Raw genomic sequence first — 72,089 nt, 5'->3', positions numbered from 1 at the left:
CTTCCTAAATTAGATCTTAATTTAGTAAAACATTTCATTTTGGGTTGGTAGGCTCTTTTCTATTCCAGAGCTCCAAATTCAAATTAATTATTGTAACTTGTGGTATATTTATGTCCCATTGACCTACTATAGTTCTTTGTAGACATTATATTTTTGTGTCCTTTATTTTTTATCTTCATTTCTTGTTCAGCTAATTCTATGTTATGATCATTTTGCCTAAAAAAATAAATTTAAAAACTAAGGAAAATTTATTTTTCTTCAATAACTTATCATTTCTAGAGAACTCTTATAAATTCTTAAAAATATATCATCAAGATACATGTAATGTGAAATTTATATTTTAAATCTCATAGGAGAAAATTTTGTGACCAAGCATAATTTCACATCCAACCTCTGATATCTCATTTTTAGGCTTAGTTTTATTTATTATCTTTTTCCCATACCAATTAATTTTATTTGTCATTAAAAAATATTGCATGTCAAAACAATTATGAAAGAAGATATATCTAAAGCTTCATTCGAAATAAGATACCTTGAGGTGTTTTAAGGCTTCATTCACATTCTCCCATATTTGAAAAGGTGTCATTTTTTCAATAAATCATTTGTTTGCCCTCCCACAATAGAATCCAAGCATTTGAGTTTTACAAGTTTAAAGTACATGTGAACCAATCATTGCAAGTTGAATTTCCAAGTAGAAATGATAACCATATTCAGATTTGAAATAAGGTTATTTATATTTTTTTATTTGTATTCCATGTCAAATGATAGACAAATTCATTATAATCTACCTACCTGCAAACATGCACCACAAAAGTGGTAGGGAAGAATATTCTAGGTTATGAAAGATTGATCAAACACACTTACAAAATTAGATATAAATAAACAATGCCAATGTAGTGTCGTAAATTGTACACCTTTATTAGTGTGTGCAATTTCACACTCTCCTAGCACCTATTTTAGTATTTCCCTTTCCTCAATGCATTATAGGACCCTTTTTGTAATTGATTAATATTTAATTCAATATTATGAGTCTTATTCCACTTTATTACATCATCGCACTCTTATTTGTGCCCTTAATTATGTTAATGCATGATAGCTTCGGTAAGATAAATGATTGAATGAGAGATAAATGAAGTCTCTCATTCAATCATTTGTCATATCGATAACTATGATAAAACCTTCAAGCAATTAATTCCTCTTTGATAGCTATTCTACATTTGCATATAAATAACCTATTCAGTTCGATCAAACCCTTAACATTGATAATCATACTATATATTTTGTTTGTGTTCATCTATTACTAAATCTTGCATTTCGATTTATATCGATTAACATAATTGATGATAAATAAATGATTAATCAAAGCACCGATTAATATCAGGTGGAATGATAAAGGTCACCGATAGTTATCGGGTGTTAAGCCTACACCGATAGTTATCGGTTGTTAAGGCTAACATGTTGATAACTATCAGTTGTTAGTATTGTGCAAGCACCGATAGTCATCGGTTGTAAAGTATTTACACACCGATTGGTATTAACAATGAAAATGCATTTGTTTAGTATTAACAAAGAGGCACGATCAAGTAATGTCTTGATCAGTCATGACCGATCAAGGCATTGCTTGATCGTACCCCATTTGTTATATACTTATATTGAGTGGCATTCGTGAGATAGGACATAGAAAATAACAAATGCTCCCCTCACCTGTCACAAACAAGAAGATAGTCAGATTCATACATTAATCCAATAATATATATAACAAGATTATTTTAAATAGAATACAACTTGCATATTGAATGTAAATTGAACATCATTCACAAATTCTAGGTGTGACATTTATCATTTTATCTTAATTTATCCTTCATTCTACCTTAATTTCAACTCTCAAAGAATATTTCATATATTTACACATTATTGTTTGATCCATCGAGTTGGAATTTGCATTAGAATCATGATATCTCGTATCTCTAGAAATTTGGAAAAAAAAAATTATTTTTCCTTGAATTTCGGGAGGATAATAGGGCGGTCTTATCATATTCAAATCTATCTCTATGCAAAAATATATCAAATCTAAGTTGGCCTAAAGGTGGTTTCAATTATGAAATCCCTATATAAGGTATCCCTATCAACTCATTTTCATCTAAGCATTCCAAGACTCTAAGTAATCAATTCCTAAAGCACTTTGCATTTGTGAAGCATTAATCAAGAATTTTCGAAGATCTTCAAGGCTACACTTTCATCCTTCAACCATTGTGGAGCAAAGTTACATCAATCTTATGCAGATATGTGTGTGTGATTAGGTTTTTGTGTTTGTCATGCCATTTCATACAACACTTGATTGCATTCAAAGAGCAAAGCATTATCATCAACAATTGGAAATATGAGCTATATTTTCTTGAGTAATTATTTCAATATTTACATTATTTCATTCAAGGTTGATTCCAAACCGATGTTTCACTTAAGCAAACCCCTATTCCCAATAATTCCCCTCTTTTTTAATGTGTGCAAGAGCAGGTACAGAGCTACGTTTGGGAGGATTGATAGGGTTCACATAGATGAACAGGTTCACCTTTTGATGGTAATAAATTTGAAGGACTATCGCACCCACCACCATGGTCCCAAAAAATTAGGTCAAACTTCTGGAAATAAATCTGAATCATCTTCTTCTACTCAGATTCGAGTTGGTGTCTTTGTACGATGAACGTAACATTGTTTATGCCAAATATCTTCAATATTCACACATTTACTCTAATTTCAACATTTTCATAATTCAACTTAGAAAGAGGAAACTAAACCCTAAACAATGAATCTAATCTAAAATATCAACCCTTTCCTTAGTTGGATTGAGTCTAGATCTATGGGATTCACCCCTTTCATTGTCAAGGTTAATTTGGCTCATTAGTGGTCTTATCCTATTTGGTGAAACATTAGTTCCAAATTACGCCTCTACATTTTGGTGAACCCAACATCTTTCATGTTTATTTCTAATTCCTTGTCTCAAATCTGATTTGTATGCACTTTAATTTTTAAATTTGCACTCATAGATCTTCTTTGCAATTAAATTCCATAAATTTGAAGGTTAATTTCATTAAAAACTCTAATTTATTTATCGAATTTGACTTGTGGGTTGCATAATTTTTCAATTAAATGTTTAAATCTGATTGTTATGACATCTTAGTTAAATTTAGATGCATTCAATCATTGTTTATATAGTTAAAAAAACCCTAAAAATTGCACATTGTTATCTCCTTTTATCATGCATTTTGCATATATTATCATTTGAAAAAACAAATTGTTGTAATTTTATTTTCAATTAGTTTCATGATGCATTTATTTCATAGATGTGATAATGGGTTAGCCTCCCTTCTTTCAATTTATCCTGTATGCTAGGAATGTGAATTAATCAAATAAATCACCTAACACACCAATGAAAGATTATAAAGTAAAATAGCACTCCCCAATGGAATCTCACTATCCTCCATCTTTAAGGACTTTGTTGGTTTGTTGATTGGCTCTCCGCAACATGGATCTCCAAGATGAAAACCTGAAGAACAAGTATGCTATGTTGTGATCCTATGATCTAAATTAAAATGCAATGAATCATCACGATTTTGGATTAACATGATTGCTATGATATAATCAAACAAACACTATGCTAAATGAAAAACCATGTTGTTATGTTATGTATACAAAGTATATGAATGCAAGATTAAGGATACAAAATTAAGGATTAAGGATCTAGCATCCTTTCATGAATGAAAAGTGGTAGTATTTATAGATTTTCCAAGGTATGAGCCCGGGTGGCGGGATTCAATGGTCTAGATTCGACCTGGAGAGATGAGCAGTGACAGATGAAGAAGTTAAGAAAGGCTTGGGGAGTTATGACACTTGTCATTTTTGGAAGGACAGGTGGCAAGGGGATCTCCAACAAATTCCACACATGTCCTACAAGAGGGCAAGTGGCATGGAGGGAGAGAACATGTGGCAAGGATGCCATGTGTCCTTATGAGGAGAGACACACCATAGGGGATTAGTGTAGAAGTAGTTTAAGGGGATAAGGTTAGTTCAACCCAAGGTTAGATGGTAGGTTGGAGGGTTAGGAGGGTAGTTTAGATTAGGAGACATGTGACAATATTTGAATTTAAAATTCAAATTAAGTGGGAGGGTATAATTAAATAAGACAAATTAATTAAATTTGCTCATTTAATTAGGAAAGTGGAGAAAATGATTTATGATGGGAAGAATTTTGGAAAAATGAACTATATAAATAAATTATTCAATTTATTTATAAGTAGAAGAATTAAGGATCCATTAATTAAATAACTCGTATTTAATTAATTCTCTCCAAGACAATTTTCAATGTATACATATCCCTCTCTTAAAATTTCTCCTATCCATGAGGATATTTTAGTGAAAAAAGAGACCATTAACACTTCTTTCAAAACTCACCCTCCTAAGGATGAAATTTTGAATAATGATGTTGATATTTTTCCTAAAATGTGTCTCTCCCATGAGAGTATCCTAGAGGAAGAGGATGATATCATAAACATATCCCTTAATATTACCTTACCTTCTATACATGGTACCTATCCTAGAGAAAAAGAATTTTTGATGGACATTGAATTATCCTCACCCAAATTTGGTCCTACCAATGAGGGCACATTAGTGCAAAAAGAGGTTATGAACACTTCTTTCATACCTCTTCCTTTTAAGGATGAAGCCTTGAAGAATGATGTTCAATTTTCTCTTAAAATGTAGCTTCCCCATGAGGATCATTTGGTGCAAGTGGATGATATTGTAACTACCTTCCCTAGTGATACCATGCCCTATTATCATTTCAATAAATTTCCCACTAGAGATGAAGCATTAATGAGTTATGTTTGTCCTTCTCCTCAAGCTTTTCTTAAGCATAAAGATACCTTGGAGCAAAAGGATGAAATCGTTACCAATTTCCTTGATTTTCTCCCTTCATAAGATCTATCATTGGTGAAAAAACAAACTAATCAAGTCATGAGAGGCCTAAGACCAAGAAACCACTCAATATCCTTAAAGTTGTAAAATACATATGTGAAAGAGGTGATATGGAAAGGCAACTAGAACAAAAATATAGTTTTGAAATACATCACACATTTAACGCTTGTGCCAACAAGAAATAGGTCAATGTTCTTTTCACTTCCCTTCCTTCTCCACCTCATCCTAAGAAAAATGTTGATAGGGAACCTAATCTTGTTGTGAAACTCCATGATATCTTTTAGCTAAGATTTCCCTTTGTGACTTGATTCAAACTTCACCTTCACATCATAAGTTGTTCCAAGAAGCCTTACAAAGGGTAGTTCCTCATCATTCTTCTAAACCAAATGATATTAAATTATCACAAGATGCATTTCTTTCTATAGAGGTTAAAAATAGAGATGATCCCCTTATGATTATGTTGGAATTAGATTGTCATTGATGTCAACAGTTGAGAAGATGCACTGGACAAAGATGCACAGACATCCATTGGACATAGATGCAGGTTGATGAATGCCCCAAATGAAGAGTAGATTGGTTGATGCGCAGTTGTCTCATGTTGGCAAAGTACAGAGATGCAACACAATGAGTGCCCCATATGTTGGATGATGAAGTGTCCTAGAGGTTGAGTATATTTGATTGTATGTGTGTAAGGAACAAGAATGAAGCTTGTGAAGGTATTTAGCAAAATGCCACAAAGAAGATAAAGAACACATTTTTGGGTTAGCTATTGGACTTGCAGGTGGATAAAAGACAAAGGACATAGAGTTGTCAAGGCACTGAGCGAAATAGCTTAACTATAAAAAGGTTTTGTTGTAGTACAACATATCACACCATGTTATCCGCATGTTGTTATAGGGAGTGCACAAAACACGGTGTTTATCGCTGCAATGGAGAAACATGTAGACCCGCCATCCCCAAATATATTTTGCAATGTTGAGAACACGATGAGTATTTCACCAAATTCCTACTCAGAAGTGGCCCATATGGATAGTTGACCAAGTTTGACCCGATGGCATAAAGGGAGATGTTGAGGACGTGGAGTATACAAGACGAATCAAATGTTGATGAATGTGAATGGATGTTTCCTATTGATCAAATCTAATTATCAAAGGAACAATTAAGGAAGGCGGTTACATTAAATGTTTTTTGCATAAAGAACACATAAATAATCAGTTGAGTGGCTCAAGAAGATCAGAAGATTTCCTGTAGACAAGATTTTACTGCTATGGGAATATCAAAAACCTTTAATTGACAAGACATCAATGCAGTGGGCAGGTGAAGATTACTAAAGATAGTAATTTGAACGCAAAGAGTTTTAAAAAGACAAAAGAGATGCATTTAATAATGGCAAAAAATGTAGAAGATCAAATCGGCATGTACATCATGATGTGAATTTAATTTTTCTTCTAGTAGGAAGATTGGTTGTTGTTTCCATGCTCAAGACCAAAATAATAGTGTGCATGAAAAAGTGAGTGCAAAAGCGTTGACAAAGAGAAATGTGTGCGGTGAAGATAGATAGCTGAGAGCAAATACCTGTGTGAGTGTGAGAAGAGAGTCGAGACCTGTGTAAGTGTATGTGTGGTGTATGAAATAGTGCAAAGCGGAAAACAAAGTAGAGATATACACAACATGAAGTAGAGAAGGCGTGAAGAATTCAGAAGGTAATACACTCAAACAGGAGCAGAGTAAGGAAATTGTACAAAGAAGAAATTAGAGAGTTGTGAATAGAGATAGAAAGAGAACATAAGGCATATTTCAGAGATTGATAACAGAGAGCTAAAGAATAGATAGCAGAGTGCAAAGGAAAAAACTTGTGAGCAAAGAAGAGCTAAATCAATCTCAAGAATAAAAAACACTATGAGTTACAAAACATCATTTGTAAAAAGGTATCCAATCTGTAGTTGTAACTTTTATCTTCATTGTAATCTTTCGAGTGGGTTCTCAGTTAGGGGTTTGGTTCTCATTTGGGTGGATTCCCTTAAATATTCTAATCGTCTAGGTGGGTGCTTAGATAGGGGTTTGGTGCTCCTTTGGGTTGGTGCCCATAAATGTGTAATCAAACTCTTGTTTGTGAGGTTGGATAAGAGTAGTAGACTCTAGCAACTTTTCTCACCGAGTTTTTTCCTCGTATATCTTGTGTTATGGGTTTGCCTTCTATGTGTGTCTGTGAAAATTAGTTTAATATTTTTTCTTATAGTTGCTTGACCTCTGTTAGTAGAGATTTGATCTCTTAGAAAGTTCATTTTTTGCTACCATTGATTCACCCCCCCCCCCTCTCATTGGTCTATTTGTTTTCCTTCATATTACTCCTTGCATTTATGAACAAAATATTAGAGGTACTTTAATTAATAATGGGTCAACACTTAACATTTTTTGTGTTGACTTATTAGATAAGATAAATTAAGATTATTCTTCTATTCAACCCAATCCTTTATGTGTGTGTGGCTTTGATAATGTTCCTAGAGAGTCACTTGGTATAGTCATATTACCTATCAAAGTAGGACTCGTGACTGCACCTACTCCTATCCATGTCATGCCCAACCATCTTAATTATAACCTTCTTCTAGATAGACAGTGGATTCATACTATGAAAGTAGTTCCTTCTACCCTTCATCATATAATCAAATTCATATATAACATTGAGCTTCACACAATAAGGGTTGTATAAGAACCCAACTTGATTAACCCAAAAAAATTGACCATTCTTTTTTTTTTTTGTTTAATTTAATCATTGTGTTTGATTCAATCGCATACTCTGGGCATCCATCCATTTGGATAAGGCATTCATCCATCTGGGATGAGCATCTAACCATACGGGTTAGGCATGTGTCCAGGCGGGACATAAGATTTCATCTATCCAATACGGGATAGGCATCTACCCATACGGGGTAGGCATCTATCCAATCGGGATAGGAGGTGCTCTGGCCAGAGACTTAGACTCATCGGGACCATTCAGGTCCTGAGCCACTCACTAAGTACTACACTCTTCTAATAGGAGTGCACCGAGGTCGCCGTCCTTAGGAGTAATTAAATAACATAATACAAGCTTGAATTCCGCCTCGGAATTTGGCTTAAAGCCTCGGGAAGTCAAGCAAATCCATACGGGATTCCTTTCGAGTATGCATTGAATTAATTTTTCCTTTTTATTATACTTATCTTTCAATTTAGGATTCTACTCAATCCTTCTTCTTACCAACCTAGACCCCACCCACGAACGCCTGAGTACTAGGGACAACTCCGTCCCAAGACTGCCTACATACCCATTTCGGCACGGGATCAAGGCGTAAAGTATGTAGTTCTATTTTCTACTCTATGGTTTGATGTAAACTGATTTGTGGGTACGCAACCCTTTCTAGGGTCAATGTCCCAGACAGTTTCTCTGTGGTTGCTACCCACGGTGGTAGCACTTAAGCAAAGGCTCGAGATGGCCTATTGCTTGTGGCCTAAAATAACTAGCTCCTAATACCTATCATAAGCGTCACCTTTGACCAATTGTCAATTGACAACAATTCTTCGAGATTAAATCAATTTCATAAAAGCATTTCACTCAAACAACCTTAAGGGGGTTTACTGTGGTTTAACTCAGCGGATGAAAAATCATTTAAGGATCATCTTATTAGATTATCGATCCAAGGGGGATTACCCGCCCCTTGGATTTTAACTTCCAAGTGTCCCTTATTACTCCCCGATGATTTATAGGGACGATGCCACAGACGTCGTTGATGCAGCTTTATTAGGCGTTAAGTGCAGTAGTTCAACACGACGGCATTACCCGTAAGCGTGACCCAGAGGCACTATATATACTGAACGCTGCTAGGTTTTGGTTTCTATCTTCCTTTATTTAGTTTTCTAACTAAGAGCTATGAAAAACATCATACTTGAAAACAATTACGAATTGAACATGTATAATTTAATTAATTGAGATAACTACTTGATGAACCACGTAGAATAAAAACCATAACTAAATTATTCAAAACTTGAAATATAACTTGCGTAAAAATGACAATTATGAAACTTGCATATTAATAATTAAATGTGTAACTTGCATCGAGATGAAAACGCCAATAAATGTACTTAATGTGTAAGTAATTTGCATGATACGAGAATAGTGTAACTTGCATGCAAGATTAAGCAATGCATGATTCCTATCACGGGAATAATTAATTGTGGTCATAGGTTCCAAAAATAGCGATTAGTTTAGATATTTGATTCAAATCAAATTAATATACAATAATTGCTTTTAATGAGTCCAAATACCAACTAAGTAACCCAACGAATTTTAAGTTGTTTTTATAAAATTCCAATTATAAAATTTAATACAATTTAATTTGAAATTTGCTAAAAAGAATTTAATTATTATAAATTTTACTAAGGACAATTATACAATTTAATTTACAATTGGAAAATTGCTAAAAATAAATACATTTCGAAATTACCTAAGTTAAATTTTTATTAAACTAAAATTTGGAATTTTTTTTTTTGAAAAGTTTAACAATTTTCAAATTTATAGTGGCATTTTTTTTAAAAAAAAGAAAGGGGAGCAAGTGGGAGTGGGACCCACGGGTCCCATCACCACTGCAGGTCTGCGGAAGCAGGCCCGTAGTGATGAGGGGACCCCGTGGTCCCCTCCACTACCCTACGACCACTGCCATGACAGTGACCGCAGGGGAAGTGGAGGGTACCACTTCCCCGACGGTTACAATAACCACCTCCACTACCCTGCACGTCGCCTGATACCCAAAATAAATTTTGAAGGACATAATTTTCATATTAAAATTACTTGCAATATTGAATATATTCATTTTCGTATGAAATAAATTTATATATATATATATATATATATATATATATATATATATATATATATATATATATATATATATATATATGGTTTAAATTACCAGATTGTTTAAAGGTATATAAAAAAGAGTATTTATGAAAATAAGAACAAGAATAGAATAGATAATCAAGATATCACAGGGGTAGATAATTGTTTTAAATTGATTTTATAGTAAACAGGAGATTAATATTCACAGAGAGAGAGAGAGAGAGTTTATTCTTGCATTCACAGGGAGAGTTTATTTCTACATTCACAGAGAGAGAGTTCATTTCCACATTCATAGGGAGAGAGTTTATTTCTACATTCACAGGGAGAGAGTTTAGTTTTGCATTCACAGAGAGGGATTAAAGAATGAAATTTTCTTTCAGATTTCCGTTCGAAGAGCCAGAGAATAGAATTCGAGAGAAGAATAATAAAGGTTAAGATTCATATCATTTAATCACACAGAGAAGAGTTTTAATCTCAGAAAAAAAAGAAATTTAAATAAGGAGAATATGAATTTTTTTTTTGCACAGATAAAAGAAAGAAATCTTTTGGAAAAGCAAAAGCAAGATCTGATATCTATTTTCTAAAGAGAAATAAATAATAAAGTTATCTTTTGCATGCAATATATGAAAATACTTTTATCAATATTTATCCTTAAATAAGAAGAAAAAGATTTACACTCTAATAACCTTTTTTCTTTTATAAAAGAAGATCTAGAAGCTATTTTTTTTTATAATATAAATTTCTCATATGTAAATGAGAGATGACAAAGAAGAGAACCTGGCTTATCGGAGCTTGATGTTGAATCCTCTAGCTATCCTTTTTTATCCTTCCTTGCAACTTGGGAAAAATCTTCAAGAAAAACTTAGCAAACCTACAACGAAAATGAGTCTACCAAAGAAGATCCTACTACTAACAACAAGGAAACTTGGAAAATTTTCTTCAACACATAATCAACTCCCTTCTTTGAAACTTGCATACAATTTTATAAGAAAAATCTCTTAATTCCAATATCTAGAGAAATTAAATAAGAGTGGGATTCTTTTCCAATATTGGACTCATGCAAATTGATTAAAAAACCTAGTGGGGGAGTTACATGCAAGGCATTGAAGATTCCTCTAGAAGCTTCTAATTCCTCCTACAACATGTGCCATAATTGGGAATAAAAATAAAAATAAATAAAGCCTTTTGAATTATATTCTCCAAGTGTGTGTGTGTGTGTCCATTTTTATTCTTTTATATTATTTATTCAATCATTTCCAATAGCTCAACCAAAAATTATATAACAGAATTTTATCAAATCAAAAAGTGATAAAGGAGGGTTGTGACAGGTTGATCCTAATTCTTATAATCTCATTCATAATGAAGTGGGATGCATTTCCCCTTTTAATACTATGATTATTTTAACAAAACCATTTCCTATCAATGATTCTTCTATAGAAACGAATTGGGGTACAGTAGACTTTACACCCTCCTTCAGTGGGTATAAGATCCCTTAATCTAAGAATTAAGCCTTTTTGTGTCTTTTATCCAAGCTTCTTTTAAACCAATTCCCACCTCTCCTAATCCTACACATAGATACAATGGACAAGTTTTAGGATGTGTGCATCAAAATATTGAAGGTCGTGAGAAATCATACTTTTCTAATTAAAAGCAAGATTTCAACCTCTTTGTTTGTCAACATCCCCTCCTCCATTGTCTAGTGAATTTACATCTTCCCATTTTCATATGGCATTACATCAAGATACTGTTTTGTCCAATCCTCTTTATGTCAATTTGATTTCTCTTCTCTTCCCTAAACAAAGACACAAACTTTAGCCTAGTACTCAAAGACCAGGGTGCCCAGCACCCTTGTCCTTGGACCAAGGCACCTAGCGCCCGAGTCCTCCTCAGGACCATGGCACCCAATGCCCTAGTCCTCCCAATTCAAATCCAAATTATAAGGTTCCCTTCTAGACTGTTTCAAAGTATATATTTCCAAGTTGTAGCTCTAAAGACCATACAAATAACATAAGAGTAATACGTGACAATGGATGGCACATTTTTTATAATCATTTAAAATAACATTCAAGTTCCTATTATGTTGCTCCTCATCTTATGGCACTAGTAGTTAGCTTAATTGGGGGCTCTTTATCATAAGAGATGATTATTTTTCAATTACAATCATCTTGGGGAAGCAACATAATTCATTCTTGCCTCTATGCTTGGGGGGCAGGAATATTATCCTATTTTTCTTCTCTCTATCTAAGGTTTCACTATTTCTTTTAAGGGTTGCATTTTCATACCTTGATTTCCTTTCTTGCTTGATATGGTATGTCTCTTATGGATAATCTCTCATTAAGGGGGTGTATGATCCTTCATCTTAATCTTTCCTTCTTTGAAAATTACCTCTTCTTTAGAGTTGCATTTTGCATATCTTGATGTCTTTTCTTGCACTAAATATTTCTTCATGTGAGTACATTGTGAATTTTCTTATGTCTAATCTCTCCTTAGAGGTTGTGTAATTATTCTTATTTTCCCTATGCTTGGGGGAAATTGATCTCTCTCTTATCCTTTCTAAGGATCCACTTTTCCTTTGTTGAGTGGTCTTTGCTTATGATTTGATGTCATTCCTTGTGTGAAATTGCATTTCTTCTCTCAATCTTCTTCTCATGGATCACCTAGAAAAACACAATTAGAATGTGTATCCATGCTCCTCTCTTTTCTTCTTCTCATGAGATCATAGATTTTCTATTTGTAGTTCATAGATGATGTGTGCTAATTCTCTTTTTATGTGATTGCTTGTTTTCTTGTGATGGTATTTCAAGAATGATATTAGTGGTTGAGACATTTTGGTTATCGAGGTCTCTACTACTAGTTGACATGAGGTCTTGTTTTTAGTGCTAACCCCTTGTCTTGTGTGTCCTTGCACGAGATTGTGTGAGTTAAGATCCTAATATTGGGGGCTTGGTTCCTCAAAATTAGTGATGTCTTATCTCCTTTTGATTGTGCTCCTAATTGCTCCTCTCTCTCATCTTTCTACTTTACCGATAATATGACTATATGATCATACTCTGCTAAAGTGGGGGTTAAATGTAGCATCGTAAATTGTACACCTTTATTAGTTTGTTCAATTTCACACTCTCCTAGCACCTGTTTTAGTATTTTCATTTCCTCTATGCATTATAGGACCTTTATTGTAATTAATTAATATTTAATTCAATATTATGGTTCTTATTCCACTTTATTACATCATCACACTCTTATTTGGGCCCTTAGTTCTAGGTGTGCCCTTTATCATTTTATCTTGATTTATCCTTAATCCTACCTTGATTTCAATTCTCAAAGCATATTTCATATGTTTACACATTATTGTTTGAGCCATCAAGCTAGAATTTGCATTAGAATCATGATAAGCTCACATCCCTAGAAATTTCAAAAAAAGTTGATAAGGACCATGGTGCCCACCACCACAGTCTTGCACTTTTTTCCCCGAATTTTAGGAGGATAGATGGGCAGTCTTATCCTATTCAAATCTAGCTCCAGGAAAAAATATATCAAATCTAAGTCAGCCTAAAGGTGATTTCAATTATGAAATCCCTATATAAGGCATCCTTCTCAACTAATTTTCATCTAAGAAAACTAAGACTCTAAGAAAACAATTCCTCGAGCATTATTGGATCTGTGAAGCATTAATCAAGCATTTTTAGAGATCTTAAAGGCTGCATATTCATCCTTCAACCATTGTGGAGAAAAATTGTATCAATCTTATGCAAGCATGTGTGTGCAATTAGGGTTTTATTTTTGTCATGTCGTTTCATACAACGCATGTGATTACATTCAAAGAGAAAATAATTATCATCAACAATTGTAGATCTAAGGTATATTTTCTTAAGTAATTATTTCAGTATTTGCATTATTTCATTCAAGGTTAATTCCAAATTGTGGTTTGACTTAGGCAAACCCCTATTTCTAATAATTTCTTCCTTTTTCACTGTGTGCAGGAACAATTACAAAGCTATGTTCAGGAGGATCAATGGGGTTCACAGAGATGAACACGTTCAACTTTTGATATTGATAAATTTGGAGGACCATGGCGCCCACCACCATGGTCTTGAAAAATTAGGTCAAACTTTTGGGAATAGATCAGAATCATCTTCTTCTACTCATATCCAGGTTGGTGTCTCGGTATGACAACTGTAGCTCATTGTTTATGCCAGATCTCTTCAATATTCACCCATTACCCTAATTTTAACACTTTCACAATTCAACTAGGAAAGAAGGAACCAAACCCTAACCAATGAATCTAATCAGAAATATCAGCCCTTTCCTTGGTTGGATTGAGGTTGGATCTACTGGATTCACCCCTCTTTCAATGTAAAGGTTAATTTAGTTCATTGTGGTCTTATCCTATTTGGTGAAACCCTAGTTCCAAATTACACCTCTACATCTAATTAATCATATTTGGATTAATCGTGCAATGTTATTAATTGCAACCAGACATTGTAGCCTGATTTTATCATATAATACCTGGATAGTTTTCGAGAGCGAATGTTCTCTTACTCTTGACCTAAATATGATCATGTACATACACATATCATTTCTCACTTTTGAATCCTTTGAAAGGTTCGCAAAGAGTAAAGCAAAGATGGGTTTGATGAGAGATGGAGTAAATGTGGTCGTTGACTAATGGTACTAAGCTTCTTATAACATCCCAATAAAATTTTAGATGTGTGGCCTATTTGTTCTATAAAGAAACAATAGAAGTATTTGACCTTCAAATTTATAAACAAATTTTAATCAATTTATATTAATATATCCATTGTTGCTAGAAGAGTAGTGTTGGCATCTTATGGAACACACTACCATAAAGTTTTAAATAATAAAGATTTGTGTGTAATAAATCTTAGCTCCAAATTCTTAAGCCTTTCCTAGGCTTGAAACAATATCTAAATTAGCATCCAAAGATTTTATAAGTTTTCATGCTTTTGCAATTTTAATCTATGTGATATTCTTGAGCTCACATTCTTATGGCCTTACTTATTTTGTTAATTCTACACTTACATTGACATCCTAGGTTCACCACCACTACATTGGTATAACAAAGTATTAAGATGTTATTTTTCAAAATTGAAAAAAAAAATCTTTAGCCAGTGTAATAATCAAGTCATGTCAAAAGTGCACCATTACACCCTAAAATATACTTCCTTAAGTTTTTTTACTTTGTCAGCCTTACATGACAGTACCCCACAATCAATATCCTTATATTCAAATGCAATGGTCAAAGTTTGTACTCCATAAATGCAAACCATTACAAATCAGTTCAACCTTTCTCGAGGTGAGAATTGCCTTATCTTCATTAACCTAATTCAAGTTCAACTTGTGTTCCCCTTAACAATGAGAGTTGTTGGAAATTAATTTCTCTAATATTAAAATTACACAGTCACAAATGCTTAGCTACGATTGGCTTTTCCTCACACTACGTAGTTCGTGAATTGTAATCCCTAACTCTTGAAGGCAAAGGCTATCAGATTCTTGTTTTATTTAATATTGATGGTCCTCCTTTAATAACATTGAATATTTTTCAACCCAAATACTTCTATATTTCTTTATTGGTCTTTGCCCTTATGCTTTTCTATATTTCTTTATTGGTCTTTGCCCTTATGCAAAAAGCATTGTGAATCCAATATCCACCTATGTGTCATCATAATGTTGCTATAATTGATTCTAAATTCATTTGATATTTGCTATCCAATCTCAAATAATCTTCAAATATATCTTTAAATGTTACATAATCTTTTGTGTTGATCATATCCTTACAATCTTGTCAGTGTGGGTCTCGTTGTCCTAGATAACAATGTTGATGGCCCACTGATCTTCTTGAATTCTAAAAACTACTCAAATCAAGATGTAATGACAAAATCTTATTGGTTTATTCTTAATCCCCTAAGTCTATGGGCTCTCTTTCCTTGAATTATAACCCCTAGCCATCAAAATGTTGAAAATTAAATCTCAACAATTGATTTCCCTTCCCATTCAATGGTATAAACAATCCTTCCTATGCCATCATTGAAATCCAACCAACTCAATTAAGTCCTTAATAGCAATGATAAGCAACCATTCCATCAACGTAACGTCCCTTTCCTAAAATATTTTTATTTGAGGTTCCAATGTCCATTCCAACAATTCCCATGAGCTAAGGAGAAATAGCTAGAGAAATCAATTTAATTAAAATTTGATTATTTGGACCCAAATTTATTATTATCATTTTTTTATTAAAGGGAACAAGTAATAATAAAATATTGTTATTTTTATGTGTTTTTCCAAAGATAGGCATAAGAATTCATGGAGATATACTACAACACTTCATAATTTCTTGAAATTTAACTCTGACCTAATATCCAATTCTAAGAACAATCTCCTTGTATCACTGTAGTTTATTGCAAAATCCAAAACCCTAAATAACAATGTATTGACTACTTAAATTTGAGCAACTTAAACAGTACACAAGTTTGTGATATCTAATTTTGGTCGCAATAAAATCCACGAGTAATCCAAAATATATATCTTTTTTTTTATAAGCCCTTCACATCAAGCATTTAGAAACAAAATAAATCATGTTTATCATGAGAAGGTTGGAGAAAATTTTCGAAGTATTTTACCTCTACAATGTGCTTATTGAATGGACAAATACCTTTATGTAACTCTTGCATAAAGAGATGGGATATTTATATAGTTCATGAGTGTATCTAAGTTTAGTTGACACTAGAGGACTGTTTATTTGGTCACTAAAATCAATGGGCATTGTATCATTAATTGGCATGCCATGACAAGCTTATGCACCACTTTTAAAGCAAAAACTTGATCGTAGATCCATAACTATGAGTGCTTGCAATAAGAAAATTAATTTAGTGGCATTAAGCTCCACAATTTGTCATCTTGTTCAAATTCCCCCACCAGATTCAAAGAAAAGTTATAAGTATGATGATAATAATCACTGATGCTACTACCACATATTTGTAAATAATTCTTCCCCCTCCCAAAACTGTCCTATGTACACTTGACAAGAACTATGCTGCAATGCAACCCTTGTTAATTAAGAAAAAGGTTGTCATGCCAAGTTAGGTCAATAAAGCTTATAACCATTTATTTAACTTAGTTTGTGCATAAGGGAACTTGTGCTTAATTTGAAATGTACGTACTCATTTGTGTTATGAATCATCTAACATGCAAAGTGGTGAGATATTCAAAATGGAGGAAAATGGGAAAGAAAGATAAAGTAACTTTAAGAAGAAAAGGAAGGGAGGTTGTGCAAGAGTGACAAGATGATGAGGATTTTGGTACACAATAAATTTGATGAACAAGATTTTCATAGAATTGTAGATTAAAAAAGATAGTACGAAAGTGGAGTATGGGTGGGAAATAGGGAAATGACAGCGAGGAAGTAGAGTATGCATGGAAAAATATTGTTTGATTAGGGAGATATAAAACTTGCTAAAAAAAATTGAAAGCATGAAAATTAATTGTTTATTATAGCAAAAGGAAATATCAAATGAGAAAATATAATAATCAAAAAGTGGAAAGGACTAAAAGAGGGATAGTGATAAGAGAATGGTTGCTTGAGAAAAAAAAAAGAATGAATATCTAGTAATCAAGGATAAGAATTATATGGAGAAGATTGAATGATAGGGATTCACAAATAAGATAGCCAAATGGGGAGATTGGTGAAAGAGAAAATCCCCAAAATTCAAGAGAACTATAAATTAAAGATTTGATTTTGCAACCAACAGCTCCACAAAAGTTGAGGAACTTGAAATAGTTGAGGTTCCAACATTTTTTTTGCTATCATTGATCTAGCATTTGTTGGATGCTGGAGCGAGAGAAGACCTATATACAAGAGTTGTTTTTCATTACAAGATTACTAAAACGAAGTTACCTGCAAAAAAAATAGTTGGCCATAAGCAAAATAGAAAATAGTGCACAACAAACAAAAAGACAAAAGAAACCACAAGCATTGGATCAAGTTACAGGTTCTTTAAGGATTCAACAACCTCCAACTCCTCTCTAATAGAACTTTCATGTAGTTCGACAAAGTCCAACAGTTGCTCTTTGGTTCTCACCTTTAACTTGCTTCCTCTTGTCCTTGTACTAGGCTCAGACTTATCATTTATGTGTATCTAAAGAGGAGAAATAAGATCCCTATCCAACCTTTTCAATCTTTCACTCAATATCTTTAGCCCCATAGCACTATTCACAATAGTGCATTTACTAACCTCTATCTTCTTTTAGTTTTTCCTTTATTTCCTTCATCTCTTGCTCCAAAACAAGCAATCTAGCACTATGATCTTCCCTCTTCCTTTTGTTGCAATCTTTCATGGAATCTAATTTTCTCTTATGATCCAGGTGCTCAACCTCCAGCCTGCTAGATTTAAAGGTTTCACCACTTGATGGCAAAATAATTGACCTGGTAGGAGACGAGACACTTCCAATACTGGATTAATCAGTCAGAGAGCAAGAGATCTCCTACCAGAGGAAGGAATACCAACTAGGCCTAAAATAAATGGCAGGGTAGATTTTAAAGTAAGAGAACATACATTACAGCTCCCTACAAATCTATAGACATATAGCCATGAGACTAAAGCAATGGATACTACGATTGCACAACAAGCATTAAAATTGAAGTAGCAAGTGGAGGAGCAAGAAGTGTATGAAGAAATGTAGATACCACCAAAAGAATGGACTGAGCGACCCAAAGGACATGAACCAAAAGGAACATAAATGGAAACATCTTACCAACCTAAATTTGGAGATATTATAGCCCATTTCACATAACTAATGAAAGTCTATGCTCAAAACCCTAACTTCAACTTTTCTAGGCATGTGTTCAAAGTCTCAAAGATACAATGACTTGCCAAGTTAATTTGCTTTCAAAAGCCTAGTTGATCATTTGCTTAGTCTAGATTGCAATGGAGAGAGCTAAGCAAAATTAAGACAAGATAGAAGCGATACTCCACTTCCAAGCCTAAGTTGGAGAGCTCTGAGCTACGTGTTAAATCTTAAAGCAAAGATGTAAACGAGTTGAGTGTAATGTAAAGGATTTCAAAGCTACATGTGCAAACTTGGATCAAAATGCCAAATAGATAAGGTTGATTCCAATACTACTACTATCCAAATTTGAGAACTGGAGAGGGAAGCCAAGGAGATTACTGGATTCATTATTCAATTATGACAACAACTAGGAAATGACTTTGACCTAACACAAGAAGAGACAATATCACTCATTCACTCACTGGTATAGAGCATCTTTAAATGACAAGAAGTCCAACCCACTCAAGAAGAGTAGATTGTTGCACCAAAAAAAGAAATTCCAAGGGCAGTGGGCAGAAAGGAAAAGCCAATGGGAGCTACAATTGAAAGTTCTTCAACAAGAGAATGCAAACAACAGGTGCAATCTTTCTATCATTCATCGGGAAGAAAAATTTAATCATTTATATATTTCATATAACATCTTTATATATCATGACTTTAACTAGATTGAAAAGGAGTTGTCAAGGATTCATGACATAGAATGAATAAAGAACATTATAAAATTAAAAAAATTGATATAAAAAATAGTTTTAAAAACTTCAACAAAAGTTTTAAAAAAAAGATTTGAGGGTGGTTGTAAGGTCATCAAGAAACACTCTATGATAGAGCTCCACCAAAAAAATGATAACATGGATTTGTGGTTGAAAGAGCTACATAAGAAGTATGTTGAGAAGGATGAGGCCATGCACACACAAGCAAGCTTTTGAAGAAGAGGCAAGTGAGAGCTTACACATTGGTGCAAGCATGCAAAGAAATTTTCACTACACTACAAGAACCTGTTGAGATTGATGATGATTAGCTCATAAATTGGAATCGCGTCTAGCCATGTGGGAGAAGGATTCAAGTCAGGAAGAGCAAGTTCAACAGGATCCTTTAGGGTGCAATATACTTCAAAGGGGTTGTCAAAGAGATTGTTGGAATAGCCAGCACAAGCAAGAGGTGTGAAGAATTTATGGTGAGGCTCCATGATCAAATTCCCCGAATTTGTCAGGCTATAGATCCTTTACCTGTGGACAAGGGTAACTTGTCCATGGACAAACAGGCATACTGGTTTGGTGAAAAATGCTGGCAAGAGTCATGGACAGGGCTTAGCGGGCAAGATGAGAGGAACAAAGCAATTGCTAGATGAAGAAGATCCAAGCATTCCTCAAGCAAACATAATTGCCCATTTGAAAAGCCAAGATCCACCTTATGATGTGTAGTGTCATAAAATTGTGACCTTAGCAATTTACGACTGATTAGGGTCTTCACGCATGCCAACTTGAATCCTCTAGCCTGATCGGAGATCGGAGACTGCTCGGCTTGTGGAAACAGCTTCTTCCTTGGCCTTCGCATCACTCTGTTTGCACTCTGCTCTGGAGAAAGGGATAGAACAAGGGCGTGGCCCCCCTTGGACAGGGGTGTGGCGCCCCTGTCCCTGCCCTATTTTGGGGCAAGACCTTCCTAGAGCATGCATTGTGGGTTGTGCAGTGAGCGGGAAACCTCCCCGATGTCGGCCCGTGACGAAATTCAAATCCTCCAAACATGTATTTAAAGGGGCATTTGTCCTCTCATTTGCATAGGTGGAAATTGCACAAGTGGGAGAGGTTTAAGTTGGAGAGATTCAAGTTGCACAAGTGATCAAACATTCAAGCATTCAAGCATTCTTTTCCAGCATGGAGCATTCTCAAGTCTCCCTTCAAGGCTAGGTGTTGCATTCAAGTCAAGGATTCAACCATTGAAGAGGAGATCCCTTTTGACATTCAATTCCACACAAGCATTTCTATCAACATTGCTACTACAACCTCATTTACAATTCAGTATTTCATTTACATCTACTTGCAAGTACTTTCTTTCATTACTTGGTTCATTCCAAAACTGGAGTCAACACATTTCCCTCTCTTTTTGTGTGCAGGTTGCAGGTGTGCAACTGTACTTTCAGATTCGGGCTTCATTTGCAGTGGCAGAAAAACCCTTTTCGTTTCGCAGATTTTTCAAAGGACCGTGTACATTCCTGCCACAGTCCGGACAACTTTTCATCAAATTTGCAGGGCGACTTCGTCTCGACATTTTACTGTCAAATCCAAGTGCACAGTTTCATCCCACATTCCGATCTCAAGTTATAATTGATTCTTTGTCACTCTTGCACTACATAATTTAATCAATTTCTTTTCCATTTCAAACAAAGGAAGAGGAGATCATCCTAACATTCTCAATTCAATCAAAATTTAATCTATCATCTTTGTGCAAAGATTGAATCTAGTGAATTATCTCATCCCTTATCTTCCTAATGTAATGGTGAAAAATGTTTGAAAGATAATCAATAGTGAAACTCTCATCTCTCTTTGAGGGAAAGGTTGTTTTCCTCTTGATCTATCATTCATCATTTTCCCACCATTACATGATGATCACATCAGAATTGTATAAATAGGGAGGTTGATGAATGAAGATATATAGAGATAGATTATGTAGAAAATAGACTAGGAGAAATAGGAAAGCTATTTGTGCTTAGGTTAACTCTAAGCATTGTCATAAGAAATCACACTAAGCAACGTTAAGGCTTATTTATATGTAAGATATGCTTTGTGCCAACTCATTTGTGTGTATCTTTGATAATGAGTCAAATAAATGAGTGATACTTAAAGCCAAAATATGCTAAGTATGGCTAATATGTTAAATGGATCCAGGGGGAGTGTTGTGCTTTGGGTGAACTCTCATGTTTTTCACATAGGAAAAAACGATGGTTGTGCATGCAACTGCATCATAGAAAGAACCCAGCCATGTACAGCTAACTGAAGTTTTCAAAGCACCTACATATGTACAATATATGGAATGCAACACAAAAGCTGCCAGCTGCTTGGACAGATTTAGCATATCTTATGTGGCCAGTTCAAGAAACATACAACTTTGAGAAAACCTGAGATTGGTAAAGATTTAACATGGAACAAGACAATATTAGACTAGACTAATCATGATATTTTCTAAGGTGCCTTTACAATATACAATCCTTTGAACTGATAGAAATATCTAAGATAGTTTTTCCACAAGCTTTTCATCATAATGCATCATAAGGCCAAAACTCAAAGTTCGCAAATAAGCCTGCCTCATCCTGTGCAATTTCAACATTACTGATTCTTCCTGGACAATTGGATAATTTGAAAGCACTCTATTTGAACATACTTTGATAGTGGATGATGTGCAAAGTGGTCTCAAGTCCTAAAGACATTCACATTTAATGGCAAACAAATAGAACAGCTTTAGTATTTGTAAATAGTTCTGACAACACACACCTTCAGTTCTTAAACACGCAAGTTCTCAATCTAATCTCACCATGAAGGCAACTGCAACTAGACATGAGAACATTTAACAATCTAATCACAATATAGAGATTGTTAATATTTGTTATGAACTTATAGGTTGTGCTGATGTAGATATGATGATTACTCTACTGATTTAAAAATTCTTGAAACTAATATTTTTGGAATTTTCCATAACGTAAAGGATAAATACAAAATAAAACATTGAAATTGTGGATCAATTTTGATTTATACATTCACCCTCCCAAACCCAAGTTAGTACATCATTGATCTCCGATAAGATTCACAGCCACTTCAATGACTATTTACTACTACCAACCATAAATTCCTTACAGTTAAGTTCACATTATCATAGAAATCAGAAAAATCCACTAACAGCCAATAGGGCTATAAATTAGTACTCCACACATGAATGCCAAATAGAAAACCACTTTTATTAGACACAAAAAAGCTCCAATAACGCAACTCATGGACTAATGAAATGGCAATATATTGCAAGTAGACATCAAATGTTCTGTAAAATTAGTAATTATAAACTGGTCTTAAACCTGTGCTGAAGTTTCTCCAATATCAAGTCCCATAGATAAACAAAATAACATAAGATACTAAATAGCAACAAAAATCAATTTCCCTAACTCTTCACCACTGCAAATTGGGAGGAGGCATTAAGCAACAGTCCATAGCCTCAATGTGTCATTAAGATTACAAAATTCCCCTAGTTTGTGGATATACTGATCGATTGATGTGCAAAAATAAAGAAAACTTGCAATCAGCAGTAATACTGCTGAACAGAAATCATTTTTAGAATATTGCTCACAAATGTTTACAATCTCACAAAGATCAACCACTATTGCAAACTTGTAGCATATACCCTTGAAATTCAGAGTTTGCTTGCATAGTAGAGTACAACATAATGCCACATATGGCTTTGATGTAAAAGTTTGTGTGCAGCACTTAAGGTCCATATTAATAATGTCACTAATGCAAACTTTTAAACACAAGTACTAATTTCGATGTTTTGCATTGTATCATAAAAAGAGAAAATCAATACCCGATATAAGCCTAGCCAAGCATTCGTGTTCAAAAGTCCCAAAGGGCCAAAAACAGTGAAATTAACAGCAAACTTGTAATACAGAAGTATTTCATAATTGTTCTGAACGACCAATGCATTTATTAAATAAAGTAAAACCAAATTATGGGGATCTTTCATGTTGACTGAATTGTCAACATATTGTTTGTATATATAACCTGAAAACAATTCAGAAACCATCCTAAACTTCAGAAGTTGACAATGCCAGTCAAATCCAACAAAAACTTCAGTCAAACCAGCATTTGAATGGAAAGAAAAGAGCATTCAATTTTATTTTTTTAAATGGAGGTTGTCATATCAAATGGGGAAGGAGTGAACAAAACAGAACCTTCTCAAATATAAAAAAATTATTGGCTAATATTTAATATTATTTTTTATTTAAGATTTATTTGATTTCATTTTGAGTTAGATTTCTGTCACAGCATGCAAGTGGCATGCTACCATGAGTATGCATTTGTGTAAAAAAACCTTAAAAGATTCATGAGACTCAACGAACCTCTCAAATGCAAATGGTCAACAAGTGCTAAATGACTTGCCACCGTTTTGCACTAAAACCCTCATGAAGACAAACGAACAAAGTGCTAAAGAAGTTAAATCTGATATAGAAACAATGAGCAAATGACCCCCTTTGTTATTAACCAAGTTACCAATCAAGACAAACTCAATATGTTACTGCAGATATAAATTTCATTTGTACATTTGCAAAGTTTTGCTGCTTCTCATAATCAATGAATACAACTTGCTAAAGAGGAAAACCAGAGTCCACAGTTGTGGAAGTCCAGAGTCCTGTACTCTACAACTAAAGGTTAAATAAATTTTTCACATCTAAGTTAGATTTTGTCATCTGTAGAATCTGCAGCCAGTTGGCATACAATTTTTTACACTCAACATCAAAGTGTAATGTAAACATAATTCTGATGAATTAGAAGATCATACCCACTAGAGATGACCTGGCATGTAGATTCCATGCTACCGTCCACCATTTTGAACTTTAGGCGAGCTTTCAACATCCCAAGCTCCACCCCATGGGTTAGATCCACAAGTCATTCCTCCACGGATTCGCTTTTGCAAATGTTCTAGACTTGCTACACGTTGCATGGATGGTGTACGTCCCATTTTGGTTCCAGCATTATGCATTACTAGTTCTCTACTCTTATGGGTTGTGTCCGAAACTGTACGAGGAATTCCTTGAGTTGCAGTAGACTGCCCTTGATGCAAGTATGTATTGGAATCTTGAACACCAGAAGTTGCAGGCAACTCCAATGAACCACCCACATATTGCAGGTGCGAATCAGGTGGAATTTGTGATGGATTCTGAAGTGAATGACTTGCTCCAGATGCCCTGGCAACCATATCTTCTGCCATTTTTACCTGATAGGCAAAACCACAAAGCATGAAATTGTTTACAAAGTACCAATACTTCAAGAATGACTTGAAATTTTCACCTTTTCAACTCACATTTATAGATAAAAATAATGAAGGGGGCCATAAATTCTTGCAAACAGCAAAACGTTAGTACTAGGTACCATATGAAGACTTGCATAGACACCAGCCCAAGCCATACCTTTGCCCTCAATGCTTCCACATCTGCTTTAAGTACCCTATTATCAACAGCAGCTTCATTGTATTTCTGACTCATATCAGAGAGACGCTTGAATAAAGAAGCATTTTCTACCCTTAACTGTGCAACCTGTCATTTAAGAGTAAAAGTTAACTACAAAGACCCGGTGCAAGGATTCATGTGCAAACCCAAAAAAAAACAGACAATCAAGAATATAAACCTGCATCTCAAGATCACTTAAATGTGCTTGTTTTCTTCGTCTGGAACGCCTTGCAGACTCTCTGTTTGATAACATTCTGTGATCCAATGCAAATGAATTCAGTTTGAACTTTGACATAAAAGTTGCTAATGAATTAAAAGTTCATCATAAAGATCTTAGGATCCTAACACTTTGGTTATCATAGGTGCAACAAAGTTCTGGCAAAAATAATGGCACACAATTCACAGAATCATTTTCATGCACACAGTATTTAGGCCAGTTTAATAGAAAGTAATAAGTCTGATAAATTCAACAAAACCAAAAAGATCAAAGAAAATGTAAGCATAATCTGCCATAAACATGAAAATTTCAAGAACAACATTTGAGTTCTCTAAGCTTAACGTCTTCACCATTGTAGTCTCACAAAGCACATTTAACAATTAACTCTTTGAATAAGAAGAGGCAAATAATTGAACATAAAATTTTCTAAACATGTGCAAGGTTCACTCTACATAGAAAACATTAATATGATCACTATGAAAAGCTCAAGTCAAACCGCCTTTCCAGTTCTAGATGGAAATAGCTAGTTTTTCTATTGCAGACTGGAGAGCTCTTTGTTGAGGGGCATTCACTTGTCCAGTGAAGTTGAACTCAACTCCACAGCCTTCCCCTTCCCTACCATGTCTTTATATTTTCTGCAGGTTTGTCAAAAAGAAAAATACGTATGTGTATTCTTGTTGAGATCTTGAAATATCTGTAAACAAAGAGCAAATTCAGGAAGAAAATTTCAGATACCAAATCAAATGCCTATGGAATTCTCAATGCAGATAGGTAGTGTTCCAATTTATTAATTATTCTAATAAATTATATAATTATAATTAAATTGATATCATTAATTGAAAAATTGTTGCTCACATCTTCTTCCTCACTACAGCTTTTCCTTGCAATTTGACCTACAGTGAAGGGTCAAAGATTTCAAATGGTATGATGGATAGGTCCTTCTTCTTTGCAACCTCTCATAGACATAGCTTTAGTTTCCAAACTTGTCATGAAATAATGAAATAATTATTATTATTTTTATTAATTAATATAATAATTATCTAAAAAATGATTATTTGAAACTTATTTATTTATTAAATATTATTATTTATTAATATTTATTACTAATAATATTTTTGAAATATTCAAATAAAAATAAATTAATATTATACTATAAACATAATTTATATATATTATAAATTATAAACACAATTTACATATTCACTGTCATATCAGAAATAAATAAATAGATTTAGAATTTTGTCTTAATTAATAGGACTTAATTTTCTAACATTTAAACCACCAGACTAAAATTTCTTGATTGGCTAGTTTAGAGTCTTAACAATTTATTAAACCCAAACTGTCCTCCAAAAGCCACGTAAGATAAAGAGGTGTGTGATTAAGGGGAACGGAGAGACATTTACTACTTCGGCTATTTACTAAGTCAAAAGGCAAGTCTAGAAGACATCACCTTTAGGAAGCACGTGGCCATGAAGAGACATAACCCTCTAAGGTCGATTGAGGATATTTATTGTAGATTGGCACTTAAAAAAAAGAAAAGGTATCGGGATGGTGATAGGGTAGAAAACAAAAACGGAAGAAGTATAGTAGAGAGTCGGGTCTAAATCAGCAGGCAGTTCACAGATGTACGCAATATCAAATACCTGCCACACCGTCCACAGGTTATGTCTAACATAATTTAGCATAGGAAGACACGATAATCGTATCAAGATTTAAAAGGTATAACTGCTATAAGAATTATAAGATACAGTCAAATTGTTATCAGATTTAATAGGTATAAATGCTTAGGATCGAGGACTAATGAATCAGTGTTAAGAACAACAAATTGGTAATTAGAGTAGCTGATCAGGATTAAATTGGGAAAATATTGAAATCTAATTTTCAAAATTTTCTATGTTTTAGTAAATTGCAATTTTGAGGGTCTTCGGTGCATTTTTGGACAAATGTTGTGCGCGGAAACATGAAGAGACATCTTTGATGTTTCCGAAATTTGGTTCTAGATTATTTGAATACCTTTCCAACGCATCAAACGGTTTGTAATTCGGAGTTAGGATGAGAAAGTTATGCCTTCTCAAAGTGGACTAAAAATTTTATATTTAGTTTTTTTGATAATTTTGATAGTTTTAGTAGTTTAATTGTAATAAACATTATGGTGACTCTTCGTTTCAATTCCAAGGGATTTGTGTGACCCTTGGGATACATTCGACTTGTATAAACTCCAATTTTGAATAGAATGGAGACAGTTTTTGGTTTGCAATCTTCTTGTTGTCAATTTTTGTGTTGAAATCTACAATACCGCAGGTATCACACCAGGTATTGTAATCTGGTTTTCATAAATCAGATCAGTGGTATCAGAGCGGGAACGCTCCTTTATGCCAATTTACACAAGATCTTCCTACCAAAGATTAGGATTGGATACACAAGATTTGTCAAAATACCCACCTTTGAGACGCACACAATCGAAGATGTCAGACAATGATGTTAAGAAGTTGGTCGAGGAAGCTTTAAATAAGCAACGAGAGGAGATGATGAGTCAATTTTCAAACCTCCTACAGAAGCAAAAACCCTCTGAATCTGAAACACCATTTCGTGGAAATACCCCTTTCAAAGTGCAGGTCAATTTCGACATCCCAAATTTTGAAGGAAAGGTCGATGCTGAAGCTGTTGATAACTGGTTATCAAAGTTGGATAGGTACTTTTCTGTAAATAATTTCTCAGATGCTGAAAAGATAACATTTGCTCTCCTCAAAGCTGAAACCCATGTGAAATTAGCATGGGAAACCAAAGTAGCAGACAAAGAACAAGAATCAGTTGCTGAAGATGATTTTATACTATCTCTTGATAAGAAGCCCACATGGGGAGAATTTGTGGAATATATAAAAGAAGCTTACCTCCCGGAGGATATATATGAACAAAAATACATAGAATGGCAGCTTCTTCGGCAAAGGAGGGATCAGTCTGTGCAAGATTACACCAATACATTCCATTCACTTTCAGCAAAACTCGGTATTAATGATTCAGAGAAGCATAGAATTTTAAAATATCGGAGTGGACTTCACAGGTATATTCAAACAGAGATGGATTTTTTAAATATTGAGACATTGGCAACTGCCTATAAATATGCTACAAAAATTGAAGAAAAATCCAAGCAAAGATGGAAGAGGGACTACTTTGCAAACAACAAGCCAAGGGCTGAAGGTGGCAATAAATTTGCAGGGAAACAGGTGACCAAGGAACCTCATTCAAATTCACCCAAGAACACATGGTGGTCTACTAAAAAGACAGACACAGGCATGTGGTGTGAGCTGCATAGGTCCCCAACCCATAATACAAAGGATTGTCGAAGTATTAAAAATTTGATGACAGAAATACGAGGGGAGGAAGCTGAACCTGAATCGCCACCAATAGATAATTCTAAGAAAGAGGAGAATGATTCCATCATAGAAGCAAACCCATATGCCGTAGTTGGAACTGCTAAAGTATTTCCCCGTGAAGATGAAGAGAGACTTTTTCATTCACAGATGTGGGTTGATGGAAAGCCTCTACATTTTATTGTTGACAGTGGGAGTCAAAAGAATTTGATCTCTAGGGAGACAGTCAAAAGATTAAATTTGAAAGTGACAAGACACCCACAACCATACTCTATGGGATGGGTGAATGAGGGACAAGATATTCAAATCAATCAACAATGTCGTTTGCCATATTCAATCAAGCCTTTCAAGGATGAAGTGATATGTGATGTAGCACCATTGGATGTATGCGATGTCTTGTTGGGGCAGCCATACATGTATCAGAGGCATGGGGTGTATGAGTCAAGGCCACGTAGTGTTACAATCAAGCTTGGTGAGAAGAGGTACCGAATACCAGAGGTATGTCCAACAAAAACTGCATCTTTAATTAGTGCTAAACAATGTAAACGCTTGATTGCTCAAACTGGAGCTTTTATTGTACTCATGATTCGCCCTGAACAAACAAAGTCAGTTGTTCTTAATACACATGCTAAAGTAACAGAGAATCAACAAAATCAAATAGATAAAATTTTGAAAGAATATCACAATGTGTTTACACCACCAGTGGGAGTACCAACACACTGTCAAGTCAAGCACTCTATTGATTTAATTCCAGGCACACCGCTACCACATGAGCCAATATATAGGAGGTCAGTTTTGGAAAATAATGAGATTAAGAGACAAATTCAGGAGTTGATTCAAAAAGGACACATTCGTCCAAGTGCTTCACCTTGTGGAAGTCCAATTGTCCTTGCTAAAAAGAAAGATGGGACATGGAGGCTTTGTATTGATTATAGAGCATTAAACAAAATCTCTGTTAAAAATAGATATCCAATCCCTCGAATTGATGATTTGTTGGACCAACTTAGGGGGGCTAAATTCTTTACAAAAGTTGACTTGAAGTCTGGATACCACCAAGTACCAATTGATCCAGCAGATGTGTGGAAGACTGCATTTAAATCTAAGGAAGGTTTGTTTGAATGGTTGGTCATGCCTTTTGGCCTAACAAATGCCCCAGCCACATTTATGAGATTGATGAATGATGTGCTTAGACCATTCATTGATTCCTTTGTAGTTGTTTATTTGGATGACATACTCATCTTTAGTAGAACTTGGTCTGAGCATTTGCAGCATGTTGAACAAGTTCTTTCAACTCTGCAAAAACACAAACTTTATGCCAACATTGAGAAGTGTTCTTTTGGTATGCAGAGTATTCAATACTTAGGGTATATCATTGACGTTGAGGGTGTTCATGTTGATCCAGCAAAGATTCAAATAATTCAAGATTGGCCATCTCCTAAAAATTTCACAGAGCTTCGCAGCTTCTTGGGCTTAGCCAACTTCTATCGTAGATTTGTGTTTGGTTTCTCACACATATCATGGCCTCTTAATCAATCACTCAGGGGTGGAGCACAAGCAAAATTTCAATGGACAGAGGCACAACAACAAGCATTTGAGGAGTTAAAGAAAAGACTATGTTCAGCACCAGTATTGGTCCTTCCAGATCTACACCAAGCATTTGAGATAGAAACAGATGCATCAGATTATGCTCTTGGTGCGGTACTCACACAAAATGGGCATCCTGTTGCCTATCACAGTGAAACTTTTTCTGATACAGTACGTAAGTATCCCACCTATGATAAGGAGTTGTATGCCATTGTTCAGGCTTGCAAACAATGGAAACACTATATACTGGGAAAAGAAACTGTTATACATACAGACCATAAACCACTCCAATTCTTGCAAACACAAGGAAAGCTACAGAATGATAGACATCAGCGGTGGTCAGTCTATTTACAACAATTTCACCTCAACATTCGTCATAAAAAAGGAAGCAGTAACAAGGTGGCAGATTGTTTGAGTAGGCCTCCAATTGCAGGTTTGACAATAGTGTTGGATTCATGCGGTCATCAATCATCCACTTGGGAACAACTATATAGTACTGACCCTGATTTTGCTAACATCTATAGTAATTTGGTAGAAGGAAAATCTGTCTCTGATTTTCACTTGCAGGATGGGTTTCTTTGCCATAATGGTCACATATGTGTACCCACCGAAGAACGGAAGAAAATGATATGGGAAGCTCACTACAGTCGTGTTGCAGGACATTTTGGTATTGGTAAGACTACTGCTATCCTTCAAAAGTATTTCTATTGGCCAAAAATGAAGCAAGATGTCATTTCACATATACAAGCTTGTGCAGCCTGTGCGATTGCAAAACCAACAAACCGTAAGTTGGGTCTATACTTACCATTACCTATTCCTGATAAGCCATGGCAATCTATTTCAATGGATTTTATGTCTGGGCTTCCAACTACCAGGCGGGGGCATGATTGTGTATATGTTGTGGTAGATAGGTTTTCTAAAATGGCTATCATGGTGGCATGTAAAAAGATGATTTCTGCAGAAGATACTGCCAAGCTATTTTTTGAACATGTGTGGGTTCATTTTGGTTTGCCAAAAACCATTATTTCTGATAGGGATAGCAGGTTCATCAGCAAATTTTGGTCTGCACTATGGGCTAAAATGGACACGAAACTGACAAAGTCCACAGCATTCCATCCTCAAACAGATGGGCAGACAGAAGTGGTGAATCGAATGATTATTCATATTTTACGGATGTATCATTCAAAACATCCTCGCACGTGGGATGAAAGCTTACCCTATGTGCAACACAGCTACAACCGTGCACTCCATAGTACTACAGGGCACAGTCCATTTGAGGTTTCTCTTGGGTACCAGCCATTGGCACCTATGGATGTAGCAATACCATCTCTACAGTCTAGCAGTCCATTGAATGGTGACAAGGAGGTAGATAAAGCAGAAAAATTCATTGATAACATTAGACACCTACAACAACAAGTTTATGAGATATTGGAGCAGAGTAATCAGAAATATAAGGAAAGACATGATAAACATAGAACTCCCCATCAGTTTCAGGTTGGTGACAAGGTATGGTTACATTTTCAGAAAGAGCGTCTGCATGGACCAAATAGGAAGCTTCGACCTCTTCGTTATGGACCATACACTATTGTGAAACAAGTTGGTGAGAATGCTTTTGAACTTAATTTGCCATCCTTTTTGGGACTGCATCCAGTTTTCAATGTGGAGTTGTTGAGACCCTATTTTCCTCCTTTATTGGATATCTCCCAAGCTACTGAATACATTCAAGCTGCAGAGTTAAACCCCTCTACTACTGCTCCAGTCCAGTGTGACCATGTTACTGAAGCCATTTTAAAGACTTTGAGAAATCAGAAAATCCCTTTGTATTGGGTGGTTCGAGCTGGTCAGCATTCTCATCAAGGCAAGTGGCTTACTAAGGAACAAATTGAAGAACAATTTCCTCATCTCTTGCAGCAGATTAGTGCAATGGGGCCCATTGCCTCTTAAGGGGGGAGGAATGATCAGGATTAAATTGGGAAAATATTGAAATCTAATTTTCAAAATTTTCTATGTTTTAGTAAATTGCAATTTTGAGGGTCTTCAGTGCATTTTTGGACAAATGTTGTGCGCGGACACATGAAGAGACATCTTCGATGTTTCCGAAATTTGGTTCTAGATTATTTGAATACCTTTCCAACGCATCAAACGGTTTGTAATTCGGAGTTAGGATGAGAAAGTTATGCCTTCTCAAAGTGGACTAAAATTTTATATTTAGTTTTTTGATAATTTTGATAGTTTTAGTAGTTTAATTGTAATAAACATTATGGTGACTCTTCGTTTCAATTCCAAGGGATTTGTGTGACCCTTGGGATACATTCGACTTGTATAAACTCCAATTTTGAATAGAATGGAGACAGTTTTTGGTTTGCAATCTTCTTGTTGTCAATTTTTGTGTTGAAATCTACAATACCGCAGGTATCACACCAGGTATTGTAATCTGGTTTTCATAAATCAGATCAGTAGCATCGTATAGGAATTGCTCTGGAGTGATTCAATTGTATTTAGTTGATGCAGGCGCATACTGCTAGTCCATGCTAAAATGGGAGCTTTTGAAATAGTGTCTGGACTACCACCAATGCATGATGAAGTGGGAAATTTTGTTTGGTGTAATATTTAAAATGCTTGCAGAATATATCCAAATATGCAAGCATAGACCTGGCACATAACTGTCGACAGAATTGCCTCAAGAAATAAATTTCTTGAAACAGCTGTAGGAGAATAAGAAGAATAATAGTCACTGAAAATTTAAGAGACAATAAATGTTGGCAGGGCATTAGCTATTTGTGGGATGACCAAATATAGAATAAAATTGGAATTTGCATTAAAAGAATGGGGCTGAAAATATTAAAGGGGAAAAGAATAGAGCTGCAACGGAGGAGGAGAGAGTAGGCAGCAACCCTAAGAAAAAGGGGAAATTTGTGTGGCTGCAAAGGGAGGTAGTGGTAGCATTTCAGAAGAGAGTTTTGGAAGAGTGTGTGGGTGGTTTTGTTTGGGAGGTGAGATTCTAAGGAGAAGTTTGAAGAAGGCTTTTGTAGAAGCCCTTTGCTGTTGTTAATGTATTTTGTTGTAGGTCTATGTGCAGACCCATATCAGATTGGGATATTGAAATGTGAAGCCAATAGGCTCAAGTTTGTGTAATGAAAGGCTGATTAAAATTTTAATAGAAGATCTCAAGTTTCTATGTGCTCAAATTCGGTGTTCATTTCTTAATATTTGTTGTTCCAAATCAGTTTTGCATAGTGCTAGAAGTGTGATTTCAAGTGGTTGTTGAAGTGGGTTGGTTTTCCCACTGCATCATTAGTTAACACTAACAGATTGGTTAATTTGGGAAAGACACAATTTGGAGAAGGCAATGCCAAGAGACGAGGGACATGTCTCTTGGAGCATCCATTTTCACCGTTTATGAGGACTGTCCAAATCATTTGGAAAAAGGATGATGGAATTGGAAACTTATTAACTCTTGTTCATATACTTGGATCTGCTCTTTGAGCACCTACCTAATTGGCTCTTATTGGTTGCAAGCACATCAACCACAGATCAGAATTGTTTTTAAGTTCCAGCCAGTAACATCTTGGTTCTGGGTGGTATGCTCGGGAATGTGCTAATTATATAAAACCTGATAATTTTTTTTTATACAGGATTTAATAATAATATTTAATAGTAATGTTAACATAGACTATAATACATAAAGCAGTCATACTTGATCTTATATACAGTGACAGACCAAATCTGACGCATGTTAGATCTGTCTGCTATTGCAGCTATTAGATAGACTAATGATTAGAGTTTTAGGAATTGGCAGTGCTAATAGTTTTTATTGTAGAGAATATAATTTGATTTTACGTATTAATTTATGTATATATAGAAGGGTGATTAGACCAATAACAATATTAAATTGTATAATCAGAAAGAACTTAATAATAATATAAAAATAGAAAATAATATAATGATTAGAATTATTATAATACTTTATAAGAACTGCTCTGCAGTAAAATATATATAGTATAATACTATCCGAAAATAAATACAAGTATATATAAATATATAAAAATAGTAATTTGAATGAACAGTTTACTGATTGAAGTGTGGAATAGACACTGATTTGATTCATGTTGAGATGGATTTGTCTCCTACTTAAGTTAGTTAAGTGTATAGAAATAGATTAATTATGGTTAAACAGGCCTAAACTTAGTATGGGACATTACTAAACTCCCATCTATGCATCATCACTGTGACTGATGTTTCCAAATCAATGTCTGCATATGCTCTGTAAGATCCTCAGTATTTGAGCATGAATCTTTCTGCAAATGCTAGAGAAGAGCCCCCTCTCCCTCCAAGAAATCAATTTTATCATGTTGGGGTTACCCGTTACTCTGCCTGATTTGGATCTGCACGTTACTCCAAGTATGGATGAAGTTTGTCTCCTCTTTCAGATTTTCCAAGTTCAGATCCCAAGTTCAAAAGAGCATCAATTCCTGAAAAAAAATTGATAGTGGAGTTTGAGTGAGATGTGATTAAGTGTGACAGATGGCTGCAGCAAGTTACCCTCATTTGTAATTCAAAATTTTTGGCTTGTATGAACTCCATGATTGTTTGTCTCTTAATTGTAAGGCTATGTTTAAAGAGGGCATGGGTAGTTGCCCATGTGCAAAAGGTTGGGTTTTGTTAATTTGTAAATCCCCTTCCGATAGAGATGCCCTTCTCATGGGACGCAAATGGTTTTGGATAAGGCTTTCCTAGAACTGAAACCTTGGCATCCAAATTTTAATCTACTCACTGAATCCTTCCCTGTTTCTCTACTTTGGGTGAGGCTTCCAAACCTGCCACTTCAATTCCTGTTTATGTCTGTCTTCAATTGGAAATTCGCTAGGGAACCAATTTGACCATCCCAGTTACAATAATTTTCACCTTTGCGAAAATTCTTGTTGGAATAGATTTTTCCAAGAAGTTGCCTGAAGAAATATGTTTAACATTTGGAAACAAGATTTGGAGGCAACAACTGGATTCTCAAGGAGTTGCTTTAGATGCCAATTATGTTTTGCAATGGGCAATTTGGCTGTGAATTGCCCATAAGTCAACTCACAAAGCTCTTTGTGTTTCCCCCAAGCAAGCAACTTGTTGGAAAGTAGCTGAACCATAGCACTAGGCGATTGATCTTGATAGTGATGAGGAGACTCATTCTGAATAATCTTTAGATAGTCCATTCCTTTCACTCAAATTCTTTGGCAGCTCCCTCTCCAGGAAAGAGTTTCCTCTTCTTTGGTGGCTAAGGCTCCTTCATTAACCCTTTCTAGGTTAGGTGGGTCTTCCACTTCCTCAAGCAATGGGCTGTGTCACCCCCCGCCCTCATGGGGATCAAGTGCAACATCCTCCTGAAGCCTCTCTTTCGGAAAATCCTGATATTCAAGTCACTGCAGAAAACAGAAAGAAGCCTTCCACAGTGAAACAATGCTAAAAGTCAAAGTAATAAGGATCTCCACTCGTTAAAAAGGCTTACGCTTGTTGTAGTCTTTGCTGGTATTTTTCTGCACCAGCTCATCTGTTCTACTTGTCTCTGGGCCTCTAAAACTCGATATTAATGAGCACAGGACCCTACTGCTTCACTTTAACTAGCCAAAAAAATTATTATTAACAAAGTTGCATGGACACGGATACGGTATCGGATACGGATACGGTATTTTTTAAGACCCCCAATATGGATACAGCTGGACACGTCATTCATTAAAAACACATACACATATTTAACACAATTTTCTAAGTTATTCGAGGAGATTTTCATTACTTCAAAAGCAACATAGACACATAATTGCTACATAAATAATGATAAGTAGATTTAACATTTTACAATATGCAAAAATAGAAGAGTTGCATTGGAAGATAACCCAAAAAATGGGTCACTGAAATAGAAATAAATTTCATTTGTCTTTCTCATTTTGTGTAGGTTTTGTTAATACCATTTTTTTTTTTTAAAATGCGTTAATGAAGTTTTTTAAAATTAAATTTAGGAAGATTTACGTCAATTTTGTTTAAAAATCAAATCACATTAGTATTTAGCATGGTTGGAAATCAAGTATTTTAAAAATACTCGACGTGTATCTGGGCTGTATCGGATACGTATCCGTTTCAGAAACGGGAACGGATACAGGGAAACATGTTCCCGGGGAGGGACAAAGGAGTTTCCGGCAACTCTGATTATTAATAATTAATATATAACTATAGTAGTTGAATTTTTATATAGGATATTTTAATATTTAAACTATATCTTTTACATTATGGGTCATGTAAAGATTCTTAAGAACATTGTGTACAAGATATAATATAAATATTAAAATACCATATATAGTTACTGATAATTGATTTCGAGTGTAAATGATCATTAAATCTATGATAAAGGGCTTTTTGTGAACCACTTACTCCATTACAATCGACACCTTGCTGCCATTGTAGTTAAGCCTCTTGGACTAATCAAAAGATAAAACGTCTAACATCTGATCAAATAACTGGATTTCTTAAGTTACTGGGTCAATTTTTGTTTGTTAAAAAAATTCCACCATTCAGGCCTAAAAATTAGCACTTAGGTTTGATGGCTGAAGGGGCTAAGCCTAGTGGAGGAGATCATCATGCTTACAAGCCCTCCAAAATCACAAGAGGGACTTACAAACAAGCGGTTGTGTAGAGTGCTTTAGGGCTGTGCACAAAGTTTTTAGAGTGATTTTTGTCAGGTTCTATACAAAACCTAGGTGCATTCTAGTGGCATATCCCACCTAATAAAGGCATAATCCTTGCTTGGGGAAAGTTGCCAATAACAACTACAATGGTAGAATCTATTGGTATTTTGGCATTGGCATGTGAGAGGGCAGTTTACTTACACGGTGTGATCTTGTTGAGATGTGGTGTGCACAGGCTAACAATTTGTCTCAGTACTTGAGTCCACAAATATCCACAAGACACAAGACACAAGACACCCTTTGATTAGTCTAACAAGTCCTAGATAAGTAGAGGTCACTAACAGGCTAACAATTTGTCTCGGTAGTTGAGTCCACAAATATCCATGAGCCACAAGACACCCTTTGATTTGTCTAACAAGTCCTAGATAAGTAGAGGTCACTGGCATGTGTTTTGAGTGTCATTGCACCTTCTTTTGGTATAATTATACCAAACTGCAAAATGCTTCCTCTGCTCCATTCCCTTCTAGTCCCCATTTTGTAGGCAGCTTCAAAGTGAATGCCTTGAAGATTAGTGGGTCCCTTGCCCAGCACAACTCTACTGTATAGTCAATGCCAACCCTCTACAGTGGAAAAAAAAGGGCTTCCTATTTTCAAAGTTCCTCTTTGAAATGAGACAACAACGAGGACAAAAATTGTTACTTGACATACTTTCATTTGTAGCCCCAACACCCAGCCCAAAATGTGGAAAAAGCAAAATAGCTTAAAAAAACATACGCAAATCATTTGTCTAAAAGCTATAACATTAAAATAATGGCAAGTATTAGCAATTCAACTCCATGATAAGGAGAATTCATGGGGGTTTGACAAATTTACACAAGCCATTCCCAGTCCCCCCAAATTACCAAAAAAATAATGGAATATTAGAGAATCTGTAATTCCATAGTCCTTTAGTTACAGTCTACTTTTAGATTCCACCACCTTTTTATAAAGCAGAAAAAAACTCACTTTCTCACATCAATTCATTTTCTAAATACTAATTATTCCATCTTCCATGTCCTCTTACAATGGCAACTCTTCATCACTAGAATTCTCTGCAAAACAGATTGGAATTTCTCTCGATGGCCTCTTGAGACAGTATAAATCCAAGTCAAGCTGCTATATATTTCCTCCATGGATAAAAGTGTGAGGTCCTACCAAGATCATATGATCATGGAAGGCATATTCTCCCCCATTTTTCCCCTTCTCCCCCAAGATTTCACTGCCATTTCTATGTTATCATGGTCTTCATGTACCATTAAGCAACCAGTCACGTTAGATAGCACCTAAATGCAGCTAAGACGTTAGGTGACATCAATGACATTTTGTTAGCTAATTTGATTGCTTTGAGTCCCAGAGCATTTCTTTCATGAACCTCTGTATGCCCCTCACCTCTACATTCAGACTTTTTGGCAAACCCTGACATTCTTTGCAGCCAAATATTCATCATAGGATTTCAGCTTTCATGGTTGATAAGCTCAATAAAATCACCCTGCAACTTCTTTGAATTGTACACCACCTTCCTACTTGTCGTGCTCGCTCCCACGTTTCATCTTCTATTCGCCTTGATCAAAGAACAAAGCCATTATCAGATGCACCTTTTGTCTGCAATTGTTTCTGTTGATGGATAGCTTCGGTCAGATCCTCTGAGCTGACTATACCATCAAATGTGTGAAGGGCCTTTTCGGCCTTACACATTTAATGTGTTCAATTTATATATGTTTCCGATTTCCATATTGAAACCGTTGGATCCGCCACCATGGAAGACGTATAACTATAATGTAATCTTTCATTAACAAAAAGACGTGTTGGTTAAGATATATCCGATCATTAATGAAGAGGCATAATTGTTAATTAAAAGCCGACCCTTGAAGGACCATGTTGTTTGGCATCACCAATGCGTGGGTATATAGTTCGTGTTCTCCTTTACTTCCAAAGCAATCGAATTAAGGAAACTATCTCTCAGTAGTTCAGATTATATATGCAGATCGAACTCCAGCGAATTGTGGTGATCCATTAAGCAGTCCGTATACTGCAGATCGTATTCTTTGCTCAGAAAATTATCTATTGTCTTCAGCATACAAATCGTGGTCTTCTCTGAGTTGTGATATCTCTATCTTCTGCAGATCTCCGAAGACACACAGCAGTGACGTCATAGACAGCAAGTAGATTGTTCTTATTGCAGATTGAATTTACTTCCTTCAGATTGTATGTTGAACTGAGTTGATACTTGCTTAAAGGGATGAATCAAATTCATTGTAAAGACATCTTGTGTATTAATAAAATAATAAGGAAGTTCTTTGCTGGGATTTTCACCTTCAAGAGGAAGGTTTTCCTAGGGTATGTATTTTGTGTGAAGTTTCTATCTGAATAATCTGATCATTAAATTTAACAGTTTCCACCACCTCATATCTTCCCTATTTCACAACATATAGTTGCCTGCAGAGAAATTATTAAAATGACTACATAAATTTAATTGGTGAGGGGGGGGACCTTTAGTTGGCTGACAAAGCGTGTACCATCATCAATCAATAATAAAGATGTGACGGAGTATGAGGATAGTGTAGATAGGAATGGGTTACGATTACTATCACTTTTTCCCTCTTTTCTCTCCTTTTTGATAAATTTTCTATCTATCAAGATTTAACAATCATTACAAAGAACTTCGGGGATATTGCAGCATTCCATGAGGGCACATCACCAAGGAAACAAGTGATGTTCCCAACAAACTGCGGACTCAGAGACTTGGAGGGTACAATACCTTTTCAGAACCAGAACACCTGCTACATTTGGTGCATGAATTTTTTTTTTAAAATCAACAAAAGAAAAAAGCTTAAAAACTTCAAAAAAAGTTTAAAAGGAGAGGATCATCATTGCAAATTCAGTGCATTGAATTTACTGTTTAGAATTTCAGCTACTTTTAGCTTGTTCAAGTTGTTTTAATAATCATCCCCTAGCTATCCTCCTGCCATCCCCAAGATTTATAAAAAGTTTTGTCAGCCACCTAGGTCCTGTTGATGTGTGTTTTATGCACATAACATTTCAGAATAAAATACCAAAGTAATTTACCCTCTCTTGAACAAAATCACCTCAGATGCTAGGTGTAAGATCAACTAAAATGATTCCAAGGTTTCTACATGTCAGGTCTTGACGAGTGGGTAACTCAATGGTCGATGTGAGTTGCTGTGTTCACTTGGGGACTTACACAAATGTTCAAATTATCTTCTTTGATCATGAAATATGGAATAGGTGTGCTGACAACTTAGGATTTAGCAATGTAGTTCTGAACTTAATTCTTACTAAAATAGGCAAAAAGAATAGGGTTCAAGGAATCTATTCTAAGCCTAGGAATGTAGGAAATGATGAACAAATTTAGTGGAATCAAACTAGGCAAGGTCTCACAAACAGGTATTGACACAAGCTTAGTGCAATCGTCTAAGGTATACTTATGGATTTTCAAACTATTACCATCAAACGTTGACACCATCCAAGTTGACGCTTGTCAAGGGACGCATAATAATTGAAGTTAAGCTTACTCAAATTTCCAGTTGACCACACAAGGTGCACTTAGCAACGACAAGAGGCTAGTGGTATGGATTAAGGATTCCACACAAATATATTCAACAAATCTTCCACTCAATCTAACAAACATGAAAACAAATTCTAATCTAACTTGGAGGAATTGAGAACCATGAATGCAAAGACAACATTTGAAGAGCAAAATCACCAACAATTGAACAATGATTTAGATTCAAATATCTGCAGCATTATTGTGACGTATTCACACATCGCCCCATTGCAAATGGGGACCCCTGCTTTTTGCTTTCTAGGGTTTGTCTTCTTGATCTTTTAGATTCTTGTCTATTAGTCTTTGCATTGAAGGGTCACCAAGGGGCTCATTAGGATAGCAGGCTCTGCTTGAGTCGGATGGATCTCCTCAAGAGGTCAGGTCAATTGAGTGATTAGGGGTAATTTAGATCATTCCTAGGGTGTTTTTTGTTTACTATCTGGTCGCACTTCAAGTTGCTAAATCAAACCTTGGTTGAATGCATGATGTCCTCCTAGGTCCCATCCCTTACATCAAGGGCAGAGCGAATTCGCCTTGAGAAGTCTGGAATGTCATCCTGATCCTGAAATTTGACTAAGTCTGGAAAATTGAAGAATCCTCCAAAAACTAGATTTTGCATTATAACTCCTGGAGGTCCGAAACCACTCTCAAACATCCTGACAGTATATATGGAATTCCATGTATGAATCCTGACAGAGAGGCTAAAATGTCAAATTTCGCTCCTGACCCTTCCAAAGGGTCCAGAGCGAAATTTCACAAAGGACCTAAATTCTTCACCTAAATCATTGAATGGTTGAGCAAATTTGCAAGGATATGGAAGGAAATGGATCTAGGATCAAGTCTAAGACAAAGTCAAGTCAATTTGAAGGTGAATTGAGACTAGAATAGGAATTTCGCTCCTGACCCTTCCAAAGGGTCCAAAGCGAATTCCTCTATAGGACACTCTACATTGATCAAAACTATGAACTAATCCATGTCCCAGGTATTATTGAAGGCAATTCACTTGTTTGGATGAAGAAATGTGAAAATGAAGTCAGGATTTGAGCCAAAGGGTGAATTTCATTCCTAACCCTTCCAAAGGGTCCAAAGCGAAATTCTTGTATGACCCTATTTCTTCACAAAACCTTGAACTAAATGCCAACTTGAGGAGCAAACAGACTTGATGGTGGTAAGGAGAGGTGCGTGTGATCAATTTTGAAGGTGGATTGGATCAAAGAAGTGTGAAATCAACCTAGAATGTGAATTTCGCTCCTGATCCTTCCAAAGGGTCCAAAGCGAAATTCACATAACCTTCATTTTCTTCCTTGCCATGGCCAAGTTTTGGACTTCTAAGGCATGGTTGGAGTGACCTTGAGGTGTTCTAGCCTTTGAAAGAAGGTTTGAGGCGATGAAATGGTGAAAATCAACCTAAATCATGAATTTCGCTCCTGACCCTTCCAGAGGGTCCAGAGCGAAATTCTCAATTTGACCCCTTTTTTTGCCTAAGACATTGATAGGACCTTGTTTTGAGCTAAGTGGATGGCAAATGGACTTGATTGCGGTGAGGAGAGGTGAGTTTGATCAAATTTGAAGGTAAATTGAGTGGAAGAAGTGTGAAATCAACCTAGAATGGAAATTTCGCTCCTGACCCTTCCAAAGGGTCCAAAGCAAAATTCCTCATAAACACTATTTTCTTCCTTGTTTAGACTAAAAGCCTTGTTCCTTGGACATAGTGGGGGTAAATGGACATGTTGTTGCTTTAGGAAGTGAATGAAAGCATTGAAAAGTGAGGATTTTGTCCAAGATTGAGAATTTCGCTCCTGACCCTTCCAAAGGATCCAGAGCGAAATTCTCCATAAACCTCATTCTCTTCCTTGTTTTGGCCAACATCTTAGTTCCTTGGGCATATTTGAAAGTGGATTGACATGTTTTGCCTTAGGAAGTGATTAGAAGTGGAGGAGATGAAGGATTTTGTCCTAAATCATGAATTTCGCTCCTGACCCTTCCAAAGGGTCTAGAGCGAAATTCTTGAAAACACCTATTTCCCCCTTAGATGAGGTCAAGACCTTGGTTCTTATGGCATGGATGGAAGTGAAGTGATGTGTCCTTTCCTTTTGAGGTGGATTGGAGTTGAAAAAATGAAGAAATGAGCTCAAGACATGAATTTCGCTCCTGACCCTTCCAAAGAGCGAAATTCCCAAAATCACCTAATTTGCTCATGATTGAGATCAAGACATGGATTCCTAGGCCTTGGTGGAGAGAAGACTAGTGTATGCTTGCCTTGGGAGGCGTTTTGGAGTAGAGAAATGATAGAATTTGAGCCTAAGGAAAAATTTCGCTCCTAACCCTTCCAAAGGGTCCAGAGCGAAATCGTTAAAACCTCTTTTTTGCTCCAATTTTGCATCAAGCCTGGTATTGATTGAGATTAGAAACATCCTTAGACATGTATTTGAGCAAGTTGTGGTCACAAAATGTGAAGATTTTGTCCTAAAATGCAAATTTCGCTCCTGACCCTTCCAAGGGGTCCAGAGCGAAATTCCTTATAGGTCCTGTCCTTGGCCAAGGTCCAAAGCGAAATCCTCTTTTTTGGTCTTTTTGGGGGTCAAATCAATGATGTCTTTAGGAGAAAGCGATTCAAAGGTCAAGAGAAGTCCAAGGCAAGGATATGATGAAATTTGAGCGAAAATGCAAATTTTGCTCCTGACCCTTCCAAAGGGTCCAGAGCGAAATTCCTAGGAGGTAATATTTTGCCTAGGTCTTTGAGCAAAACCTATTCCTAGACAATTTTGGAGGTGAATGACTTGACCTTGGTAAGGTAATGATGAAAAGGAGGTCTAATTGAGCTAAAGCTCAAATTTCGCTCCTGACCCTTCCAAAGGGTCCAGAGCGAAATTTCCTATAGGGCCTATCCCTGGAGAGGATCCTAAGCGAATTCCATTTTGATGCCTTCTTGTTGATAATTTGAGGTAAGGAATGCTATGTTGGATAAATTTATCATGTGGACTTAATGATCTTTCGGTTTGTTTTGCAAATGGAAGAGGATCAGGCCAGGACAAGGACGACCTATTCCAATCCCATCATCATCAAGGACGTTCCAAATGCATAAAGGAGGACTCAAGGTGTTTTGAAGCGTTGGAAGACTTCAAGTGTTCGAGGAGTTGCAAGCTAGCCTCAAGATCTCCATTCTACCACACAAAAGACCCACAAGATGACAGAGAAGAATGACTTTACCAACACTTCAAGGCGAGTCATGCTACCAGAGAAAGAATACTTGACAGTGAGGAAGCCTCATCAAGCACATGGAAGTCAAGGAGGTACATCATTCTTCGCATCAAGGACAGAGGAGGATCAACCAAGATACAAATGTCAGACAAGGTGGCATCCCAGTCACTTTTCCTCCAGTCAGATTGGTCCACCTCAGCATGTCCAGATTCAATGTACCTAATTTATCAGGGATGACACAAACTTCGATGTACGGTGTACCTACCCCTACTTCCTATTGGTCCACACTCATTGAATGTAATTTTCTCATTGGCTAAGGAAGTTTGTTATAACAAACCCTAATTAGGGTTTCTATCCTTTAATCCTAGCCATTGATTCTAAGTCAATCAAAGCCATCAATTTGTAAAAGGCTCTCTATATAAAGCCATGGCTCTTCGTTTGTAAAGGTTAATAGTCAGAGAATAGTTAGGAGTTAGCAAAAGAGAGAGTCAATAATTAGTAGCTCAATAGTAGATAGCATTTTAGAGTAGAGTAGAAAGAGAAGGCAAAGATTGTTGCCAAGAGATTGTTGCAAAAGACATGTAAACTTCATTCAAGGAATGGTGAACTCTATGTGTCGATTCTACAATTTGCATGGTCTCTATACTTCTCAAATTTAATTTCATGTTATTACATGAATGGAAGAAATTTGTATGATCAATGGTGAAATTTGTATATCCATACTACTAGCGGTTTGTTGATTGCAAACTTGCCTTGCGTAGTCAACTGGAATCATTCAGCTTAAGCTTAACTTCAATTATTGCTTCTTCATTGATATGCATCAACCTAACGGTGTCTATGCTTGTAGCAATGATCTGAACATTATAAAGTTTTCCTTAGAAGATCGCACTAAGCTTGTGGAGATGATCCTAGCATGTCAAAGCAAGACTTAGTTAAAGTTTCATCAAAGGTCATCCATTGCTCCTACATTCTTAATGTTAGAATTAGATCCTTCTCCAACCCTTATCCTTTTCCCTTTTTCAAAAATCAACGACTACTAAAGACCCACGTTCCAGTGATATCCAAAGTAAATAAAACGCTCAGGTCATCAAATGTAAGTCCCCTTGTGATTCCAGCAAACTCACATCATACCGCAAGAGCTTATCCACACGTAGAGACCCTACATATCAGAACCTTGGAGTTGCTCTGATTGATCCTTCGGCAAGATCTTCAGCAGTCGGGGAAACTTTGTTCAAGAGAGGATAAGATACCTTGGTATTTTATTCTGTGTTTGGTCGTGTACAAAAGACAAATCAACAAGCATATACCAACAATTCTACAAAAACTCTCTTACAAATGAGAGACAATGAGGTATATGTAGAGTCCCATACAAAATGGATGGCCAAGATTAAAACTAAATCAAGGGCCAAGATCATGCCAACAAAACCCTAGAAATGCCCTAATTAGGTTTTACATCAAAAATGGTGCCACCAACATATGGCCCAATAGAAAGATACCTAATCATCAAATAGGGAATCTTCTAGAAGATCCCTCCCTGAGTCTCTCTCTCCTAGCATACTCCAAGAATCTAGCCAATACAGAATCTAACTCCTCCATGGAAATGCTAGGTAAGGTATCCTACTGCAAATCAATCACGTCCAATGTATCCGAGCAAGCGTCCAAAGTGTTCTCCCAATCTGGCATGAGCTTCTGCGAACTATGAGCATGAATCAACAAAGAGACCAAATCATCCATTTGACTCTTCTTCAAAGAGTCCAACTGACAAAAATACATAAGTTTCATCTTGTCTCTTAATTCGGCTAAGTGTAAACCACTAACATCACTAACATCAACACCCAATAATTCCTCAATTGAGGCAAGGATCTTCAACTGAATATCCTAAATCGATCCTTCCATCTCTATACAACTCAGCTGGGCTTTCTCATAAGTTGATTTCTTCATGGTCAATGAACAATACCAGCCATGGAAATCGTATCTGTCTCCATTGTGAACAATATTCTCGCCGATCAACGTGGACTTGGGAATCTTCTTCAAAGCTCTAAGGCGTGGAATAGTCCTCTCCTGGATAGGCCAGAATTCTTCCCAAACTCCCTCCAAATACTGGATCCTATACATGAGCCTTGTTGTCCTATCATATGCCTGGACAAACTGAGTAAGGAAATCATCCGCCTGTTCTCTTAAACTTTCTATTCACTTCTCCACCTTCGAGAGTGTATCTCTCACTGCCTCATAGTGTGAATGTAGTTCATGATCAACCACAATAGGGGAAATAAGGGTGGGATTCTCACGCCTTATCCCCGCAATATACTCTCTAAGTCTGATATTCTCTTCTTTGTACTTCTCCTTCTCTTCAATCTCTCTATACAACCTTGCACTGATCGCCCTAAGGTTATCACCAACCTCCTGAAATTCTTGCTCTCTTGTAGTACGGCCAAGGGCAACTAAAGTAATCTGGAAATCCATAGGAGTAGCAATGTCCGCCATCACACCTCCAATAGGAACAGCCACCTGCGCAATCCGCATTCCTATCTCATCTCTAGCTATGTGTGACAAGATCTCAGCTCTCTTGGGTTCTTTCTCCTTATTGCTCCTAGCTAAGTAGTCATCAATGTTATCAATAGGTTGTACCTCTATCATCTTCTTACTCTTTTCCATACTCTTCATCAACCAATCAGGAATAGCAGATATCTCCACACCATCATCTAGACACATCTCTCGATCAAGCCCTTTCAATGCCGAGATAACATCATCATCAGGATTACTCCTAGTCAAATCATATACCTCATTTCCCAAACTAACCTCCAAAAGGACGGTAGGGGATCCCAGTTGATCATCATTCTCATTTGGTGGAGCAGATGTCGTTGTGGCATGTAAATCATGAATATTCTCTGGTAGTATCACTGTGTTGGAACATTGTTGGGTCTCCTTATTCTGTTATGTCATTTCAACTTCCTTAATTGATGAAACACTGAGAGGGGGTGAAGAAATGATAGGTGAAGGAATGATGGTCTTTTGCTTCTTCTTCTTGACCTCCTCAATCTTCTTCCCTCTAGCCTTGACTCCTCTTGGCGTGTTTTTTTTTCTCTTGGGAGCTTGACTCTTTTCATCTACATGAATCCTAACATCACTGGTAGTCCTTTGATCATCCTCGGAAGTGGATTCTTCCGGCTTCATCTTTTCATAAGTGAAGGAAACACCCATATCAACTAACTTATTCATCCGAATATCCACCCATGCACGAGAGAAACTCAAGACCTCTCTCATCAATATCTTCAAATCTATCTCTTTTGATTCTAACCAATTAGGTAATAAGATCGCCTTCTTCATTTCATTTTCATACTGTGGATGCGTATGATTCTTGTCACTTAACACCTGATCAGGAATGAGGAAAAGTCCACACTTCCTCACGAAATCCACTGACATCCTGGACCACATTCGTCTCTTCACTGCCTGCTTGTCCATCAGGTTGGCCCAATAATCTTCTATGTCTACCTTGTGGATGAACTTCTCTCCCCTGATCCTTCCAACTTTCTTATCTGGATCAAATCTTTCTCTTTTCTTGAAGGTTGCAAATCGATAGAATGCAAGCTCCTCACTCTCAGTGCTAGCGGCTAAGGCACACTGGCAAACCTCCAATGTCTTCCCAACTGAAATAGGGAATGTCATGCATGTCTTGTGCTTCTCTTTCTTAATGGAATCGAACTCTAGAAGCTGTCTCACCACTTCCAACAAAATCATTATGTCGGAAGGATACCAAAGAAGTCTGTAGGGTTCGGATTGAAACCCATGAATCCTAAGGTATGTGAAAGTGGGAAACTATATATACCACGATCCATATTTCTCTATCAGCTTTGTTGCCTCCTTGGACAACCTCCTGTGGATTTCGCCTTGAAGCATCCACGTGATGTACATTGTGAATACATCATTCAATCTCTTATAATCTTCAATTCTATATGTTTAGCTAGGGATAGCACTCATAACTCCTTAATTGTCCTTGTCCATTCCCAACTGCACCTTTGCATATCAAACCTTTGTATGTAACAAACCGTGCAAGCAGGTACACCAAATAGGAAGTCATGGCGAATGACTTGGACCACTCTACATTCCTCGACTGAAAGTCCAGATTGTCACTTAAGACTCTAGACCAATTTATCAACGTCCCTCTAAGACAATCCTGGATGAAATAGAACATCCATCCATCATATATTGCACCCTGCGACATCCCCATCACTCGGTTAAGCAGGAATACTAAGTCACTATATTCCTCTTTTAAGTTTGTGCACATGAGTGTCTTGGGAGCCTTGGAATGATGAGGCCTAGGCTCGATCATCCACTCCTTATTCACCATGGTCTTACATGCCTCCATCTTCTTCGTGTATCGATCTTCATATTCATCTTTAGTTACATCCTTCATGTCTGCTCCACGTGGAATTCCAAACACTTCAGCAATCACATCCTCGGCAAGGTAGGCAATGGCAACGCCCTTGGGAGTCTTGATCATTCGCGAGCGAGGATCATGTACACACTCCAAGATAAGCTCACTGCACTATATGGACTGTGGAAATCCAGCGACTTGAAAAATACCACTCTTCATAATGTTTACATACACTGGGGAAGGAATCTGGCTTCCAACTCCGAACATCCGCTATCGCATCAGGTTCAGGTTCAGGAAATGCATGTTCGTATCCATTATCTCCTTCCATCTGGATGACATCTTGGATCTTGGATAGAATCCAGTCTCCAGTATCTTTTGTTGTTTTCTCCTTTCCTTAAGTCCGAACTTCAACATCGCACCTGTACAACGCTTGAAGTTAGAACTTAGGAAAAAAAATACAATATTCTCAATAAAATTCCTGACTTCTTAATTACTTAGACTAATTAGGGTATGGAAATCAGGAAAATAATCCACACTCAAGGTAGATTTCAACAACTTAAATACGACATGTGACAGGGTTAGGGTATGAAACCAACACCTCCTTATACTCAGAAATTTTGTGCAAACTAAAGTGCAAAGGAGTATACCAGATCAAGAGTGACTAAGGAAAGGCGTGAAAGATTGTGTTTTCACACAAAAAAAAAGTCTGAGGACACCTTCTGCAATCAACAATGGAGGTCAACAAAGTCTGAAAATAACGTGCAACTATACAAATTAACCTTTCAAAACAAGTTGCAATCACCCAAACGTGCATAAATTTGATGGAAAACAACTTAGACAATGAAAGAAAATCCAATCCGAGAAAAATGGTATGGCTGGTAAGAGTTAAATTTTCTGAGGACAAGCAGCCACGGCGAAGTTGCAGACCTATAACAGCCCTCAAATGGTCAAGTGATTGACTGAAAATGACTTGAAAATTCTCCCAAAGGTAAATCGTTAAGTTTAGAGTTGGCTAGCAATGAAAGTTTAAGTCTGAAAATAGATGGACAGCCAACAATGGAGGTCATCCCTGCTGCAACAATGGCACCAAAATTCAGATCTGAGGTAATGGCAGCAAGTAGGGAGCAATGGGAGTATCAAGCATGCATGGAATCGACGAAAATATGCCCCAAAACACTTGTCAAATAAATATCGAATTTTCCCAACTATGGTGCCACCTTCAAATCTGAAAAATGTCTTCAATGTATATGCAAATCTGTCAACAATGGTCTGAGAACAGCAAGTGATCAAGGCAATATTGAGGAAAAACATCAAAGTTTGGAGTTGAAGCATCAAAACAACAAATCGCCCTTGCATCAAAATCGTGAATTTCTCCAAAAATGGCGGACTTTGATCAAAATCATGGCATGAGGGGTCTCCAAATCAGTCTGATAACAGCAGGTTGAATTGCGGATTTGTGGAAAAATTGCCAACTTGGAGGAAAGAATCCTCTAAAATAATCAAAGTCACCAACCTAGGAAAAATCACTATCTCCCCAAAAATCGAAAATCTGAAAACAATGGAGTCAAGGAACTTCAATGGCAGCAATGGAGGAAAAGATAAGTCTACAATCAACCTCTTCACCAAAACACTTCATCAAAAATCGCCAATAAGAGAGAAAATCGCCCTTGCATGGAGACATCTGGCAAACTTAATAATAAAATAATGTTGGACTTCTCTCTTTAAACTTGCTTTCACCATCAACTTTCACCACACAAGCAATGTGGGATAAAACACTTGTTCTTATACTTGCTTGGTGAAACCGATTTGCTTCTAGAAGGTTGAAAATATTAACTTATTGCAAATCATTTAATTTTTTTTTAAATTTATTTAAATAATCGCTGTGTTTATTAAAAAACAATTAAAACAAGGCTCACTTTATTAAAATATTGCAGTTTAAATCAAAATCTGAGCCATTTAGGAAAATCGATCCAAGTAGGGATTTAAAAATCCCATCAAAATCATTTAAAACGTCAAAATATTCCCTATAAGGGAAAATCGATCAAAGTATGGACAAAATTTCCCAAACAAAATTCATCAAAATGCACACAAAATGGGGTTAGGGGAAAATCGACCTAGGTATGGATGAAAATCCGGACTTAAAATTCACTTCATTCACTCAAACTACCCTTTGGTGGAAAATCGACCTCAATCTGGATGAAAATCCGAACTCAAAATCATTAAAAATGCTCTCACTGGAAAATCTTCTTGAGCCTAGACTGAGAGTCTGCACAAAAATCATCAAAACTTGTCACAAAAGACTTGGTGGAGAATCGACCCAGGTGTGGAATCAAGACAAATGTCATCCTCAATCCTATCCATACTCCTTGGTGGAAAAATGTGGGTAGTCAGGATAAATCCTGACACTTAGTCAAAATTTAATGTTTCCGAGGGAAAAACGACCCCAGTATGGATTCACAGTGGTAGAAAAATGAGGCAAGTATGGATTTCAAGGGAAATCCATGTCCAGTTTGGATTTTGAGTGGGGAAAACCATGGGTAGTCAGGAATATGAGGGGAAAAGCACTTCTAATATGGAATTTTGGCATTTCAACCCTTAGAATATGGATTTTCATCCGGAAAATGATGATTTTTCCACTCAAAATCACTAGGAAACTTCGAAACTCAATAAAACTCAACTGGACTTAAGCAAATTCATCAAAAATTGGAGCGTAACATAAGGAAACCTATCGGGATAAAGTGTGAAATCAACTTGAATAACTCCCTAGGAGCGAGAAAACAACTCCAAAAGGTCTAAAAACACCTTAGCACTTAAAATCACCGACGAGGACATTTAAAAACACGTTAACGCTTCAAAGGGTCAACACTTAAACCAAACTAGGATCATTAAAAATCTCAATTTTCATGTGCTTGATTCTATAACTTCAAAAACCCTAAATGACACTAGGCATGATCAAAACTCCAAGACACGGGCACGGGAAACACAAAATTGCCCACTAAGCTGCCAAAACCCTAACCTAAACAATGCGGAAAGCAAAAAAAGAGGGGGTCCCCGTTAGCAATGGGGTGATGTGTGAAAAGTTCACAACAAGTCCCCACATCTCCCTTTCCCCCACTCCTAGAAAAACTGGGATAGTGTCAAGATAATCTAATTCTCAAGTCTGCTCTTGGGCACCTTCCTTGAGTCTAAGCTCAACACATTGCATGGACAAAGGGGCCTTCCATTACTTTCCTCCCTTCACTCCTAATATAGACAAAGGAGACTTCATCCAACTTTGCCCTCATTTTTTTCGCTTCTTCAGCTATCTCCTTCAAATGTCAAGAAGAAATATTACTTGCATCCATAACATTTACTGTTATCGGGGAGTCACCTTTGATTGCCACTTCCTCCATCCCCTACTCACAGCCAATAGCTAAATTACCGAATCAAAGTTGGGGATGGGCATGTGTACATGGCAACAATACATCCGTACCGCAAAAAAAGGGGGGGTTAGGTAAGTTCATATAAAAAAATTCATATATATACACATTAAATTACTGGTCTTGATATTGTTCTAGGTTGAGTTTGTGAGTTCGGTAAAAGAAAAAAAGAAACTGGATTCATTTTGATTTTGTTCATATAAAAACATATAAAATTACATCTATAAAGTTTTTTCTAATAAATATAATAAAAGAGAAAATGTATTTAATATCCATGAATATAAATATGAATAAAAAATGCAATTGCATATGCATATATATATAAGAAATATAAAAATAAATTAACAAAAAACGTATAGATATTATATATTAATATTAATGTGAATACAATTATACCTTATATTAATATTCATAAAAAAAATATTGCTATTGATTTATTTAAAAATAAATTACATAAATTAATCATTATATATTTTAAATGAAATATTTAAACTATTAAATGCTAACAATGAAAAATAAATTAACATTTTTATGAATTTTCAATTATTTGACCTCAATCACTTCTCATTGGGTATATAGAATGAGTATCAAATTCCAAATCAAGGCTTACATTATCACACGTAACACCCCTCCAAGAACAGTACTCGTTAGAGTAGGCGTCACTCTAGTCATACAAAATGTTGGCCTTGTCTCTAAAGGTAAATATTAGCTTCAATCTCTCTATCCCTGAAGATGGATCCAATCAAGAGATCAATAAGACACCAAATTTCCTATGCATTTGGTTCTAGAAGCATCTAACAAAGCGGAACAGCAAAACTATAAAATCAAAAAGATACTTGACTCTTCTTCTCTGTTCTTCTAGGGCCCATTATTCTTAAGCAAAGTGGTATTTGAATTCTAGGTAGTCATCACAAGGCTAGGTGTAATGTCCCCTTTTGGGATATACTTCAATCTTTTACCCTAAAATCACAAGTTCAATTAAAATAAGAGATATAGTTCATTAGGATACAAACTTACCAATAAACTTTGGTTTAAAACCCTCCAATAATGTTAGTCAACATTTGAAATGTAATGCATAAAGACAAATTACTTCCATAAGGGTTAGGAAAACAATAACATATATAATCAATCACATCAACAATCAAATAGATATTTAAGTTAAATAACCTCACTATAGTTGCATTTCCATGAATCAACCATAGTAGGGAATTGAGAGAAACCACGATTGAGCACCCAGAACTGTTCGCCACAACTAAGCCTGAGGGCGCAAAGCATCCAACCAAGACAACTTGAACTATAGGCCCACAAGTGGCAAGAATTCTCATCCATCCCACATGGGATGGTCTACTTAGAAGGGGAACCTACATCTGCTCTCCCAATCGTGGCTCCATAGTAGGGTGCCCGGAACGTTCAACACAACTAAGCCCAAGGGCACGGAGCATCCAACCAAGACAACTCAACCCCTTGGCCCACAAGTGGCAGGAACATCCAACCAAGACAATTTTATCCAACTTGGGGTGGTGTACTTAGAAGGGGAACCCGTATCTGCCCTCCCTATTGAGGTTCCTCCTTGATCCTTACATGATTGCTTGTAGGGGAGTAAATCAATAATATAAGAGTCCAAGCAGCACTTCCCATTACTGATCATATCTATGATACATAAGGGATTATTTGTACTTAGCGTGTTATTTATATTTCTCAAGGTCTGATCTTGTTTGATAAGTGCAGGGTATATATATATATATGTATCTAGAAATTTCTTATCTAATTCGACCAGCTATTTCTGCTTTTAATTGATCTGATATGATTCAATTCCTTCTGCCCCTCTTCCAAATGAAGGGATCTTCCTTTTATATACTTCATAATGGAAAGGATCATATCCTTTTGTCTTGAAAGGATACACACATTTTCAAGTGCTGCCCCTTTGAAGAGTCACAGCTCTCCCTCTTAAACGTTGGCTTTGGAATTTAATTATAATTTTAATTAAATATCTTTTATTCTAGGAAACACTACCTATATATTCATTATTCCATTCTTTAATCAACTTCTTCAAGAATCGCTGCAAGAATAATATACTCCTTAAATGGATCGCTGTCTAATTAAACTCTTTAAATGTATCGATGTCCTTCAGGTTTTAAACTGCTGTGATTTGTTTTGTGATAAGGCTGTGACTTCCTTAAGACTGGTAGGCGCATGACACTTAATACGTTTCCTTTGTTCTTTTGTCTTCTAACATATTTTGTCTTCTTGTGTATCTTGTATGCTAGTGTCTTTTGTCTCCTAGTGTGGCTGAGCGGTTCGTCATATTTGGCAAAAAAAAATTAATCTTTTTTTGTTTCCTTTAGGATTCTACGGATAATGTATTTGGGGTGTTGGCTAAGGGATGCTGATTAATTTCTTTCAATTTCAGGGACAATACACTACAGATGAACAGTTTTTACATATCTTGAGAAACCTTATGAAAGAGTATTATTGCAGATTAATCAGCATTAACAATGGTAGGAAATGGTGAAGCTCAGCCCTGGCAATTAATTACGTGTCTGAAATTCCTAATTTCTTGTAATCTATCATGAATGTACCAAACCACTAAGAAATGAAGTTATATTTAATGTGACCATTTAGTTGTGAACATAGTTTTAAAACTCATGGACTCACCACGGACTCGCCACGGACTCGCGAGTCCATGGGAGCCACGAGTCGACTCGCGAGTCCTGGCGAGTCCATCTGAAAGACTCGCGAGTCTTTTGCAAGGACTCGCGCGAGTCTTTTGCATGGACTCGCGAGTCTTTCAGATGGACTCGCGCGACCCAGAAAAAAAGTCATGCAAGCTTTAAAATTGAGTTTAACATGTGAAAAAATTTGGTCTCTCTGTCAAGATTCATGTATGGAATATAACATTTAAGTATAAGAAAGAATCTTTCTTCTTTCTTATACTTTAAGTTATATTCCATATATACTGTCAGGATGTTTGAGAGTGGTTTTGGACCTCCACGAGTTATAATGCAAAATCTAGTTTTTGGAGGATTCTTCAATTTTCCAGACTTAGTCAAATTTCAGGATCCTTCGGCGATGCCCCTTGACCCAACTTGGGGGCGCTGCCCCCAAACCCCCGTCGAAAAATATAGGGGGAAATTGCGCTGATGGAAGTAGGGAAAATTTAACCTCTGAGTCTGATTAGGCTCCATATAAAAGCATAATTAGCATTGAAGAAATCTTGGTATTATACATTTTAGAGTTGAAAGTTTGAAACTATGAGTATGTGACATGTGTAATGTTTCAATTATGGCTCTTATGTTCTCTAAATGCATTAATTTCTTTATGTTTTTTTGTAAAACTACGGTTTTTTTTTTTTGCCGAGTCCTTGTCGAGTCTTTCACGAGTCTTTCACGAGTCCGAGTCCGAGTCCAAATTTTTGGTTTGCCGAGTCTGTGGCGAGTCCGAGTTTTTCAACTATGGTTGTGAAGGATATTGATAGCAAGTTTTAAGTAGTTGTTACTGGAGCATTAGACGAGTCTTCCAAAGTTGTGTTCACTGCAATTAAAGATGTTCCAAAGAATCAAGAGCACCTTGCATTAGTGACTGGAACAGATGATGAGATTAGCCTGGCATTTGCAATTAAGGCACCCAAACTTCTAGAGAGTACAATTGATTTGACCTTTGAAGTTGGGGAATGGCCTTCTTACTCTCCTACAAAGAGTTTCTGTGAAAGAAACATTCTCAGCAAGCATCACCAGGAAAAATTTGAGGCAAGGTACGACACGCAAAGACACATTGAGAACCTTACACATTTAAATTTGTGTACCAATGAATCATCAACTTATTGCAGATGCCAGGTGCATTCTAACTGCTTTAATTAGTGATGATTTTGCTAAAAGAATATGGGTGTATTTTCTACAGAGAAACCCTCTACATTGGGGAAATTAATTGAATTGGAGGAATGGTTGAAAACCAATCTGGGCACCCAGTAAAATGTTTGATATTTAATTGAGGAGAACACATCACTTGGGCCATGAAGGCATATTGTTCCAAGTGCAATATCATTATGACAACACTTAATGTCCTATTCTCTGCAAAAAACGTAGCCAAAAGAAAAACAGCACATTGGCATAACTTTCATTACGTATGGTCCAAGCCAAAGGTTTGAAGAATATATTTTGGGCTGCGCACACCATTACATTTTGAATGGGAAATCTGCCAAACTTATCTGAGATGTCACTCCATTTGAAAAATGGAGTGGAATGAAACAAGTAGTCACACACTTCAAAGTCTTTGTGACTGTTGCATTGGCTTCTTTTCTGAATGAGATGAGAAATAAACTTGATCCAAAGAGTCATAAGCATATAATGGTGAGATATTATGACAATTCAAATGCCAAGAATTTACAGATCCTATAAAAAATGAGCTTGATATTCAGGGAGATGTGATATTCGATTAAATGATATTACATGAAGGCACAGAGATGCACTTGCTCTCAAAATGATACTTCAATCCTGCAGATTTTGTATGGTTTCAAGCATATGGATCAATGACCAAGCTCCATTTGTGATCACCATGGAGATGACTGTCTCAGTGAATGAAAGAGGTATGAAGATCCTTCATTGGTGAATCATTCAAAAGATACTTAGAATCTACAAGAGATGAACTTGACAAGAAATATTCTCCAAGATTATTTAGAAAGCCAAACTGATAATGGGACAAAAATCATAGCAAGAGGAACCAACGCAAAAAGAAACAGGTTATACACTTAATGCTATTAAATTTCCACAATCCATGTCAACATTATTTGTAATTTTGTAGTTTCTGGATTTGATTGTATGTAAGATTTTTAATCAACGTTTCAAATCACACTCCATGATCCATCATAAAGATGAAAGAGAGTTCAAGGAGATGTAAGATGATAGGACAATGGATAGATTTGATCTTCCATCTTACATACAAGAATTAAGGAAAGACAATCAAGAAAAGCCTATGGAGGAAGAGTACACATCATTGATTTATCATTGGAAGTTTATAAACTATCCAGCTTAGAATTCACAAGATGTAAAATTTGACAAAAGATATTCTCCAAAATCATTTTTGACTTTAGGTGGAGACTAGCCTCCCTTGGTAGGCTCTCAAAACACTTTAGGAAGCTAAAACTGTTAGTGGGACAAAAATAATAGCAGAAGGAATCAAAGCAAAAGGAAACAGACCAATTATACACTCTTTGCTAGGACAATGGATAAATGTGATCCTCTGTCTTACATAGAAGACTACGGGAAAGACAATCAAGAAAAGGCTATAGAAGAAGAGTACAATTATTGATATATCAAATGACTCGGAAGCTTGTAAACTATCCAACTGGATAGAACAATGTCAAGTGAAACAAGTAATAATGTGGCGAGATACAAAGCACACTTGCTAGTTCAAGCATTCACATGTAAGGATAGAATCAATCAATACTGAGCTTATTCTGGCAGCAAAGTTCAGATGGGAGGTACATCAAACAGATATCAAATATGCCTCCATAATTGACTTGGAGCAATTTTGTGACTGCCTATTTCTGTTTATGGTCAATGATATATGGAGGAAAATTTGGAGGTTAAATATGGAGGGAAGATATTAAAAAGGTTTGAAGACATAGCATTCAAAGATGTAACAAACTTGTGGTTAGTGGTTGCATATCTTTTCCACACCCCCAGCTGCACCCCCCGACCTGTTGTCAATGGCTAAGTTACCCATCCTAAACGATAGCAGCTTCTAGTTTCTAGGAGAAGATTCTAAAAATTCTTGTAAGCTGTGAATGAATTATCCATGCGACAACTTTTACCAAATAAGAAATGCAATAACCCCCAGCAAGGGACCATGTTAGTAAAAGAGATAGAAAGCAGTATCAAGGAATCAAAATCTGCTTTATAGTGACATCCCTTATCATACACATATTTCTTTTTTTCAATCCTTCAAAAAACAGCTGATGTTGAGAACCTGTATGGCAGCAATAGTTAATTTCTGCTCTATTTTCTTCCATTGTATGTATGCATTCCTTTATCTTTTCTTCAAAAAATTAGCTGGACCTTTCCTCATTATCTGCAATTAGATAATTTGGTTTTACCAGGTAAGCTTAAGCTCATTTCTCTCTATTTCCATACAAAGCCTCCAGAACTCTAACAAATGCATTGAACTCATCTTGTAATTATCTAACCATTTTTTTTAATTCAATTGTAAAATGTTCAAATATTCCACAAGTCTATTCAATAATCATAATCATTTGGATATCAACAGAAAAAAACTTCAAATAACTTCCCTCTTCTCTGGCAGGCACAAAGGCTTTTTAAATAATAAACTTAACACTTCATGAAAAAGGATAAAACTAAAAAAGTGCTTTTCCTAAACTCAGAATGCAATCTACAGTCATAAGACACACACGGCTAGAAGGGAATGCAATGTGGAATTTTCCAAATATTCTTGAAAAATATTGCATGTTAGCATTCACAAATACTCAGTTAAAAAGTTAAAAGATATAGGCTGCCAAAACAGGTAGACATAATGTCATATATGTATGAAAGAAAGAAATTTCATACAACTGGCTTTTAATATCTAGAATGATTCCAAAGAACAAAAATGCAACAAATATTTTTCTAAAGATGATATTCCTCATAAAACAGGATAGAAATTCATACTACTGACCTCTAATATCAAGAACAATTCAAAAGAACAAAATTACAACAAATGATTTTTGAAAGATAATATTTAGTATTCCTCATAAAACAGGGATGGCATATTGATTATTGATATTACACATCCCACACACATAACATGGTAATTGAAACCGAAAAAGGCTAAAACCATCAACATACTCTCTTTACAGTAGAGGATAAATTAGGCGATCCATGGAGAGGAGTAACATCAAAATTTCTGCATTACCTTCGCATTCTTTTCAAGTCACTTGGATCCATGGTTGATTGATTAGCTTCTAATTCTGCTTCGAGATCATCATCATCTGTTTGCTCCCTCGACGATCCGCTGGTAGTTGCCTTGAATTGAGCACTTCCAATTTTTTGTGGCTTGGGAGGCAACGCCGGTATGCCAATTGGCTCAGCAACTGCTGAACCCACTGCCCCACAGTAAATAGGCTGCAATCCTGCATATTACCAAAAATGATGCATTTGATCTTAACAAATTTTGTGAACCAGAAGTAGGATCTGCTATTAGACACCATGAATCACAATTCACCAATGGCATAAATATATAAAGACAAATGCATATGAAATGGCATGTAAACAGGATATATTTCTTAGGTTTGCTTAACTAATACTTATAAATCTACAAAATCCTCTTAGCCTGGTACTTTTCTAGTGTAGCTGAAATTACTTTCAAATCCCATTGACCTACTTTGGTCATTGGTCAACAATACTATAATTTACTTCTTTCTGTCTTTCTTTATATATGGAATGTGGCATTATAAATCAGATCCTCACGATTTAGCAAGACTAGGATCCCTTGTTGGATATTTATGAATAAGGTTATGGCTGATTAAGAAATACAACATACCTTGAGGATTAGGGTTAACTATTTAATGGAAGAACCAACATTAAATCAAGATGCCCTGTTCTTCAGAGGTTCAAACCTATGTTACTCCAAGTTTCTGGGACAGAGACGGCAGGGGACGGGGATACGTGTTTCCGGGACGGTGTTTTATTTTGTCAATTTTGGGGACGGCTAGGGGACGACAAAGGGGACGGCTATATAAAAATAGGGAAAATTAAAATATATAGGAAAATTTAAAATATTCATATGAAAACATGGATAAAATATGCACATATACATTATAGAACCTTAACATATAAGAACCAGCAGAGTTCTTATGGCAAATTTGTGTTAAATTGAGAATCAAAGTCAAATTGCTTATAGAATTCATTGTCTATATGCAGAATTTATGGGGATGTCCCCTAGGAGTCCCCTGTCCCCAGGACGTCCCTGGGACAGGGACGTCTGAAAAAAATACTGGGGACGCATCCCCGGGTAATGTAGGTTCAAACAAATAATTCAAACGCCATGCCAAAGTCTTTCACAACAGATTCTTTTCTTTTCCTAATCCCTTTGCTGCATCTTAAGAATGGAATATTTTAAGTTTAAAGGACATCAAAATTAATCTGTTTAAAGATAATCATACCAAATTATAAGCACACCTGTTCCAGAGGTTTGTGATGCTGATGTTGTAGCCACTGCTTTTAGCTCCGTTCCAACATTTTGAGACTGCTGGGAAACTACAGTCAAGGGAGTCGGATCTTGGAAATTGGTTCCTGAAGCCTGTAGAAATAAGTAAGGCATAGAATGAGATAACAATTCAACACTTAAGACAACTAGCAGTCATTCTTTGTTTCATCCAGCAATTCGACGCATTCAAGTAAAATTTCCCTCCAGTACCTTAGAAACATTTCAAACAAATAAGACCTCTTAAGAATTAACTTCCCACGTTACAAATTATTTTCAATCCTTACCCAATTCTAATTCCTGCTTGGTGCTTTACCATATGACGTGGGGGCTAAGCCATTAATATGAATTATTTATTCAAAATTTCTAGGAAGGCAACACCTATTAAAGTTATTACTGCTTAATATGCTAGTTTTTGTCTATCTGTTTCCTGAAAGGAAGAAACTAAAGGTGCTAAGAAATGTAAACAAAAACCTAGAACTCAATTAGGTGCTCAATCAACCTTATTTTTGAATATATTCACAAAACATATTAAGTCCTACGGCTATCAAGTTCACGGATTACTGTCTACAACACTATCTCTAAACAGAAAAGGTGGAAATCAACTCTACGGTCTCAAAACAAATAGGATTTTCCAGCTTGTCTATATGGTGCTCAATAAAAATTAAAATTAATAATAGCAGTTCATTTAATGGATTCCATTTTTTTTAGGTAGGAGATAGAAAACCTTTCTATCATTCAATTGGTAGACCAAGCATACCCACTTTATTGCATAGACTTTTCCAATAAGACTGACATCTAGTTAAAAAAACAAACAGGTTACACAGGCTTCCAAAGAACATTCAGAGTACACTAGAACTCTGTGTTGCACAATCAAAAATCGTAGACTGTTATGTTGTTGTAGGAGAACCCTGCTGCATATAGTAAGTTATAGAAGTCCCGGATTGCAAAACAAGGCCCATTTTATTTTTAAATGGCCTAATTACAGTTACTCATTAAAGATACCGTTAAGATATGGCTTAGCAGTAGCGATTGTGTTACAGCTTCCTGGGCTATAACCTGTAAATAAATGTGTTTGTTTTACTTATAGTAGCAAGACTTTCCATGTCTATGATATGCATATCCAAATCCCAAAATTACTTGAGGACCAGCTTACTAGAACTTAGGCTGAACAAGCCAAGAGGGTGTCCAAACAAAAAGAAATTCCGCAACTCAATAAAAACTCCTCTTTTATTTTGCTTGTTTGTCTGGCAGAACAATGTATGAGCAGATAACTGGGTTGGAGCAATAAAAGCAGATTTTAAATATTATTGGCAAACTTGTACACGAATTTCGGATGTAAGCCAGGATTTACAGAATAATCAAGATACATTTCGATCTTTCCAACATGTGTGCAGATGAATTCGATTATGCTTTGATAACTTTGAAGCTAAATTCTGATGGGACGGTGAAAACAAGTTTCTTCTAAATATTTCTACATCTAATGAGTTTTCAGTTTTTTGAATCTGAACCGAATCCGAGCTGACTTTGAGTATCAGTGTTAGAGAGTCAGAGCCAAGACTCGATCAGGCTCATGATGGCTTTACTATGAAAAAATTAGCATAGGTTCCACATTGAGGATTATACTGATATCCCTTCAAATCATACTACATTTTCATATAAGTGGTGCTTTTGCAGTCTATCAAATAACGTGATAATTAACTGAAATTTAACTGCATAGTTTTAAGACAATCCAATTATGTGACATGAGAGATGGGCAACTCGTGAAATATGATTGATGAAGATAGACTTGGTCAGTTGAATCCTCATGAATCGAAGGCTCGTCAAATGCAAGCAGAACCACCGCAACGTCGTAAAGCTGTTCCATTTCTTTGTTAAAAAGGAAGATCTGCTGACTAATTGAAAGAAGAAAAAAGAAGATGGGCAAAGACGTTTTGTTGCAATAAAAATGTATAGAGGCATAATCCAGGGGCAAACACCCCTTACAGCAGACCCATAAATCAGAAATGGGCAAATTTGAGCGTGATCCGATGTTAAGAAAGAAAAATATATGGAAGAAATGGCTAACCCGAGTGAGAGCAACGGCCGCGCAGGCGAGATCAAGCTTCTGCTTCAAAATAGTTTCGTAATCCTGAGGATTATGGTCGGGTGCTTTTTCCGTCTCTACTGGAGGTGCGCCTCCCTCAGGAGGCTTCTTCTTGTCCTCCTCTGGATTAGCAGAAGGAGAAGGCGAGGGCGGGGCCTCCGCCAAAAAGCGCTGAAACGCCCATTCGGAAGCACTCCGGTTGAAGGGCCTCCGACGAGCACCCTCCTCCTCTTCCAGGCTAGGCATTGCAATTCTAGGGCTCTCCCCCTGTGTGTCCAATTTCCAGAAGGTGCCCAATATATCGTCCACAGAGTACACTCTCTCCATCAATCAATGTATCTTTTCATCCACTGCAGCCCAAGGTTTGATGAGTATGATTACCCAGAGATGCCTGGTTCAGATTTGTTTAAACTTGGATGGGTGGGTGTTTGAATGTGTGTTTGAAGCGGACACGCAATCTGCGTTGAGCTTATCCCATTAAACTGCCGTTTGACTTTAATTGCACGATTGTTAAGACATTGCCTCTTCCTCCTGCCTTCCCCTTCCTCCTCCAATTGCATTTCTTCTAGACCACAGTTTACATCTGGATAATTGGCAATAATAATAATAATAAATAAATGGTTTATTTGGAATGGGAATCCGTGGACTTTCGCCGGCGGAGCTGATCGTGTGTCTAGGTGGGTAGGTACCTATCACAAGCCAACCATTTTCGTTTCCTCCACGTGACGTTATTAAACAAATGTCACGTAATATTTCATGTCAATTAATATGTCGATTACTACCTAGCATATAGATCTTAGCAATAATGTATATATAATATGTCAAGGGATATCATTATGAGTCATCTTTTTTTTCATTATTTTCGGAGTTAGAATTAATATAGTTTTTAGGTTGGATTTATGCTTAGTATTAGTATTACAAATAATGTTAGACTCAGGTTTAGGATTAGGATTACAATTAAGTTTTAAAATAGGTTTATTGCAGTAATATATTGATTTCGGTTAGGGTTCAAGTTTTTCTATTCCATACTATTATCGTCATCTTTATTGACTATATTGTATTACTATACTTTATGATTATAGTTAGGGATATGATTGAATTCTATAGAATATGTCAAGAACATTCCTGATTGAACAAAGGGGTTTTTTTTTGTTGATGTCATATGATCTGCATGTTATGATCAAGGACAAATTCATAATAATTTTGATAACCTACAAAAAACCTATGTGCTCCCTAGGCAATAGTCTCAAAGTATGGTACGATCAAGTACAAATTCATACTAATTTTGATAACCTACAAAAAACCTATGTGTCCCCTGGACAAAAGTCTCAAATTTTGACAATTTGATAATTGATCCTTAGGTTCTCAAGCATTTTGACCACAAGGGCAAAGTCAGAATTGGACTAAAGTGCACCAATATTTTAGCTACCCTTGGGAATAAAAAACCTCAAAACCTTGCAGGTCTAACAAATAATAATAAACTTTGATGAAATGAAAAGCAAAACTTACTTTCTTTGAAGTCCTAAATTTAACCATATGAAACCCTAATATGCACCCAACAAATTCTTCCAAGTCATGTGACAACCCTTAGGTCTAAAAATGAATCTACAACATTGGAGCTTTGATACCATATAGAAGTTGATTGGTAACTTCTCGACACCCCCAAAATCCTTATAAGACTAAAACAACTTCCACAAGAGAGAATGCCATGAATAGCTTGTTTCAACAATGCAAGATTGATTGATTGAATATTGGTTAAACATAAATCATACAATGAAATGGCCTTGCTTATAAAGGCAAGGTGAGAGGTAGGATTAGACAAGTTTGTGACATGTGTCTTAATCCTATATAATGAGACAACTACCTCAACAAATATTAAATGACCTAGGTAACCAAAATTAAATAAAGGTCGTAATGGTAAGATATAATGTGTCTTGTCTTAACAACTAACACCCTTCAGAGACAACACCTAGAACCTTAGCAAACTTGGGTCATCTGAATAAGTGTCCTAGTATGAACTAGCAAGAACTAAAGGTACAAGACCTTTACTAGATCCAAAACCTCACTCACTCCAACAACTTATGTGTTGATAATACAAGCTATTCATCTCTTCTTTGGTGGAGCTTTTTTTGAAAGTGTTTCTCCACATTAAACACCTTGTTGTATGTGCTAAGTTTTCTTTTCATGCTATCATTGTTATAGTTGATTCAATATTCATTTGGTAAATATTTTTAGATTTATTTTATAGTAGATTTGAAGCTCCCTATATTGTTGTCCACCTCTTATTTTCTAACACTAATGATCTCAACATCAATAATGCTAGACCTTATCCTAGCTAACCAAACACCCCTAACTCATGTTTTCTAAGAGATGGACTTCTAAAACCTTTTTTTCCACTTTTCATCAATAGCAGAAGAAATATATTTATCTAGGTAATCAAACTATAAATAAATGAGGGAAGAATTCACTTAATATTGTCCATCTTGAGGTATTGCACAAGGAGATAACACCTAGCTTAAGATTCTAATTATTAGGGAATAACAATAGGAACTATTAAGTGTTGCACTAAATATGAGGGGAGGATAGGAGAATTGAATGATCTAGAGAAGCAACCAAAACAAAAATGACATAAGGCACCCAAGAAAGAAGCAAGGTTCCTAAAGGAGCCTCGACATATCCAAAAGGGACCTCAATAGGAATCAATATCATTAAATGGGGTCTAAAATGAGGCAACCCACTGAGTCAAAGCTAAAACTCTCAATATTCATGATTTTTTGGTGGGCAAGTGAATTTCACGATCTTTAGATGATGAGGAATCATGAATAAAAAATGGAAAATCACAAAGCAACATATGTAATAGAAGAGGATATCCTTGTCACTGATAAATGAAGTCCAAGGTAGGTCTTCCACCTACAAGATAACCTCCCTAAGATGCACTTTTAATAAGTCAATGTCCACAAGGATGCAAGAAAATGAGGTGTGGATATAGTTCAAAGTAGTTGTGTTGACCTATAGAAATGGACAAAAAGAATTACTAGTTGCCTCAAAATTAAACCAAATCTAAAGGGGAAAATAAGGAAATCTAACCCAAACTAGCACAATATAGATAGACTTAGTGAAAGAATTAAAAGAAGGTGAGTAGTACCAAAGCAAAAGATATTTCATCCCAACATCTAAACTCTTTCATCCAACATAGCATCCCTATCCTTCGATGATTTTGTAGACGTGTAAATCTGACCACTTTCTTAAATAAATATTTAATATTTATTTTAACCCTATCCCCCTATTAATTAAATCTTATTTAATTAATTTCTTCATTTTCATCTATTTGGTTAAATGAATTACTCAATTTATTTAATTAAATTCCCCTAAACCTTTTCTAGCCTTTTAATTAAATAAATCACTTTATTTAATTAATTCATCTTTCTTCCTTTTAATCTAATTTATTTATAAAAATCCCCCCACTTGTATTTATGCAAGTTGCATCTATTTTAGTTGAAATAAAACATTTTATTTTAATTAAAATTATTTTCCCTCATCCACTTGCATTTTCCTACATCTCCCACTTGCCTCCTAAACCCCTTCTAGATTCTTCTAATTGTTGATATGCGGTGACTGATCAGCAAAGTACTATACACTCAACACGTATTCTCGTCGAGGTCAGAAAAAAAAATTTGTCATTTTTTGTTGATGAAAACCGACATTGTAATAAAACCCTGAAAAAGGCCGACTTTGTTTATTACCCAACAAAACGCATGTTCTAAGAAAGCATGTTATAAGCGGTTGGGATGCTTAAGGCATTGGAAGGTTGATGTACTGTTTTTGCTGGATAATAAGAAAGATTGGACAGTTGTGTATGGTGGACGTAACCCATTATGGGTGAACCATGTTAAATCTCTGTGTTATCTGTGTCCTATTTTATTCTTTTATCTTTTGTATTTAAATCTGCATATAATTGTTAGTTCATATTTGTTTCGGTTCTACTTGAAACCCTAACAATTGGTATCAGAGCGAGGTTTTCTGTAAATTAGCAGGACTTTCAGATTTGAGTGGGAGCAATGGAGGATTCCAAATTCAAGGTCGAAAAGTTTAACGAACAGAATTATCAGTTATGGAAAATGTAGATGGAGGATTACCTGTATCAAAAGGATTTGTGGCGGCCGTTGGAAGGAAAGGCAAAGAAAGCGACCACAATGTCAGATGAAGAGTGGGACATTTTAGATAGAAAGGCACTGGGATCCATTTGATTGTGCCTTGCACCGTCTGTAGCTTTCAATATAATAGAAGCAAAAACGACTGTAGATTTGATGGCGACATTGGCTAAGTTGTATGAGAAACCCTCGGCTTCGAATAAGGTATTTCTTATGAAGCGTTTGTTTAATTTGAAAATGAGTGAGGGAGGATCTGTAGCGGAGCACTTAAATGAATTTAATACAATTACCAATCAATTGTCTTTGGTAAAAATTACCTTTACAAAAGAGGTTAGGGCTCTCTTGATTTTATGTTCTTTGCCAGAAAGCTGGAATAGCTTGGTTATGGTTGTAAGTAACTCTGTCTCTGGTAAAAATACTTTGGTATTTGATGATATTGTTGGTGTTATCCTAAGCGAGGAAATGCGAAGGAAAAGCACAAGTGAGACTCCAACATCATCAAAGGAAAGAGGAAAAGGCCCTTGGAATGAGAAGTCACGAGGGAAGTCAAAGAAAGGACGCTCTCAATCCAGAGGAAAGAAAGATTGTTGGTACTGCGGAAAGCCTGGTCATCTAAAGAAAGACTGTTAGTCTCGAAAAAACAAAGAAAGAGACAAAAATGAAAATGACAGTAAGGAAGCTAATATTGCAAGTAATACTTTACAAGATGCTTTAATCTTATGTTTGGATAACGTTAATGATTCCTGGGTAATGGATTATGGGGCTTCATTTCATGCTACACCCCATAGAAAATATTTTCTAGATTATGTTCAAGGTGATTTTGGACAGGTATATTTGGGTGATGATGAGCCCTGTCAAATTGTTGAAAAAGGAAAGATAAAGATCAAGTTGCAGAATGGAAATGACTGGTTTCTGCAGGAGGTAAGACATGTTCCTAACTTAAGAAGAAATTTAATTTCTGCAGGGCAACTAGGTAGTGAAGGTTGCATAGTTACCTTCTCAGGCAGTATCTGGAAGGTCACTAAAGGTTCATTAGTAGTAGCTAAAGGTGCGAAGGTAGGCACATTATATCTGTGTACTTGTAACACTTACTCTACCTTAGCTGCTACAGATAAAGTTATTGTAGGGACAACAACAATAGATGTTGCAAGAACAGATTCGATAATGTGGCACCATAGGCTTGGGCACATGAGTGAGAAAGGGATGAAAATCTTTCACTCCAAAAATCTATTGCTAGGACTAAAAAAGATTGATTTAGAGTTCTGTGAAAACTGTGTTTATGGCAAACATAAAAGAGTCAGATTTCTCAAGGTTGGGAAAGAGAAGAAGAGTGAGAAGTTAGAGCTTGTGCATTCAGATGTATGGGGACTGGCTCAGGTATCATCTCTTGGTGGCTCTTGTTATTATGTAATATTTTTATTGATGATTCAACTAGAAAAACATGGGTATATTTCCTAAAACAAAAATCAGATGTTTTTGAAACTTTTAAGAAATGGAAAACTTTGGTTGAGAATGAGACAAGAAAAAAGTTGAAGTGTCTCAAATCGGATAATGGAGGTGAGTATTGTAGCAAAGCATTTGAAGGTTGCTGCTCCTTAAATGGTATTCGAAAGAAGAAGATAGTTCCAGGAACTCCATAGGAAAATGGTGTGTCAGAGAGAATGAATAGGACTATCATGGAACGTGCGAGGAGCATGAGATTGCATGTTGGATTGCCCTTACATTTTTGGGCAGATGTTGTACATATTGTTGTCTATTTGATAAATAGAGGACCTTCAACCCCTTTGAATGGTGGTATTCCAGAGGAGGCATGGACTGGTAAAAAGGTAAATTATTCTTTTCTGAAAACCTTTGGTTGTGAAGCTTTTGTCCATGTTGATAAAGAAAACAGAACCAAGCTTGATGCTAAATCTCAGAAATGTACCTTCATTGGATATGGGATAGATGAATATGGCTATCGGTTATGGGATTTTGAAAATAAGAAAATAACTAGAAGTAGAGATGTTATATTCAATGAGAAGGTTATGTATAAAGAACAGATGCAGGAAAAGAAGCATGAACAGGACAAACAAGAATATGTGGTGTTGGATGAGATTCCTGAAAATGAAATGCCACAGGTACCTGATGCTCAGCAACAACAAAATGTCCCACAAACTCCTGCAAGTGTTAAATGTTCTACGAGGTCAAGTAGACCCCCTGAAAGATTTTCTCCTTCTTTGTATTCTATATTATTAACTGATTTTGGTGAACCAGAAGAATATGAAGAAGCAATGCAGGTGGATGCCAAACAACAATGGGAGCTAGGCATGAAAGAGGAGATGGACTCCTTGATGAAAAATAAGACTTGGGACTTAGTCCCTTCACCTGCAGAAAAAATAACCTTGCCTAACAAATGGGTTTATCGGCTGAAGGAGGAGGAAGGAGGTCAGAAAAGATATAAGGCCAGACTTGTGGTAAAAGGTTTTGCACAGAATAAGGGTATAGATTATGATGAAATATTTTCTCCAATTGTAAAAATGACTTCAATTAGAACTGTACTTAGTCTTGTGGCTGCAGATGATTTACATCTTGAACAATTAGATGTCAAAACAACTTTTCTCCATGGAGATTTGGAGGAAATTTACATGTTGCAACCAAAGGGATATGAGGTCAAAGGTAAGGAGAACTTGGTGTGCAGGTTGAAGAAAAGTTTGTATGGCCTAAAGCAAGCACCCCGACAATGGTATTTAAAATTTGATAGTTTCATGGCTGAACACGGTTATCATAGATGTCATTCTGATCATTGTGTATATTTTAAGAGATTGGATAATGGCAGTTATATTATCTTGTTGCTTTATGTTGATGGCATGCTTGTTGCTGGGTCTAACATGCAACATATAAATGATCTTAAACAGAAATTAGCTAGGTCATTTGCTATGAAGGATTTGGGTGCAGCTAAGCAAATTCTCGGTATGAGGATTACACGGGACAGGAAAAATAGAACCTTGAATTTGTCCCAAAGGGAGTATATAAAGAAGGTGTTGAAAAGATTTAACATGCAGGATGCAAAAGCAGTTAGTACACCTTTGGCTAGTCATTTCAAATTGACTAAGGAGATGTGCCCAAAGGCACAGGAAGAGGTAAATAAAATGTCTAACATCCTATATTCATCAGTTGTTGGCAGTCTGATGTATGAAATGGTATGCACAAGGCCATATATTGCACATGCAGTGGGAGTTGTGAGCAGGTTTATGAGTAATCCGGGTATGGAACATTGGAATGCTGTGAAATGGATTCTTCAATATTTGAAAGGAACAACTACGAAGGCATTATGTTTCAAAGGATCTAATGCTGCTCTGAGAAGATTTGTTGACTCTGATCTGGCAGGTGATATTGATTCACGGAGGAGTACTACAGGGTATGTTTTTACTATAGGAGGAACTGCACTCAGTTGGATTTCTAGGTTGCAAAAGGTTGTTGCACTTTCAACCACTGAAGCTGAGTATGTTGCTGCTACAGAAGCCAACAAGGAGATGATTTGGTTACAATATTTTTTGGAGGAATTGGGTCAGACACAAGAGGATCGCCCATTGTATACCGATAGCCAGAGTGCCATTCATCTTGCAAAGAACTCTGCTTTTCATTCAAGGACAAAGCACATTTAGCTTAGGTACCACTTCATCCGGACTATTTTGGAGGAGGGTCAGTTACGACTTGAGAAGATTCACACAAGTGAGAATCCTGTCGATATGTTCATGAAGGCAGTTCCACAAGAGAAGCTGCTTTCTTCATCAGTTTCTGTTGGTCTTCTTGATTGATAATTGTGGAATTTATACCAGTCGAGTCCCAGTGTTTTATCCAGCGGATGTTGCAAGTACAGTGGTGTCATCTAGTATCAGTCTCCAAGTGGGATATTGTTTGGTGTGGAGCCTAATCAGTCTCCAAGTGGGAGATTGTTGATATGTGGTGACTGATCAGCGAAGTACTGTACACTCAGCACGTATTCTCATCGAGGTCAGAAATTTTTTTTTGCCATTTTTTGTTGATGAAAACCGACATTGTAATAAAACCCTGAAAAGGTCGACTTTGTTTATTGCCCTAAAAAACTCATGTTATAAGCGGCTAGGATGCTTAAGGCATTGGAAGGTTGATGTATTGTTTTTGCTGGATAATAAGAAAGATTGGATGGCTATGTATGGTGGATGTAACCCATTCTGGGTGAACCACGTTAAATCTTTGTGTTATCTGTGTCCTGTTTTATTCCTTTATCTTTTGTATTTAAATCTGCATATAATTGTTAGTTCATATTTGCTTCGGTTCTGCTTGAAACCCTAACACTAATCACTTCCAATTTAGCCTAATTCATCTCCTAATCATTGTCACATTCATAAGTAAAAGGAAGTCACTTCTCAAAAACCTTCAAAGTCCTCAATAACCATTAAAGGCTTTATGTCTTCAAATGGTTAACCTCTAAAGCATTCCAAACCATTAAAGGCTCTTACACAACCATTTATGGTTAACTCACCTTTGATCTTTGGGTAGAGACTTTCCTCTAATTTAACCATCATTTTGACCCAAGGGTCTCATCAAGCACTTATGGCTTTGACCATAGTATCCTATTAACCCTTGCACGAGAGTTTACCACTTGGGTAAAAGCTTTATCCAATGGATAACCCTAACCTAACCTTAACCCTTACCTCCTAAGGTAACCTTCATGTCTTCTTAGGCATTTAATGTTTCTTGCATCTCCTCTCAAGCAACCTCTTGTTGACAATTGTCACCATTTCATTGGTGAAAATTGTAAACATGGATTGAGTAACTTTCAATCCTAGCCTTTGTTAAGATTATTTAATCTTAACCATCCATTGCCATATTTTCCCTATAAATAGAGCTCTCATTCTTCATTATCCATATATCCAAGTTTCATGCATCTACATTATAGTCTAATTTACTAAGCATTTTAGCTTCTCTTTGTTAAAATTGTAAGGAAACTCAGGTGCGGAAACAACTTCCTACACTAATCTCTAGAGGAAAGTATTGTGCAAATTCTTTTAAATCCTTACAATTTCAGATTCTTTAACAACTTTAACAAAGATATTGCAGCCATATACCATGCATATAGAAAATAGAGAATGACACAATGATTTACCCTAGGGAAAACCTTTCGGTAAAAAACCCCAGCACTCCAAAACCTGCACAATGTATTATCTTCAACACAACGGTTACAACACACTTGCAATGCAAGTTCTTTCAGGAGACAATCGACACTTAAAGACAAATCCAGTAGCACGATATCATACCAACAATACACTCTTTTCGTATCACAGTCTGTAACCCTAAAAAATGCTTATGCGCTTTCCTTTTTAGGGCAACTTCCAAAGATAGCCGTATTAGGGTTTTACCATTCTCCGAGAAAATAGGAACCCTAAAAAAAAATTCGAGGCGATGCCCCGAACCCCACGATTGAGGAAGAGTGTACAGTACTCAACTTTATCAATTGCCACATGTCTTGCATGTCTTCACTCGTCATTGAAATCTCCTAGAAATAGCTCTTACGTGTCATAGGAATCCGTCATAACCGTTTCAGCCATGATCTCCTTACACACAATTCAAGATGCCGACACATCAAGTGGAGTGACACATCAACATGCCAACTAGACATGTACACTCACACTTAATTACATTATTTGCAAGAAATACATTTTACAAAACAAATAATAAGAATAGGAATTATCCAAGGTTGAGACACCTTATTCCTAACAAAAATATCATCATAAACATTTAAAAGCATTTCATTTTCATATCAATAGTATATACATGCTAGTATATGATGATTAGGATAATTTAGCAATACCTTTATCATATCACTATCTTCATACTAGCTTAATCATCATAGTTTCAACACATCATATAGATCTTAGAGTGCATTCACGCATATAGATCACAATATCACTCGTTCTTGGAGTTGTCATTCTTAAGTCATTTTCTCAATAATCTGAGAGAAAAACATTGGCTTTAGGGATCCTATGAGATAAAGAACAATGGGACACTCCTTGGGAAGTTAAACTAGTTCAAATTAATTTATATACTTGCACCAAGAGTCTCATTGGTATGTAGGTCATCTGATCTTAATTTATTTGTTTTGATCACCATATTTTCCTGCATATATTTCTGGCGCCTATCGTGGGGCACGTCCCCAAAAATAACATCATTTTGTGTGCAAGTAGAAGACAACAATTACACCAGTATTGGAAACTAGCGCATCCGGGACTTTCTTTAGCGCATTTGTGGCAAACTTTAGTGCATAGAGACCATAACTTAGCGCATCTTGTTACTTTTATAGAGCATACT

The 72,089-nt window shown here is 36.1% G+C and overlaps 1 protein-coding gene across 1 annotated transcript; it reads right to left on the bottom strand.

Moving 5' to 3' along the window:
* Positions 1 to 23,901: 23,901 nt before the first annotated feature.
* Positions 23,902 to 62,188, bottom strand: LOC131031595 (light-inducible protein CPRF2). Its single transcript, XM_057962747.2, has 6 exons — positions 61,591 to 62,188; positions 59,498 to 59,618; positions 58,233 to 58,449; positions 25,072 to 25,147; positions 24,855 to 24,980; positions 23,902 to 24,661 (listed from the first exon to the last, which is right to left on the bottom strand). The coding sequence occupies exons 1-6, from the start codon at positions 61,933 to 61,935 to the stop codon at positions 24,260 to 24,262; spliced, it is 1,287 nt and encodes a 428-aa protein (XP_057818730.1). The 5' UTR covers positions 61,936 to 62,188; the 3' UTR covers positions 23,902 to 24,259.
* Between the last annotated feature and the right edge of the window lie 9,901 nt (positions 62,189 to 72,089).

This window comes from Cryptomeria japonica, chromosome 2 (genome assembly GCF_030272615.1).
Source record: "Cryptomeria japonica chromosome 2, Sugi_1.0, whole genome shotgun sequence".
Classification (NCBI taxonomy): Eukaryota; Viridiplantae; Streptophyta; class Pinopsida; order Cupressales; family Cupressaceae; genus Cryptomeria; species Cryptomeria japonica.
This window is presented reverse-complemented; position numbering and strand designations above follow the sequence as displayed.

Coding starts and splice junctions, on each gene's coding strand:
- LOC131031595 (XM_057962747.2), bottom strand. CDS start 61,935: ATGGAGAGAGTGTACTCTGTGGACGATATATTGGGCACCTTCTGGAAA. Junction 59,619..61,590: donor CGGCCGTTGCTCTCACTCGG/GTTAGCCATTTC, acceptor TTATTTCTACAG/GCTTCAGGAACCAATTTCCA. Junction 25,148..58,232: donor GACTTGAAAAGAATGCGAAG/GTAATGCAGAAA, acceptor ATTGGATCACAG/AATGTTATCAAACAGAGAGT.